General features: G+C 43.0%; 2 protein-coding genes across 3 annotated transcripts; both read left to right on the plus strand.

Moving 5' to 3' along the window:
- The first annotated feature begins 6,404 nt into the window (after window positions 1–6,404).
- LOC311241638 (aldehyde dehydrogenase family 3 member A2-like) lies at window positions 6,405–43,130 on the plus strand. 2 transcript variants are annotated; one of them, XM_084330514.1, is made up of 12 exons: window positions 6,405–6,530; window positions 7,754–7,915; window positions 14,828–15,059; window positions 17,073–17,158; window positions 17,898–18,106; window positions 21,716–21,833; window positions 26,648–26,789; window positions 28,514–28,680; window positions 29,957–30,056; window positions 35,003–35,241; window positions 35,917–35,978; window positions 40,660–43,130. In XM_084330514.1, coding segments are annotated over exons 2-12 (1,518 nt in total). In that variant the 5' UTR covers window positions 6,405–6,530; the 3' UTR covers window positions 40,661–43,130. The 2 variants fall into 2 exon arrangements, with proteins under 2 accessions (XP_084186640.1, XP_084186641.1); XM_084330515.1 differs by lacking the exon at window positions 35,917–35,978.
- Window positions 43,131–45,137: 2,007 nt separating this feature from the next.
- On the plus strand, window positions 45,138–60,277 carry LOC311224528 (aldehyde dehydrogenase, dimeric NADP-preferring-like; the record flags this gene model as incomplete). Its single annotated transcript, XM_084309555.1, has 9 exons — window positions 45,138–45,293; window positions 50,202–50,433; window positions 51,748–51,833; window positions 54,203–54,411; window positions 55,909–56,026; window positions 56,445–56,586; window positions 57,321–57,487; window positions 59,742–59,841; window positions 59,958–60,277. 9 exons carry the CDS (start codon window positions 45,138–45,140, stop codon window positions 60,275–60,277), a joined length of 1,530 nt encoding a protein of 509 aa, XP_084165681.1.
- Window positions 60,278–70,663: the final 10,386 nt, after the last annotated feature.

Here is a 70,663-nt window from a genome sequence, read left to right on the forward strand (position 1 = left end):
CCCTCCCCATCAACATGGACCCCCTGCAATTTGCATACCGCCCCAACAGGTCCACGGAGGACGCCATAGCCCATGTGCTGCACACAGCAGCATCACACCTGGACAAGAGGCAGGGGAACTATGTGAGAATGCTATTCATCGACTACAGCTCGGCATTCAATACCATAGTCCCCTCCATACTCATAGCCAAGCTCAGGGACCTGGGCTTGGGCTATGACCTCTGCCAGTGGGTCTTGGACTTCCTGACTGGCAGACCCCAGGTGGTGAGAGCAGGCAACTGCACCTCCTCATCCATCACCCTCAACATAGGGGCCCCCCAGGGCTGTGTTCTGAGTCCCCTCCTCTACTCCCTGTACACACACGACTGTGTGGCTCAGCGGAGTAGCAATACAATCATCAAATTTGCTGACGACACAGTGGTGGTGGGCCTGATCTCTGCCAACGACGAGAGGGCCTACCTGGAAGAGGTCAAGGTCCTGGCGGGATGGTGCCAGGAAAACAGCCTCTCCCTGAACGTCAGCAAAACAAAGGAGATGATTGTGGACTTCAGGAGGTCGGGGGTCAAGGACTACAGCCCCCTCAGCATCGACGGGGCACCGGTTGAGAGAGTCAACAGCTTTAAGTACCTCGGAGCCTACATATCCGAGGACTTGACATGGACCACACACATTGACAGTGTTGTGAAGAAGGCACGACAACGCCTCTACTTCCTCAGGCGCCTAAGGAAGTTCCAAGTCAGCCAGAAGATCCTTAAGAACTTCTACTCATGTACAATAGAGAGCATCTTGACCGGCAACATCACCTCCTGGTTTGGGAATAGCACTGCACAAGACCGAAGCAGACTACAAAGAGTGACACGTTCAGCCGAACGCACAATTGGAGGGGGGCTCCCCACCCTCCAGAACATTTACTACAAGCATTGCAGGGGCAAGGCTAAGAGAATCATTAAAGACTCCAGTCACCCGAACAACTGCCTCTTTGAACTGCTGCGGTCAGGCAAGCGATACCGGAGTCTCAAGGCGAGCACAGAAAGACTCAGAAGAAGCTTCTATCCCCAGGCCATCAGGCTGCTAAACGAACAATGAATGAACACTACACAACAACAACCACCAAACGCACATAGCACACACATCCACACGCACACACTCACTTTAAACAAACACACTGTAGCACCCACTCCACACACTTTATAGCACACACCCACTTTAAACAAACACACTGTAGCACCCACTCCCCACACTTTATATTTATGGATGAAGGATTGCACTACAACTCGTACACCTTACTGTAAATTGTACCTAAAATTGTACCTCATCCCATTTCTGCTTTGCACTAGATAGTACTGTACATTAGTACACTGCATAGTATTGTGTATTGTATATTATATGGTAACTCAGAACATTGTACATATGTCTATACCGAACACTGTGACCTCATTTTTCTTCTTCTAAATTCATGCTATATTATGTTATTATGTTATTTGATACTATCTTGTCTAGCACAGTCTCTGGAGCGTAACAGTAAGAAGCATTTTGTATGAAAGTATTCTGTACTTCTGTATGACAACTATTAAAGAACTTGAACTTGAACTTGAGGTGGTGATGGCTGGGCCGTTGTCTCACGCCGGAGACGCGGCAGGTGATGGTGACGTACAGAATGGTAACGTCCAGAACTCCATGAACACTGAACACAGATACAGATACAGAGTCCAGAACACAGAATCCAGAACACAGAACGACCCGACAAGGACTGGAGGGGAGTCTGCAACCTATGTACTCTCCCGAGGTGATTGCAAACTCCCAACAGGTGCGTGAAGTTAGAGGATCAAGGATGTCCAAGGGTGGGGGCTGGTGAAGAGTAGAGGAGAGTAAATCATCGCAAGGGTGGGGGCTGATGAGGAGAGTAGACAGGGAAAACACAGGAAAAGGTCCAGGGACAGGCTAATCCTCACACACGCACACACATTTTAACTAAGATTACACTTTTATAAGTTCTGATTCTGAATCATTTATAGTATTTAAGGGCATGCATTTCTTAATTAAATACAAAGTGACTTTTAAAAGAAGTTGTATGCCAATTTAAGAACACGCTATCTTTGTAGACCATACCTGCATGGCTCCAGCAGTTTCTCCAGCTTTGCCAACTTCTCATATTCAGCATCTGTTGGGAGGACCAGCTTGTGTTTATGCTGGGCCAGCGTTGCGTGCACTGGGACTCTGTTGCGCCTCAAACGCTTGATCAACGTGTTGGAACATCTTGCACGAGTGACTCTGGCTCTTGTTCACTGGATGCTTGCTGGACATTCAGCTCATCTGTGTTGGCCGGACTGTGTTTGAAATGTCCGTCCACTTTTCGACACTTGGCCAGGACACCATCAAAACCACTATCCCGAAGTGACATTACAATGGCCCTCTGTATAAGGTGCGCAACGCAGGACATGTGCTCGAATGGCAGTATCCTCCCTGCTGCTATCATGTTGGGAGCGCTGTCTGTCCCAATGGTGGTGATTTTGTCGGCTATCCCCCACTGATTAGCGACGTCCAGAAACTGCCTGGCACACGCTTCTGCAAAGTGGCGCTCCTCTGTTTTAATCACACCTAACGTTAGGACAGACAAAGTAGATCAGAATAAGTTTGCTAGTAGTAGTCAACAAAAAATCAGCAGGCTGGCATTGTCGGGGCTATAGCAAACATAGCTAATGTTGTTGGCCTGTGGTCAAATGTATCAATTGATCCCTGATAACGTTAGCTAAAGCTGTGTAAATGTTAAGCTGAATTAGCTAAATTAGATTCAGATTCAGAGTTTTATTTGCCACATGGAAAAACAATACAATCATAGAGTTTTTCATACAAAATCATAAATACCATACCATGGGCAAAAGGAGGAGGAAGAAGAATAATTCTTATAGTTACCTGCCCCCTATTCCTAAACTAAACAAGTATTACTTGATGGTCGGCGTACAACCTAATTTACACAAAATAATAATTTATACCATATACAAAGAAACAAACAATCCACAGATTAAACAAGGAAAAATTAAATGATAATAATAATAAAGAATAAAAGACAGAAAAGAAAATATCTCACTATTCAGATCACATTTGACTTTCAAACTGACAATTTTTTTTTATTACATCCAGAATTCCACAACTTTACACCAATAACTGAAGGACACATCTGTTTAAGTGTGGTACGTGCAAACTGATGTTTAAAATTTAATTTAATATTACATGCCGCAGTGGGTTGGTTTCAGGTTGGAATGAATATTCAGCCAGTTGGATGGTTATATGCTATGGTTGGATGGCGAACGAGTGAAGTTCCCAGCTGGCATCGATGAAGTGTACAGTAACGCCTAGGTAGTTATCGTTGCTGACAGATGTCCAATGGTCCCCAGTCAGTGCTACACACGCCGCCGCGGCCAACTTCTCATCTTTCACAGCTTTCTCTGTGGCGTGTTGGTCATGGATTCTCCTCATGATAGTTCGCCTCGCAGGTAGTTTGTAACACAGGTTGCCTGTTGCCGCCGGGAGAAGAAGCTCGAGTCCATCATCTTCAACCACGCTGATAGGCCGGCAATTGATTGCAATCCACTGGGCTAGAAGGTTAGTTAGCTTCGCTGATAAAGCTGTGCTGATGGGCTTGCCTCGGTTGCACTCAAACATTGTAGTTTGACGAACACTTTTCCCCGGTGCAGCAGTGCTTGGCCCGGCGGCGTCTATTCGAAAGGCAACCGGTTCATGCTTCCATTTACATTTACATTTAGTCATTTAGCTGACGCTTTTATCCAAAGCGACTTACAAGTTCTGTACGACAAGACAGCAAGAAGGGTACAACTCTATCAGCTGAGTAACAATGTTTATCGTGTTACAGTGTAGGTTAGTTTATTAGGACAAGTGCATGACAGTAAGGTTAGTCAGGGTTAGATTTATTTTTTATTTTTTATTATTATTATCATTTCAGATAATGGTTGAATAAGTGAGTCTTTAGTCGACGGCGAAAGATTGGACGGGATTCGGCTGTCCTAACTGGGATGGGTAGTTCATTCCAGCATTGTTGGGCAAGGACTGAGAATAGGCGGCTTCTCTTCGATGACCCTCCGGGAGCATGGATAGGAGTAGGTCTGAGGCGGCCAGAAGATGCAGAGCGTAGGGGTCTTGACAGTGTGTAGTTAGAGACCATTGACCGGAGGTAGGCGGGAGCGGTTCCCTTTGCCGCACTGTATGCTAGGTCGAGGGCCTTGAAGCGGATACGTGCAGCAATGGGGAGCCAGTGCAGGTCCCTAAGAAGTGGGGTGACATGGGCCGACTTCGGTAGGTTTGAGATCAGGCGGGCCGCTGCGTTTTGAATGAGTTGAAGAGGCTTGGTGGCAGTGGCCGGGAGGCCAGCTAGCAGTGCGTTGCAGTAGTCAAGGCGGGAGATGACTGTTGATTGGACGAGTAGTTGGGTGGCTTCTTTTGTCAGGAAGGGGTGTATCCTTCTGACGTTGTTCAGGAGGAATCTGCAGGTTCTGGTTGTCGCTGCGATGTGAGCAGAGAAGTTCAACTGGTTGTCGAGGACAACACCAAGGTTCTTGGCGGTCGGGGACGCGGTCACATCTGCTTCCGCGTTCGCGTTTTGCGCTCTGATTGGCCACTGCTGTTTCTGGTCGCACCAATCGTGTGACGGCAAGTTCTTTCGCCGGTTAAGCTTAGGCACTCTTTCGAAGTTGGTTAAGGTTAGAGTTTGTCTTAGAGCATGGCGATAGAACGCCAGCCCTGATTCCAAACTCTAACCTTAACCAACTTCGAAAGAGTCGCCTAAGCTTAACCAGTGATAAACTAGGCGTTAGGTAGTTTGCTGCTGGTCGAGGCGGAAATGGGCGCGTCATGCGATTGGGCGCACATGTCACATGACCAGAAACGTCAGTGGCCAATCAGATTCGCAAAACGCATTAACCGGTTGCCTTTCGAATAGACGCGGCTCGGCGGCACCTTCCTTGATAACATCAATTTGATGCTTTTTGCTTAGGTGATATTTGAGACTCGTGGAACTCCTACAGTAAGTCATTTGAGCTTTGCACAAAGTGCAAATCACCTTGGTCTTGTCGAGGTTTCCATCGGGAAGCTTTTTGTAAATGAAATAGCCCTGAAGCAAACCCGGCTTCACACTGCTCACAGCGTCCTCCATTGTCATGCAGCTGATGTTTTGATATGGTAATTATTTTCACGCATGCCCCGCTCGGACGTGTTCATGCCCCCCCCCCCCCCCCCCCACACACACACACAGAGTAGTTCGACCAGGTATAGGCCTACATCAGCTAATGTCCCAGACCCAACTTTGAGTAATAGATTAACGGCGTCAATTATATTATCGCGCGATACTAGTCCGGCGTTAACGCAGCAAGTTAATGCCGTTAACGGCCCAGCTCTAAAAAAAATACAATCTTTTATTCAACTTCAGCCCTGATCATAACACCACATATTCATTTTATAATTCTAATCCTTTAAATGCCAGTGTGTGTGATGGCATATATTTGCAATATATCAAATGCAAAGTAGATTTTTTTGGGGGGGATTATTACAGGCTAGCATGTGTCAATGATTAGCAGTTTTTTGTAAGGGTCCCGCCTCCGCCAATCACATGCGGCTCCCTTTGTGTGTGTGTGAGAGCAAGAGAGAGAGAGCGAAAGAGATAGTTCTCCAATGTGTGTGAGTTGCAGTGATCTCCTGGTTGTTCCCCATCTAGGTTATCTAACTATTGCGCTGCTGCAACAAGAAACACTGGCCTGGTCTGCTTCTAGGACAGCAAACGTAATCATTCAGCAACAAAAACAAAAACAAAAACCTCAGTGTAACCATGGCCTAAGTTCAGTGGTGCAGTCGTAATATGGGAACTGGTAACACGCCGCGCACGCGCGTACTTAGCGCACAACGAATGGATAGAGCGCATCTTTGTGCGAGCGTACTGATCATCTAGTAACACGGCGTGTAACCGCGTGTGACCACGACTGCACCACTGCCTAAGTTCAGTGGCCTGACTGCATAAAAAAAAATCATCTGGCGACCCCCCCCCCCCCCCCCCCCCACGGCGGCTGGCGACCCCCACCTTGGGAACCTCTGCTTTAGCGGCGTAACAAACAACCCATCTGGCACATGAGGTTAGGGGTCATAAATGTGCACTGCAAATTTGAAAAGATTCGAATGAAATCTATTCAACTTGTCGTGGTGGTAGTCACATCTATAGGGTAAATCAATATATAATTATAATAGAACGGAACACTGTACTACTACAGTAACTAGGCCATTGATATGCAACTTTCTTTTATGGCATACTCCTTTAAATATCCCTGGTTCCGCCCATACCAACATGTTTTACTAGAATGACATATCAACAAACCAATCGGCTTGCTGCGTAGCCTGCACCGTGTTTACTGGTCGGCAGACTGTCACATAGAAGTATAGAGTGATTTGTTTCTGTTTTAAAAGCAAGACGAGGAAACACCGAAGACTAAATTCTATCAAAAGCGTTGATTTGTGCGGCTGACTAGCAAGGTAACGATACATTACACACTTTATTTATCGTCTCAGCCTACGATAGAAATATGCAATGCTTCACATGCTAACAGCTGTTAGCCTCTAGCCCTAGAATGGGTGATATTCCATTTCTTGCACGTATTCCATATACAGCCATTGAACGTTTGTTGAGGTATTTAAATTCGTCTCACTCTGTGTTTACTCACTTATAATAATAATAATAATAATAATAATAATAATAATAATAATAATAATAATAATAATAATAATAATAATAATAGGTATATAATACCTATAATAATAACTTATTGCTGCCTGCGACTGGTGGGTCAGCTCTTGTCATAATGGTATCAATTCCCTTTGAAAGTTCTCATGTGGATTGGTGCTGCTGTGTTTGTGATTCTATAAAAGCTTGTGAATTTGTTCTATATTATCTCAACCTGTCTGCAGCGTGTAAACAATAATAATAATAATAATAATAATAATAATAATACAACAATAAAAAATAGGCCTATTGGGATGTTAGATCCTAATGTGAAGAACTATGTGATTTGATGCTCGTTTTATACTTATTTTATAGAATATAATAGAATAAAATAGAAATACTTTAATTATCCCGAGGGAAATTTGACACTACAAATAGCTCACATTAAATTAAACATTTAGACAGAACAAAGTCACAAATAAGAATAACAAAACAAATATACTGAAGTCTACAGTAAGTGTAATATTGCACAGTGTTGTTTTAAAACTTAAGTAAAAGTCCAGGAAGATGGTAACTTTCACTCTGCTCAGTGATGCAGTGAGGCACAGTGATGCAGTGTAAAGTCTGATGGCTGTCGGAATGAAGGACTTTCTGTGCCGTTCAGTGCTACATTTAGGGAGTGTTACTGTAGCCTAGCACTGAACATGCTCCTCCTGTCAGCCAAGTCTGTGTATAGTGGGTGGGTGGGGTTTTCCCTGATGGCCTGGAGCTTAGCAAGGCTCCTCCTCTTCGCCACCCTCGCTAGAGAGTCCAGCTCCACCCCAACCACGTTACTGGCCTTCCTGACCAGCTTATCCAGCCTGTTTGCAATCCATTCTTTGTGGATCTAGCCCTAGGTTTGTGTTTAGAACTAGTCAGGTCTGTTGTGTCATGCGTGTGGGGGTGGGTGTTTAATACACCCACATTCCTTTGGAATAACAACATACTTTTGGAAGAGCAGACTGCCCTCACCTTTCAACTGGTCTTTCTGCTCAAGATGTCTACAGGACAGGTAGAGGTGCAGCGAGCGAGGAAGGCCTTCCAGACGGGCAAGACCAAACCTCTGGAGTTCAGGATCCACCAACTCAAGAGCCTTCAGCGCTTCGTCTCGGAGAGGCGGCAGGAGATCGCCCACGCTGTCAACAAGGACCTGTACAAGGTGGGGCAGCATTCGGAGACGCCGCTAGCATACTGAGGGCAAAAAATGTTGCCATGCATGTTAGGTGAGAATATTACGTTGTCATGTGTTAATACTACAACCCCTGATCTCTTCCTGGGTTACTTTCACTTTCAGACCTGTATTTGTGTTGACCCTTTAGGCAGGTATAAACTAGGAGTGGGGAGAAAAATATATATATAACCGCAATATGATGCATGCTGATATTGTATCAATACAGTGATCGCAATATTGAAAACTATTTCATTCTTTTTTTTAATAAATACATGCAATAAAGATGATTGGAATTAGGGGAACAGACTGAAATCTTATTAGATAAAAGTTCCCCTGTGGAACTGCCCCTCTGGTGACCCCCAGGCCCAGTATAAACCCCTCTTGTCCCTGTGGAAGTCAAGTCAAGTCAGTTTTATTTATATAGCACATTTACAGGCAGCGGCAGCTGACACCAAAGTGCTTCACAAGCAAGTTGATAAAAACAAATTAGTGTGATGCAAGGTATAAGATAAAAAAAAACATAGCAAAGCAATGAAAGCAACAAAAACAAAACAATATGGTGCAAGATATAGGATTAAAAACATAATAAAGCAATGAAAGCAATAAAAACTGGTAGGACACAGTAAAACAAAGAGGATAGAAGGGCCAGGGGTCTAGTGGTGATTAAGTAGGGGGGAAGGCCAAGGAGAACAGGTAGGTTTTCAAGAGTGATTTAAAAGCCTGCGCGGTCTGGGGAGGCTGTTCCACAATCTAGGCGCTGCGGTGGAGAAAGCGAAAGCTCTGTCTCCCCTAGTCTTGAGCCTGGTTCTGGGTACCACAAATAGCAGCTGGTCAGCTGATCTGAGGGATCGGTGGGGGGTGTGGCGGTGCAAGAGCTCGGACAGATAGGAGGGAGCCGTGCCGTGGAACTACTGTACTCCTTTCCACCTCTGCTTCCCCAGCCCTTTGACCCCCAGGCCCAGTATACACCCCTCTTGTCCCCGTGGAACTACTGTACACTCCTTTCCACCTCTGCTTCTCCAGCCCTTCCTTCACTATACTGCTTGCATTCCAGTGTTGGAGAGAGAGATGTATCTCTAGGCTAACCAACAACAGCAATGCCGGTTAGACAGCACAGGGAAGTCTTCTGTTAACCCTTTCATTACCACACTACAAAGGGTTAACGCTTTCACTACCACACTACAGAATGTTAAAGGTCCTGTGTCTTGCTATTCCTTTCAATATTTGGGCAACTTTACACAATTCCTGTGAGTCTATGGAACACATCTGTAAAGTTTTTTTCCAAAAAATTCATTGTTTTGTATTTCTTTTTTTTATCTACTTTTTCTCCCATTTTCTATTTTTCTCCCATCCCAATTTCGTATCGTCCAATTCTACCCTCCCCTGTCTCGAACGTTGTTAGGCCATGCCTCCCACAAGCCGGCTGCAATGTGGACTAAGCCTTACATCACGTGTCCCCTCTGGTACTCGAGGAAGCAGCAGTCGCATCTTTTCACCTGCACAGCACGATCTCACCGTCGGGGGTCTGCGTTTGGAGGGCACGTCGCCCCCGTCGCTTCCTGATTCTGCTGCACAGGCGCACCAACCGACCTGTAGGAGTCGCTGTCCACAACGTCCGATCCCCACCCATCAGCTTCCCACCCCCTAATACTGCCAATTGTATTAGTATGAACGACCAGCCAAGCTGATAGCAATGCGGAGAGCTGGGCTCGAACCCAGCGTCTCCTGCATTTGTGGTGAGCGCCTTGCCCACTGCACCACCTAGCCGCATTGTTTTGTATTTCTAATCAAGTACTCTAAAGCAGCATTTTTCCACTTCAAGATTTCAAGCTGTTTTGGGCTGGGCTCCGCGCATAAGCGCTTTGAGTGACAGTCACCCACACAGCGTGATACATGTATATGAGAGAACGAGCGAGAGAGAGGATACATTGCTCCGTGTGCGTGTCTGTGTGAGTGGCTCGACTGCGATTGTGTGTAAAATGCTGCAGGTGGACCGTGGAGGGAGAGTCAGGGACAGGGAGACCGCTTCCGCATTATTCCCACTGCTCCGTTGTTGAGCGAATTGTTGATTCTGTCGGCACCCGCGCACGTCAACCCGTTTGAGGAAGTGTCAGTATTTCCACTCGCTCTGTTGTTACAACCATAGAGAGGGCGTTAGTTATCAGCTCCTTGCTACGTAGGATCGCGAGTCAAATCAGAATGGCTTAGTTCACTGGGGGAGGAAATTGTCTCAACTGAATTGGAGCAATCTGCCAAAATGAGAATTAGAGACACAAACCCCATTGATACAAACCCTCATTGCTAGAAAACAATGCTAAACACTGGAAAAGGCAATTTATAAGACATGGAACCTTTCATTCTTTCACTACCACACTACAAAGGGTTAACACTTTCACTACCACACTACAAAGCGACGGGTTAACGCTTTCACTACCACACTACAGAATGTTAATCCTTTCACTACCACACTACAGACGGTTAACCGACACTTTGTAGTGTGGTAGTGAAAGGGTTAATATATTACCTCCTTGTGCTGTCTAACCATATATAGTGATTATCATTCGGAGTTGTGATGTTCACTGTGGCTGAAGACTAGCACTGGGTTTATATGGCTGAAGACTAGCACTGGGTTTATATGGCTGAAGACTAGCACTGGGTTTATATGGCTGAAGACTAGCACTAGGTTTATATGGCTGAAGACTAGCACTGGGTTTATATGGCTGAAGACTAGCACTGGGTTTATATGGCTGAAGACTAGCACTGGGTTTATATGGCTGAAGATGAAGACTAGCACTGGGTTTATATGGCTGAAGACTAGTACTGGGTTTATATGGCTGAAGACTAGCTCTGGGTTTATATGGCTGAAGACTAGCACTGGGTTTATATGGCTGAAGACTAGCACTGGGTTTATATGGCTGAAGACTAGCACTGGGTTTATATGGCTGAAGACTAGCACTGGGTTTATATGGCTGAAGACTAGCTCTGGGTTTATATGGCTGAAGACTAGTACTGGGTTTATATGGCTGAAGATGAAGACTAGCTCTGGGTTTATATGGCTGAAGACTAGCACTGGGTTTATATGGCTGAAGACTAGCTCTGGGTTTATATGGCTGAAGACTAGCACTGGGTTTATATGGCTGAAGACTAGCACTGGGTTTATATGGCTGAAGACTAGCTCTGGGTTTATATGGCTGAAGACTAGCACTGGGTTTATATGGCTGAAGACTAGCACTGGGTTTATATGGCTGAAGACTAGCACTGGGTTTATATGGCTGAAGACTAGCTCTGGGTTTATATGGCTGAAGACTAGCACTGGGTTTATATGGCTGAAGATGAAGACTAGCTCTGGGTTTATATGGTTTATGTGATCAATCACTCAGCTTGCTCCTCAACTGTTGGCAAAAAGAGAAAAAAGGTCCAAGGCACTCTTCTGACCAAAGACTTAAAAAGCCTTAATTATGACTGCTGTTTCATGGCGAAATCCTTAAAAACATAGCAAGATGTGAGTGTTAAAACAGATTACAACCCACGCTTGGAGGCACAAACGCCCTTGTTCAGGGCATAGACCTTGGCACATCTGACTTTAGTAAACAAACACCTGAACAGGAAGCCAGTGAACTCAGAGGTGGCAAATACAAAGTGTGACCACTAGATGGCGATACACAATGTATAAAAAAAAAACTAGAAAAAAAATGTAGAAACAATAACAATATGTCTATTTACAGCAACATACCACATGCATCAGAACAACTACAACAAAGGACAAATCATTACTTAATTTTAGTCCTGAGTCTCCTGCACTGCCGATCGGCCACCAGATGGCGCTCTTGAACCGCTAGAGGATTGAGAGGAGATCAGAAATGTGTGCCAAGGGCTCCGAATGGAAAATATGATTCCGATCACAGATTTTTGAAATATTGATATCAAAGACGAGTTCCGGCGTCCGCGGCAACTTGAGCATGGCGGGGAATGACGAGTTCCGGCGTTTTCGGCAGTTAAAGTGTTAACGTACGGTTTTGTTTTCACTTCATAGCGAACGTGAGATAATCCAACAAGCGAGCTAGCTGGCTGCTGTCTTTGCTAACGCTAGCGGACCAGACTATAAAAAGAAAAAATCAGGAATTATGTATTTATTCACAGAATCGACATGAAAGCGTTTCAGATTATTTAGCGTGCGTCACAAACTGGCCAGTTGGACATGAAACGATGTACAACAACAAATTGCATAGTGCCTCTCTAACACACTGACCACAACTTGATTATTAACTGAATCCTGAATTTCCCCAAGGGGATCGATAAAGGAATATCTTATCTTATCTTAACTATTAATTATGTCCCCAACGGAAAACTGTGTTACCATCTGCAATAGAAATACACACCATCTGTTTTTGTCTAATATAATGTTTTCAGTCGGTTCACCTCTTTGATTTGATTTGATTTTTATTTGTCTCGAACATAGAAACATAAAACAAGTTTAAAAAACAAAAAGGTAAATAGTCAAAGACTATTTCCATACAATAAGTGTTCGAGAAGGAACAGGGGGAAGTAAAACAACTTATCAAGCCCTGCCCCTTCCTTACAATATTTGACATTATAATTTAATAAAAATAAAAATAATATAACCAATAATAAAAAATAAAATAAAAGTACAGTTTTTTTTATATATCCAAATATCCAAATGAGAAAAAAGAATAGGGTCACATTACTGCTCAAGCTCTTCTCTATGTGTCCATAAGTGCTTGTTTATAGCTACCTTTAAATGTATTGATATTTTTGCTTAATTTTATATTCGCATCCAGACCATTCCAGAGTGATACCCCACAAACTGCAATGCACATACGTTTAAGAGTTGTACGTACCGTAGGTTGCTTTAAAGCTAATGTCCCTCTAAAATTATAAACACTCTAGCCGTGAACATTTTTTGAATGTTGCTTGGTAATTTGTTTTTTATTGCCAGAAACATAATTTGTGCAGATTTGAATTTGATTAAGTCCATGAATTTTAATGTTTGACTGCTTACAAACAGACTATTTGTGTGATCTAAATATCTACCGTGATGTACTATCCGTATGGCTCTTTTTTGCAGTGTGCATATCTTTTGTAAGTAGCTTTTATAAGTATTTCCCCAGATTTCAACACAATATGATAGATATGGTACAATGAGTGTGCAATATAATGTATATAGAGTTTTCTGATTAAGGATATATCTAGTCTTGCCCAGTATACCAATACTTCTCGCTAACTTTGAACACAAATATTTTATATGGGGTTTCCAGCAGAGTTTGTGGTCTATTAAGACCCCTAGAAACTTGTTTGTATATACTCTCTAAATTTTTACATTATCAATTTTCAGTTGAGGATCAGTGATTATTTTACAATTTCCAAATATCATGAAGTTGGTTTTTTTCAAATTGAGTGATAACTTATTTGTTTTGAACCAACCTTTTAATTTGTCCATTTCTATGTTTGCCACTTCTAAAAGCTGCTGAAGGTCATCCCCCGAACATAAAATGTTTGTGTCATCCGCAAAGACAACAAGTTTCAGTATGTAGATACTTTACATATATAATTTATGTATAAAATGAACAATTTGGGTCCCAATACTGACCCCTGTGGAACACCACAGGTAATGTTTAAGCATTGTGACTTGTGCTGACCCATCAGAACAAATTGCTGCCTGTTACTAATATAGCTTTTCAGCCAGTCTAGAGCAACCCCTCTGACACCAAACCTGTCCATCTTTTTCAGTAAAATCTCATGATCTATTGTATCAAAAGCTTTTTTTAGGTCAATGAATATTCCTAATGCATATTTCTTTCTCTCTATACCGTCCATTATTTCCTCTACAAGCTCCATTAATGCCATGGAGGTAGATCTAGCTGTTCTAAAACCATACTGGCTGTCCATTAGGAGATTATGTTTTTCAATGAAAGTGTCTAATCTTGCAACATATAGTTTTTCGAGTATCTTTGAGAACTGTGATAGCAGGGATACCATAATTGGTAAACAAATGCTTGTCTCCAGCTTTAAATAATGGTATAACCTTTGCCATTTAAATTTTTTTGAGGGAATGCTCCCATTTTGAACGACAAATTGAATATATGAGATAGTGGCTCCACAATTCCTTGAATAATATTTTTTACCAGAGACATATCAATGTCATCCCCATCTGTGGAGGTTTTATTCATGCATTTGTTTACCATCTCAATAATGTCCTCTTTCTCCACAGATCCCAGAGATATTGAAGCAGGGTTTCTTTCTCCACAATCTTCCACCGCAAAACTCTTCCCAGTGTTGACTATTTCATTGGCTAGTTTTGGTCCCACATCAACAAAAAAGTTGTTAAACCCATCCACTACCTCATTTATACGAGTAATCTTTCTGTCCTTTTCTGTAAAATAGTCGGGGTAAGCTAGGTTGGTTGGTTTATTTCTAATAATACTATTTAATATGTCCCATATTCCTTTAACATTATTTTTATTTGTATCCAATAATTTGGTATAATAATCCTTCTTGCCTCATTGAACCTCATTGAAGCTAATTCCAATAATTTTGCATACTGTAGGTCAGCAGAGGATGGAGCAGCCTATCAATATTCTTGTTATTTTTTCATTTTGGATGTCTCATTCTGTGAAAGAAATGTCTGAGAAATTATTATTATTATTTTTCTTTTGTTTACAAATATTGAGAATTGGCGTCACTGTATCGATTTATAATATCGCAAAATCTCACTAAATATTGCTGTATCGATTTTCTTTCCCCAACCCCTACTATCCACACTCACAGATCTATCTGTATCTACAGCATCCGTGACTTCCTTACCTTTCCTCGTTGCTCTCGGTCTCGGTTGTATTTTGATAGTTTGCTGATTGATTGCTGGTGGCTGTTTCCCGTCTTCAGAGTGAATATGCAACGGAGCTGTTCGAGACCATGGGTCTGGAGGGGGAGATCAACCTGGCCGTAGGGAAGCTGGCGGAGTGGGCGGCACCTCGCCCGGTGGAGAAGAACTTTCTCACCATATCAGACGAGGTGTACATCCAGCCAGAGCCTCTGGGAGTGGTGCTCATCATAGGGGCGTGGAACTACCCCTGGGCGGTCACTCTCCAACCACTGGTGGCCGCTATCGCTGCAGGTATCGTACCTTTTGACTCTTGCTGTTGCGTTGGGATTGAGGGGGTAGACTGTATATGGATCTTGGTTGGTGGTACCGTTCACATTATAACTGGTACCTGGGATTCGGTACTGGTACCCAACGGTGCCTTTTTTTTTCAGTACTTTACCTCTCTCTGTAATAACAAACATTTTATTTCAGTTGTAAAAAAACAAGTCCAAACATTATAGCCTGACCGATTAATTGACCGATTGTATCGGCTGATAGGTGCTGATATTAAAACCTTTTTTTTGTTTTGTTTTACAGAATATAATGCAGAGAAAAATGCTACATATAACTCGGTCATAATACTCACAGTCAGTCACTGTTTACACTACTCTCAGCAGCACTGTCTAGCTTGAGACAGTAGAGAGTACATGGTTTAACGTTAGTAGAGGACATCAGACATTTAGCTTGGAGTAGAGAGTACATGGTTTAAAGTTAGTAGAGAGTTAGTAGCCTCAAAGGTGCTAAAAACAAGATTACAAACATCACAAAACAAACTGGACATGACTACTACTTGACCTTACTCCTAGAACCCACCTCACCCCTGCCCACTTTGACTACCTAGGATGGCTTATAGAGTAGACGACAGAGTACAGCAACTTGCAATGGGCCTTGTCTACAAGATACACTACACGACTAAGGTACCCATGTACATGTCAAAATACTTCCCAAAGGTCAGTGAATACCACGACCACAACACCAGAGGGAGCTCCACAAATCATGTAAAACCCAGATTCGGCTCAAACAAGGGACTAAACACGTTTCACAATTATGCCACATCAATGTGGAACGCCCTACCCAAAGCTGTAAAGGAATGTGAATCACTACCCACTTTCAAAAACACTCTCAAAGAGCACCTACGGGAGACTGCAATTCGAAACTGGCCCCTGTAAATGTCCTAACCCAACCCCCTCCAATGTACAGTAAATGTCCTAACCCAATAATACACAAGACCCTCTTCTTGGGACCAAGTAAGGTTTTGTCGATATTTCAATGTACAGTTTCTCCCACTCCGCCTACAGCTGTGTATTGAGCTGTACTGTATTGTACCCATTCTGCAATCAATCAGAGGACATCAAACGTTTTTGCCAGTGACTTCACTCATTATGTTGTTTTAAATATACCTACCTATCACCTAAATATATAAAGATAAATTCATCATTAGTGAATATTTAGTATGGAATAAAACATGCAATGCAAACTAGTTCCAGCTCAAATATAATTCAGTTCATGTAGTAAATAAAAAATTATATATATGGCAGGTGGAATAAGTAAGGTGTGAGACTACATAAAAAAATACAAATAATAATAAATTTATATATCGGCTGAGATATCACAATATTTTACTCCCTAATATCGCTATCGGCATCACCCCCAAACATCCAGTATGAGTCGGGCTCTAGTATAAACTAGTATGATAGGCATCAGGCACTGATGTTGATTTGAATCATGATTGGCTCACTGCAATGATGTTGCCTTATTTGCTTGTTATCTCTGGATTTATTGATTATCTGATGTTTAATGATCCACAATCTAGCTTAATCATTATCAAGATGCTAATAAGCATTGTTTTGATTCTCGATATTGTATCTGCCAAAAGAAAACTTAAGGGGAAATTTAAGTACTCATTTGTGTTTGGATTTATGGTTTATTATTATTATTATTATTATTATTATTATTATTATTATTATTATTATTATTATTATTATTATTATTATTATTATTATTATTATTATTATTATTATTATTATTATTATTATTATTATTATCTTTACTTTTTTGGAGCAAACCCTAAGTATTGTAAAAGTGTGGCTATTAAATATACTGTTTTGATTTAAAAATCTGCTTCATTCACTTGTTAAAGATTAGCAATGTGTCCTGCAGTTGTGCGTCATATATTCCTGCCCAGTTTGTCCAGAAAAAACTGCAATAACTCACTGTGGTATCATTCCATGATCTAATCTCCTGCTTTATTCTCTGATGCTCCAGGTAATGCAGCCATAATAAAGCCATCGGAAGTCAGCCTCCACTCGGCCAGCGTTATGGAAGAGTTGCTCCCTCTCTACCTGGACAAGGTGACCGTGATCTCCTCTGCTTATCTTGTTGGACAGTCTAGGGCTGAATGACATTCGACTATTCCTTCTAAAAAACAACAACACATGGGTTTGAACCATTTGAACATCTATTATTGCGCATTATGTCCACAAGAGGGCAAACCAATACAACGTGAGACACAACTAGTATAGGTTATATTTATTTATACAAAATTAATTACCTTTAAGATCAACATACCTACACCAACATACATAATAATCTATTCTCCCTCTTTCTCTCGGTGCATGAGGACATATTGTTGCTAGATTGAGAAGGGTCTGTCTCTCAGAGCGAGATCAAATTAATGAAATACGGTGTATATAGAACAGACATTCATACACAGCAACGCACCTCAGAGCAAGGTGTGATAAACAAGATTATACAATCTCAAGTTATACTATACTATTCTTAAAGTGACCTTTCCTTTTGTAAAGTGGCCATAAGTGTGAGCGTGTGCAGCATGAGTGTGTGTGTACTCATGTTAAAGTGGCTGCTAGTGTGTGAGCGTGTACAGTGTGTGTGTTGTGTGTGTCCTTGTGTGTGGAGAGTTCAGTGAGAGTAGAGATGAGTGAATAATGAGGTAGAGATGTAGTGAATAATGAGGTAGAGATGTAGTGAATAATGAGGTAGAGATGTAGTGCATAATGAGGTAGAGATGTAGTGCATAATGAGGTAGTAAATAGATTGCAGGTGTGTAATGACTGCATGCACCCCCTCTAGGAGCTCTACCCAGTGGTGACGGGCGGAGCGTCAGAGACCCAGGAGCTGTTGAAGCAGCGGTTCGACCACATCTTCTTCACGGGGAGCAGCAGTGTGGGCCGGATGGTGATGCAGGCGGCTGCACTTCACCTCACCCCAGTCACCCTGGAGCTGGGAGGAAAGAGCCCCTGTTACGTCGACAAGAACTGTGACCTCACTATCGCCTGTCGGTGAGTGGGAAGGTACAATGTAGTGTAGCGCTGCTCTTATCGTAGCTGCTCTTATCGTAGCTGTTCTTATCGTAGCTGTTCTTATCGTAGCTGTTTCTATCGTAGCTGCTCTTATCGTAGCTGTTCTTATCGTAGCTGTTTCTATCGTAGCTGCTCTTATCGTAGCTGTTCTTATCGTAGCTGTTTCTATCGTAGCTGTTCTTATCGTAGCTGCTCTTATAGCTGTTCTTATCGTAGCTGTTCTTATCGTAGCTGTTCTTATCGTAGCTGTTTCTATCGTAGCTGCTCTTGTTGTAGCTGTTCTTATCGTAGCTGCTCTTGTTCTAGCTGTTTCTATCGTAGCTGCTCTTATCGTAGCTGCTCTTATCGTAGCTGCTCTTATCGTAGCTGTTCTTATCGTAGCTGTTTCTATCGTAGCTGCTCTTATCGTAGCTGCTCTTATCGTAGCTGCTCTTATCGTAGCTGCTCTTATCGTAGCTGTTCTTATCATAGCTGTTCTTATCGTAGCTGTTCTTATCGTAGCTGTTCTTATCGTAGCTGCTCTTATCGTAGCTGTTCTTATCGTAGCTGTTCTTATCGTAGCTGTTCTTATCGTAGCTGTTCTTATCGTAGCTGTTTCTATCGTAGCTGCTCTTGTTGTAGCTATTCTTATCGTAGCTGCTCTTGTTCTAGCTGTTTCTATCGTAGCTGCTCTTATCGTAGCTGCTCTTATCGTAGCTGCTCTTATCGTAGCTGCTCTTATCGTAGCTGCTCTTATCGTAGCTGCTCTTATCGTAGCTGCTCTTGTTGTAGCTGCTCTTATCGTAGCTGCTCTTATCGTAGCTGCTCTTATCGTAGCTGCTCTTATCGTAGCTGCTCTTATCGTAGCTGTTCTTATCGTAGCTGTTCTTATCGTAGCTGTTCTTATCGTAGCTGTTCTTATCGTAGCTGTTCTTATCGTAGCTGTTCTTATCGTAGCTGCTCTTATCGTAGCTGCTCTTATCGTAGCTGTTCTTATCGTAGCTGTTCTTATCGTAGCTGTTCTTATCGTAGCTGTTTCTATCGTAGCTGCTCTTATCGTAGCTGTTCTTATCGTAGCTGCTCTTATCGTAGCTGTTCTTATCGTAGCTGTTTCTATCGTAGCTGCTCTTATCGTAGCTGCTCTTATCGTAGCTGCTCTTATCGTAGCTGCTCTTATCGTAGCTGCTCTTATCGTAGCTGTTCTTATCGTAGCTGTTCTTATCGTAGCTGCTCTTATCGTAGCTGCTCTTATCGTAGCTGCTCTTATCGTAGCTGTTCTTATCGTAGCTGTTCTTATCGTAGCTGTTCTTATCGTAGCTGTTTCTATCGTAGCTGCTCTTGTTGTAGCTGTTCTTATCGTAGCTGCTCTTGTTCTAGCTGTTTCTATCGTAGCTGCTCTTATCGTAGCTGCTCTTATCGTAGCTGCTCTTATCGTAGCTGCTCTTATCGTAGCTGCTCTTGTTGTAGCTGCTCTTATCGTAGCTGCTCTTATCGTAGCTGCTCTTATCGTAGCTGCTCTTATCGTAGCTGTTCTTATCGTAGCTGTTCTTATCGTAGCTGTTCTTATCGTAGCTGTTCTTATCGTAGCTGCTCTTATCGTAGCTGCTCTTATCGTAGCTGTTCTTATCGTAGCTGTTCTTATCATAGCTGTTTCTATCGTAGCTGCTCTTGTTGTAGCTGTTCTTATCGTAGCTGCTCTTGTTCTAGCTGTTTCTATCGTAGCTGCTCTTATCGTAGCTGCTCTTATCGTAGCTGCTCTTATCGTAGCTGCTCTTGTTGTAGCTGCTCTTATCGTAGCTGCTCTTATCGTAGCTGTTCTTATCGTAGCTGTTCTTATCGTAGCTGTTCTTATCGTAGCTGTTCTTATCGTAGCTGCTCTTATCGTAGCTGCTCTTATCGTAGCTGCTCTTATCGTAGCTGCTCTTATCATAGCTGTTATCGTAGCTGTTCTTATTGTAGCTGCTCTTATCGTAGCTGCTCTTATCGTAGCTGCTCTTATCGTAGCTGCTCTTGTTGTAGCTGCTCTTATCGTAGCTGTTCTTATCGTAGCTGTTCTTATCGTAGCTGTTCTTAACGTAGCTGTTCTTATCGTAGCTGCTCTTATCATAGCTGCTCTTATCGTAGCTGCTCTTATTGTAGCTGCTCTTATCGTAGCTGTTCTTATCGTAGCTGTTCTTATCGTAGCTGTTCTTATCGTAGCTGCTCTTGTCGTAGCTGCTCTTATCGTAGCTGCTCTTATCGTAGCTGTTCTTATCGTAGCTGTTCTTATCGTAGCTGTTCTTATCGTAGCTGTTCTTATCGTAGCTGTTCTTATCGTAGCTGCTCTTATCGTAGCTGCTCTTATTGTAGCTGTTCTTATCGTAGCTGTTCTTATCGTAGCTGTTCTTATCGTAGCTGTTCTTATCGTAGCTGTTCTTATCGTAGCTGCTTTTATTGTAGCTGTTTTTATTGTAGCTGTTCTTATCGTAGCTGCTCTTGTTGTAGCTGTTATTGTAGCTGCTCTTATCGTAGCTGTTCTTATCGTAGCTGCTCTTATCGTAGCTGCTCTTATCGTAGCTGCTCTTATTATAGCTGCTCTTATTGTAGCTGTTCTTATCGTAGCTGTTCTTATTGTAGCTGTTCTTATCGTAGCTGCTCTTATCGTAGCTGCTCTTATTGTAGCTGTTCTTATTGTAGCTGTTCTTATTGTAGCTGTTCTTATCGTAGCTGCTCTTGTCGTAGCTGCTCTTGTCGTAGCTGCTCTTGTTGTAGCTGCTCTTATCGTAGCTGTTCTTATCGTAGCTGCTCTTATCGTAGCTGTTCTTTTTATGATCAAATCTTTTTATTCCTTTTTTTTATCATAGCTGTTCTTATCGTAGCTGCTCTTATCGTAGCTGTTATCGTAGCTGCTCTTGTTGTAGCTGTTCTTATCGTAGCTGTTCATATAGTAGCTGTTCTTATCGTAGCTGCTCTTATTGTAGCTGTTCATATAGTAGCTGTTCTTATCGTAGCTGCTCTTATTGTAGCTGCTCTTATTGTAGCTGTTCTTATTGTAGCTGTTCTTATTGTTTTGGGATTGAATGCATCATGATGACGTTATCTGTTCTCGGGCAATATTTTGGAAAAACTAAGAACAGTTCAAGCAGCTACTATGAAGATTTTGACATGAAGATATCATTGTAGATTCGTTGTCCATATACCTGGGCAGGATTACTGCAGAGACATGTTGAGACCAAAAAGACTGTAACGTCAGCGTGAGATATTGTGTGTCCAGACGGGATCCATGACGCTCTGCTGAAGACCTTACGGCTCAAAGGAAGCCTTTCCAAACAAAACTTGCTTTATCAACAAACATTATTTTCAACGTTCACCGATGGCAAGCATTACACTACAAATTGATTCAGCAATGGTCTCATTTGTTTACTTTTCATATATGACCGTATCGCAACCGATAAGACAACGATATATTTTGTTGAAGATTCTCCTTGTAGCTGCTTTAAGGCAGAGGCCACAATCCAACAAAGAGCCTTTTCTCAACTAATCTCCCTGGGATTGATAATGTTATTCTAACATTGTGAACCATGAAATTGAATCATAAGATTGACTTCTGCTATGTCTGTATCCACACAGTCGTATCACATGGGGGAAGTTTGTTAACTGCGGTCAGACGTGCATCGCTCCAGACTACATCCTGTGTGAAGCCAGCATCCAGAACAGAGTGGTGGAGGAGATCGGGAAGAGCATTCAGGTCAGTGTGGAACCAGGGCCCTATTCCCCGTACCTGGCTAACTGAGTTTGCCGGATAATTTTCAGGATAGCTTGACTTAAAGGAAAACTCCAACATTTTGGGAAATTAGCTTATTTAACATCTTCCCTGGAGTTAGACAAGAAGATACATACCTTTTTTGTCTCTGTGCGTGCATTTAGCTTTGGGAACAGTCGCTCCGTTAGCATAGCTTAGCTTCATCACTGGAAGTGAGGGAGGACAGTAGCCTGACGTTCCCTACAGGTTTGTTGATATTCTCATTCCTTCAAAGGATCCGAACCGATTGAAGTTTATGGATACCATGACTTAAAATCCTCTTACCTTGACGATTAAAAGCCTCCCCAATTTAGAAAACAGTAATCCAATGGCTGGTATTTATAATATACTACTAACTACTGGACGCTCGGAGCTAACCGGAGCTAACACAGAACAGGATGGTAAAGCAAATATAATGACTTCCTTTCTGGGGTTTTCAAAATAAAAGTGCGACGTTTATAGCAGCGGAAAACGTTTATTTTGTACATTATCTAACGTTAACACGAACCTAAACTAACGTTACAACTAGGGATGTCCGATATTATCGGCCGACCGATATTATCGGCCGATATCGGCAGTAAAATGTGATATCGGAAAATATCGGTATCGGTTTAAAAAAAATAAAAAACAATAACTGTAACTGAGGGGTACAATTCCCTGACTGTATTAATCAAGTACTAGTATCATTAAACTACTACCGTCCTGTACATTACTGGCCAATACCGTACAAAGGTATATTAGATTAGAACACTTCCACAATAACACGGTTTCCACACAAATACTCGTTTCGAATATTTATTACATAAAAGAATATGATATTACATCAAATAGTATTACTTAGTTGCGCTTATAAGGCAAAGAATGTGCGTAGGCAAGTCAATACTGAATATTAAGGATTATCTCTATGGTACTCTGGGAAAGGGGTGTACTACCGGTTGTAAGCCAGCAGGGGGGGGCAATGCTCTATGAAAGTCAATGGTCCACGGAGGCGATATCACCCCTATGTCAGCGGGGAAAGTAGCCTGGTCCCAGGGTGCGCGCCGTGCAGGTGAAAGCCGTGGAGCCTCTGGTACGACAGAGACGGGCTTGAGTGATGTCTTCACGGGCAGGTGTAGATCCCACAGTAGCAGTGGGGTAGGCGGTTCTCTGCTCCAGCAGCTTGGTCAAAGCAATGAAGAATAATAATCCTTGCCGGAAAGTGGCACTGCTGGCGGGGTGTAAATCCTCCGTGGTGCGCGGTAGTGCACGGTTGAACTTGACGTTACTATCCTATTAGTACGCGGCTATAAGTGCTCTATGTAGACGCACAATTACCCACTTCACGTGGTCTTTGACTCGTAATGAAGGCCTTTACTAGTAAGGAGCGAACGATACGTTAAACCAACGTACTAGGATAACACGAGACTCTATCTTGGGGCGATGCGAGCCCTACTCTGCCCACGTTGCGTAGTGGGGAGAGACGTCACTTGGATAACTGGAACTGAACGAGACTGAACGGGACAAGGGACTAAGAGGAGTTCTACATTTCTTGCGCCCTATTTATGTGCACGGTGAACAAAAGTACCATTCGTATTTCAGTAGCCGTATTCATGGGCAGAAGCTGGGCATGTACAGACATATCTCGTCGGCACCTTTGAAGTCAGCTCGAGGGGGTAAGGCACTGGCGCCAGGGGATCGCTTCCAATAGGAGAACGAATATTATGGTCTGTCCTGTAGACTAAAGGGATATTCCGTATATATGTACAAAGAATACACAAGGGATATCAAACGATATACAAATATTATACATGGGATCTCAGGCAATAAATATATATATTCGGTTTAATCTGACCCTTTGTAACAATAACAATATTGCATACAGTGAAATTATTAGTTACCTGAAATTATTCCGTTTTTTTGGGGGGGAAACCCTGCATATATCGGTATCGGTTGATATCGGTATCGGAAATTAAGAGTTGGACAATATCGGAATATCGGTATCGGTAAAAAAGCCAATATCGAGCATCCCTAGTTACAACTAACCTAAAGTTAGTTTAGGTTCGTGTTAACGTTAGATAATGTACAAAATAAACATTTTCCGCTGCTATAAACATTGCACTTTTATTTTGAAAACCCCAGAAAGGAAGTCATTATATTTGCTTTACCATCCTGTTCTGTGTTAGCTCCGGTTAGTTCCGAGCGTGCAGCAGTTAGTATTATATTATCAATACCAGCCATTGGATTACTGTTTTCTAAATTGGGGAGGCTTTTAATCGTCAAGGTAAGAGGATTTTAAGTCATGGTATCCATAAACTTCAATCGGTTCGGATCCTTTGAAGGAATGAGAATATCAACAAACCTGTAGGGAACGTCAGGCTACTGTCCTCCCTCACTTCCAGTGATGAAGCTAAGCTACGCTAACGGAGCGACTGTTCCCAAAGCTAAATGCACGCACAGAGACAAAAAAGGTATGTATCTTCTTGTCTAACTCCAGGGAAGATGTTAAATAAGCTAATTTCCCAAAATGTTGGAGTTTTCCTTTAAGCCAGACCTTTCCGTTCCCCGACGTCGGATTGTCTAAGTCGCTATGGTAACAGATCAGAATGTTTGAACCTGCTCCGGAGCAGGGTTAAGTTCAGTTAGCTGGATGAACCATGGCCACACCCTCGCAAAGAAATGCCAGCTCCCTTCCTGAAATAATTCTCAGTCTAGATCCCATTATACCATTCTGAATTATGTTTTTGTGCTTCGTTTTGCTAGAGGGGGCTTTTGAAATGTAAAATAATAGACTTAAAATGCTGATAATAAATCATATTCAGCCTATGAATTTATTTTGTCATATAATGCACGTCATAGTTATACGGATACAGCGCTTGCGCGTCGCAACACACAGTTATTTTAATAACGGACTAAACGGATCATTGCAAATGTGAATCCCGCAGGGATATTTTTAATGAATGAAACCTATCGGGCGTTTGGCTCTGATTAGTTTAATATTCTTTGCTGTGTATTTGCTTAACGGAGCACCCGGATTGTGTTTCATTCAAGCATATTGAAGCGTCTATGCGCGGATTGTGGATATGAATTATGAGGAATCTGAATCTGTGGATTGTTTAATTGTATCACTGTCACCGTGACAGTGTCACACGTTATTGTGATATTGTAACTGGGTTTAAAATATATGAGGAGATGCGCTGTTTGATGGATTTGATGACGTGATGTGACTTGATAAATTGAATGAGCCTTTGACGTTTTTGATGAATGAATTTTCAAGCACTGTTATCTGATGATGAACATGAGGTGCGTGTCACTGGTATAAACCAAAGGTTAATCAATTCAATGCATGTATGGATTATGTCCGAAACAGATTAAAACCTGATTAATAGTGTAACTGCAAGCCTCCCTCCAAGCCTCTCTTTGGGAACCATGTATAATATTTATATAGTACATAATACCTAAGCACATACAGTACAGATATACTCATAATATAATTCGTATCAATTAGATATACTATTTGGGCTTGTTTTTATCCTTATTCTGAAAGAGTTGAACCAATTATTTTCGCTAGCAAGATCTCATTTGATTATTCATTCCATTAAGCCTACTGCCAGCAGCACATTTAAAGAAATATAATCTGATTGATTGGGCTAATGAGGGACTTAAAATTAGCCTATAGATTATGCATTTAACTTGTCGTTGAGGCTATTGAGCCGTACTGTATTGTACCCATTCTGCCATCTGTTAATAAAGTTTTAAATCAATCAATCAATGCCGTTAGAAAATCAGGATTTCTGCGATCGACACCTGCTCTCTTTTCAGCTGAGGCGGCCGTGCGCACTTATCCTGAGCATCAAGTCTGGTTCGAATTAACGAGACTGAATCAGCGTTCGAGGAACAAGGAAAGCACGGATTCAAACATTGGGTTAATTGAATCTGGATAATGGGACTTTTGATCGACTTAGTTGAACCAGGTACGGGGAATAGGGCCCAGATGGTTGCTACATGTTTACAGTTTTACTGCCTCACATGCTCTGTGTGCTGTATGTCTGGTTTGTTTGTGATTACCGGTTGATAGGGAAAACTAGATTGGATTCAAATTAGGGATGCTCGATATTGTCTTTTTTACCTATACCGATATTGTCCAACTCTTAATTTCCGATACCGATATCAACCGATACCGATATATGCAGGGTTTCCCCCCCCCCAAAAATTGAATAATTTCAGGTAATTAACATTACATATCTCTTGTTGTGGAATTAACACAACATTATGCATACTTTTGACAATAAATAAAATCAGAATTTGTTCTGATTTGTTCTGTTTTTTTTTTTTAAACCGATACCGGTATTTTCCGATATCACATTTGAATGCCGATATCGGCAGATAATATCGGTAGGCCGATAATATCGGACATCCCTAATTCAAATGTATTGTCATCATACAGCCTATGTACAGTACAATGAAAATAAGTTTGGCATCCAACCAGAGTGCGAATGTAACAGTAAAGTGCAACAGTAATATACAATGTACAGGTGATTAAAGGGGGTGTACAATATACAAATTAGTACTACTGAGTAACGGTGCTAATCAGATGTATGTACAGAGTATCAATATGTACAGTGATGCAGGTATAAAGACACTATGGTAGTAAATCGTACTGGCCAGCAGCGTAACTAGTAAGAGTAGGTAAGGGATAGAGTATGTACATATAGATGTAGTATAAGCAATGCTATGGTTATGTGTGTTTTTTTTTTTAAATTTTTTTTTTTTTCACACGGTAGGAATTCTACACAGACGATCCAAAGTCGTTCAAGGACTACGGACGCATCATCAACCAGCGGCACTTCAAGCGGGTGATGTCTCTGATGGAAGGCAGCACGGTGGCCCTCGGAGGGGACAGTGATGAAGCCCAATGTTATATAGGTGTGTGTTGGTGTGCATGTGGCCCTCAGAGGGGACAGTGATGAAGCCCAATGTTATATAGGTGTGTGTTGGTGTGCATGTGGCCCTCGGAGGGGACAGTGATGAAGCCCAATGTTGTATAGGTGTGTGTTGGTGTGCATGTGGCCCTCGGAGGGGACAGTGATGAAGCCCAATGTTATATAGGTGTGTGTTGGTGTGCATGTGGCCCTCGGAGGGGACAGTGATGAAGCCCAATGTTATATAGGTGTGTGTTGGTGTGCATGTGGCCCTCGGAGGGGACAGTGATGAAGCCCAATGTTATATAGGTGTGTGTTGGTGTGCATGTGGCCCTCGGAGGGGACAGTGATGAAGCCCAATGTTATATAGGTATGTGTTGGTGCACGTGTAAGCATTTGGCAACGTGACCTATGTAGATGTTTTGCCCGATTGGATACAGAATGTTGTCAATATATGTTATCGTTACATATTAGGGATGGGCGAAACTCACAGAATTGCTATTTGATAGTCACTGGGAACCATTCGACTACTAATCGAAAACGTGAGATAATCCAACAAGTGAGCTAGCTGGCTGCTAACAGCTAACGCTAGCGGACCCAGCGAACGCAAAGCATTCATTCCGAAAGTTACATCACTGATGTTTGGAAATTTTTTTATTTGAACTTAGTGAAGCAACACAGCAAATGTACAAAACATTGCTATTGTGTAACATCCAGTCTCTCTTTATTCATCTTTCTTTTCTGTTCTTCCAGCTGTTAACAAAGTTATGTTACCTGGCTAGCTAGCTACCTGTACTGAGCATGCCGTTCAGCGGTGTGACAATTAATAGGGTCCCCTCTTGATACACTACACAGTGTAGGTGCCGGTAAATACAAGGGGAAATATATTTTTGGAGTCGAAACTATATTCGTATAAACTATTTAAATATTTGAAAACCGATGCCCATCCCTATTATACAGTATATGCTTATTTTGACATTAAATGAATAAGAAACAATCTCCTCTCCTTGAAGGACTCTTAACTCTGAGCTACTGAAGTGGATCTGCTGCTCAGTGACCAACAGTAGAGGACTGTAATCGTACTGTGCAGCTCCCAAGCTGAGGGTTATCCTCATGAATCTTCTCCCTACCGCGCCCCACAAGCTGAGGGTTATCCTCATGAATCTTCTCCCTGCCGCGCCCCACAAGCTGAGGGTTATCCTCATGAATCTTCTCCCTACCGCGCCCCACAAGTTGAGGGTTATCCTCATGGATCTTCTCCCTACCGCGCCCCACAAGCTGAGGGTTATCCTCATGAATCTTCTCCCTACCGCGCCCCACAAGCTGAGGGTTATCCTCATGAATCTTCTCCCTGCCGCGCCCCACAAGCTGAGGGTTATCCTCATGAATCTTCTCCCTGCCACGCCCCACAAGCTGAGGGTTATCCTCATGAATATCTTCCCTACCGCGCCCCACAAGCTGAGGGTTATCCTCATGAATATCTTCCCTACCGCGCCCCACAAGCTGAGGGTTATCCTCATGAATCTTCTCCCTGCCACGCCCCACAAGCTGAGGGTTATCCTCATGAATCTTCTCCCTGCCACGCCCCACAAACTGAGGGTTATCCTCATGAATCTTCTCCCTGCCGCGCCCCACAAACTGAGGGTTATCCTCATGAATCTTCTCCCTACCGCGCCCCACAAACTGAAAGTTATCCCCATGCATCTCTTCCCTGCCACGCCACACAAGGCCCCACGGTGCTGAAGGACGTGTCTACGGAGGCCAAGGTGATGCAAGAGGAGATCTTTGGACCGGTGCTGCCCATCATCACGGTGAGCGGCGTGGACGAGGCCATCCAGTTCATCAACGAGAGGGAGAAGCCGCTGGCCCTGTACGTCTTCTCTCCCGACAACAAGGTGAGTCACATCACCTGTTTAGATATTTTTTCTATCCTCAGTTATCAGTGGGGGGGGGCGACAGTGGCTCGGGAGGTAGAGCAGTCGTCCTTGAGCAAGACACTTAACCCCTAACTGCTCTCGATGAGCAGGTTGGCACCTTGTACCTTGGTCGCCTCCACCATCGGTGTGAATGTGTGAGTGAATGGGTCAAATGTGAGGAACAAATTGTAAAGCGCTTTGCATAAGAAATAATAAGAAATCCGATACTAAGAGCTGTGTTCGGGGAGCTCCAGTAGCTCACCACGTACCGCGAGTGCTATTTCAGCGCCGTGGACAACCGTGCTCGTCACGGATCTGGGGCTGAGCGCGTTCGAATCCCGGACAGCAGCCGTGCCTTTCCCAGAGTGTCTTCCCCCCCATCTGAACCCTTTCAGCCTGCTTCTGTCGGTCGAACTTGACCAAGTATGAATGCGACGAAAAAGCGATAAACGCTAAAAAGAACCAGCTGACTGGTCAAAGTTTAAAAAAAAAAAAGAGCTGTGTTCAACATGACAGAAATAAAAAAATTGATTGCCTCACATTGGTTTCACCCAGACAAACTCTGCCCGAAGGTATGGTTTCTCACCTACCTGGATGTGATCTATTTGGAGATATCCACGGCACGTGTTATAGGGGTTAAGGAATCTAATATCGCAATTTGGTTGGCTGCAGTGGCAAAGTTAAAAGAACGCATATAAGTTTGGAAATTTGTTTTGATTTTTGTTTTTGATTACTGAATAATGTATTGTGAGTGTGACTCACATTGAGGTCCTTGGGTGAGCGGGGGGGGGGGGGGGGGGGGGGAGAGAACGAGCGAGTGTCCATGTAGGATGATCACTGTACAGTCTGTCTCAGTTATTGTCTTGACATGTGGTGTTAAGTTATTGTCCTGGGAAGTCTTTTTATGTATTATTATTATTGTATTGTGATATGTTTTGTTTCATGTTAAAAAAGAAATAAAAAATTTGATAAAAAAAAGAAATCAAATGATTTTCTGCGTTGTGCCCACAGACTGTTGTTTAGTAGCCAAACGATTGCAAAGTGAGTCCAAAAAAGCGTGTACCGGTATATATATATCGGTATTGCAGCTCCCTATTTCAGAAAGCCTCCGTGCTTGTGCCGGTTCCCAGAGTGCGGGTGAAATGGGGAGTTGCAGTGAATACTGTAAGACTGACTTGCAGTAAAAAGGACAAGTGGTATAAGTGCATCTCTACTCTACATGGTGTAGTGACCACTCTGTCTCTCTGGCCAATAGCTGATCAGAAGGGTGATCGCAGAGACGTCTAGTGGAGCCCTGCTGGCTAACGACTGTCTGGTCCACTTCACTGTCAGCGCGCTGCCCTTCGGAGGAGTGGGTGAGTATCTACAGGGTTTTAACTCATTCCGGGCCAACCACAAGTATAGTCGGGTTAACTCGCCGTCGCTTCCGTGCCAATCACGAGTATAGTCTGGTTTTAATCGTTATTTCTTTTATTAGCGATATCCATTCATTTTCATCCATCCAACCTGATGTTATCGTTGGAAATGGGTCTGAGCTCGCAAAAGGGCAAATGCCGCCGCCTATCGTCTCCCGGATGGTATTGCACATCATTGGATTGGATTGGCTGGGACTGTGCATCAAAAAAACAAGTCCGGTCCAGGTTTTACTTCTCGGGCATGCAGCTGGATACTATTGCATTGAGTCCCCCCACTGGGAGCATCGTGGATCATTGTGTTTTGGACTATAACGTTGGATCAATGGACGCGATTGATATTTGGAATGGCGATCAGGAATTGGATTAATCTTTTTGCATGACATCAGATGTGAGATAAGACCTTTATGTTACGAATCTTGGGGTAATCAGATGTTCCTATCACCGCCATCGGAGCTTGTGTGTGTGAGGTTCGCGCCGACCAAAGTACGGAGAAGCGATTTTTCAGACCCTGCTTCTCTTCGTACATGAGGACACATATACTATCGATAATCTAGCGTTTATTTGAAAACTATTCATAAATCAGCCGAAAAATGACAACGTGTTTTGTGTATTCCACTAAAGGGCTATTATCGTGTCTTTCTCTGGAATTACTAGAAATCTCCAAAACTATACTCGTATTCAAAACGGTATAAAACGGAAATGTACCGATGAAAAAACAATCCGTTTCGTACATGTTGACTGGAAGCAACTCATTGACGATCACTGTTATTTAGATCTATTGCTATTATATTTGATATGTTTTATGAACTCGCTAATAAGTCCTATTCTCCATTGGATATAGCATTGGCACGGAAGGGCCATCAGCAGAGGGCGCTGTTGGCCCGGAATGAGTTAATACTTGTAATACGGTGTTGGCACCACACACGCACACAAACACACACTAGTTTGTTATGTATTATTACTGGTTGCTTGCAGAGTATTTTACTGTCAAAGTGTTTTTATACTTTGTGCCGTATAACTTTAAAGCTACTCTGTTGTTTTGGAAGGGACATTTTAACCTCCTAAATTAGATTATAGTAGATTAAAATTAGTGCTGTCAGGCGATTAAAAAAATTAATCTAATTAATTACAGGATTTGTAATTAATTAATCGCATTTTAATCGCATAACCATTTTATGCCTGATATTCTATATTCTATAATCATATTTCAAATTGCATGTGTCCGGATGGCAGAATTCAGTACTGTATCTACAAAACCTTCTGTTTAATCATCTTCCATCTATTAATTTGCTTAGATTTTTCAGGTCTGGTCAATTTGAGCATAGTGTTATTCACAGTCAAAGATAAAAAAAAAATTATTGATATTCTCATTTGGTTCATTACAATTTACCTAGTAACAGACACAGTATTTCTGACACTGGGAATACATTCCCTGAGATCCATAGATGTCCCTAGAATCAGATACCAAGAACATGCAAATGGACCATATAAAAAAAGTCTGTAATGTGTATTATACGTTCTTATGGAATGAATGAGATAAAAAAAAAAAAAGTTTATTAAAAAATAAAATAAAAATCTTTTTTTTTGTAATTAATTTTGAGTTAATTTTCATAACGCGATAATTTGCTGTGTAATTAATTAATCTAATTAACGCGATAAACTGACAGCCCTAATTAAAATGCATTGTCATCTAAAGAAGTTTGGCATCCAACCAGAGTGCAATGTAACAGTAGTAGTGTAACGGTAGTAGTGTAACAGTAGTAGTGTAACAGTAGCAGTGTAACAGTAGCAGTGTAACGGTAGTAGTGTAACAGTAGCAGTGTACCAGTAGCAGTGTAACGGTAGCAGTGTAACGTAGTAGTATAACGGTAGTAGTGTAACAGTAGCAGTGTAACAGTAGCAGTGTAACGTAGTAGTGTAACGGTAGTAGTGTAACAGTAGCAGTGTAACAGTAGCAGTATAACGGTAATAGTGTAACAGTAGCAGTGTAACGTAGTAGTATAACGGTAGTAGTGTAACAGTAGCAGTGTAACGTAGTAGTATAACGGTAGTAGTGTAACAGTAGCAGTGTAACAGTAGCAGTGTAACAGTAGCAGTGTAACATAGTAGTATAACGGTAGTAGTGTAGCAGTGTAACGTAGTAGTATAACGGTAGTAGTGTAACAGTAGCAGTGTAACGTAGTAGTATAACGGTAGTAGTGTAACAGTAGCAGTGTAACGTAGTAGTATAACGGTAGTAGTATAACAGTAGTAGTGTAACAGTAGCAGTGTAACGGTAGTAGTGTAATGGTAGTAGTATAACAGTAGCAGTGTAACAGTAGAGGTGTAACGTAGTAGTATAACGGTAGTAGTGTAGCAGTGTAACGTAGTAGTATAACGGTAGTAGTGTAACAGTAGCAGTGTAACGTAGTAGTATAACGGTAGTAGTGTAACAGTAGCAGTGTAACGTAGTAGTATAACGGTAGTAGTGTAACGGTAGTAGTGTAACAGTAGCAGTGTAACAGTAGCAGTGTAACGGTAGCAGTGTAACATAGTAGTATAACGGTAGTAGTGTAGCAGTGTAACGTAGTAGTATAACGGTAGTAGTGTAACGGTAGCAGTGTAACATAGTAGTATAACGGTAGTAGTGTAACAGTGTAACGTAGTAGTATAACGGTAGTAGTGTAACAGTAGCAGTGTAACATAGTAGTATAACGGTAGTAGTATAACGGTAGCAGTGTAACTAGGGGTGGAACGGTTCACAAAATGGACGGTTCGGTTCGTATCACGGTTTTGGGGTCACGGTTTTTGGTTTGGTTCGATATACGTTGTTTTTTTATATACAAAAAAATGTAACACTAAAAAATCTAAACATGTTTCTCATTTATTAAAAAAAAAAAAAAAGTTTACAGTGTTTACAGCCTTAAATAATGTTTGGCACACAAAGACCGAACTGACTGAAAAATATAGGCTACATTTGTCAAAGTATTAACTTAGTGCAAACAAACAATATGCGCAGCCAGCACTAGACTTTCCTATAAACACAAAAAAACAATGTCAACAATGTTTAAATTTCCTGATTGTCAGTTCTTAATGGAAAGATTTGTTTTCTGCTTGAAATTAAAGTGCAGTATTTGAAATACAATGAAAGGAATATGGCTGGATTTCTTATCAAAGGGAAAAGTGTCACTGTTATTTAAAATAAATAAATAAACAAATTAGAAGTCCATCAATATAAATTGCAGCATACATCAAACTAACACACACACACACACACTGTACTGTTTCAAAACAACACTGATCTGTACATTCTATTTTTAAAATACGTACATTATCTGTGACTGTCTACATTTATTTAGACTAACATTATTTAAATATTGAGTGCAACTGTGGTTGATTACGTAATTCGGTGAGTTGGAACTATCTATGGGTTGGCGGGTCCCCACGGACATTTTAGCGTGTCGGTAACGTTAGGAGGAGTTCAACATGCAGTGGAAAAGCGGCAATAGTCCCAGTTGGAGTTAGTAAAACACAGTTGTATGTTAGCCTTCTTGGATGTTGAATAAACGCCTATCATTGTCTTTAAACACCCCGCCTCTCAGACTCCCATTTTCTCCTCTGCTAGCTAGTAGTTACGATAACATTGCATTGACTGTATTAGCTGGCGGGCTACCATAGTTCAACATGCGTTGTGTTGTACAAACTGCTAACGCTATGGCAAGATGTGTGTAGGCCTATGTAATGTTAATGGCTATGTTTTTAAAGTCGTAATGAAGATTGATTTATATTGTGCTTGCCATTTTTACACAAACGGACTAGCACCTGGCTGCAGTGCTGCTGCTGCAGCCAGTGCTCACCTCTCCCGGCTCCGCCAAATGACGCTTTTTATTTTTTTATTTACGCATCCCCTGAACCGTACGATACACAGACGCCCCGAACCATGGGGGTCGTACCGTACGGTACACGGTTCGAATGCGTATCGTTCCACCCCTAAGTGTAACGGTAGTAGTGTAACGGTAGCAGTGTAACGGTAGCAGTGTAACGTAGTAGAATAACGGTAGCAGTGTAACGGTAGCAGTGTAACGTGGTAGCAGTGTAACGGTAGCAGTGTAACGGTAGTAGTGTAACGGTAGTAGTGTACCGGTAGCAGTGTAACGGTAGTAGTGTAACGGTAGTAGTGTAACGGTAGTAGTATAACGGTAGCAGTGTAACGTAGTAGTGTAACGTAGTAGTATAACGGTAGCAGTGTAACGTAGCAGTGTAACGTAGTAGAGTAACGGTAGCAGTGTAACGGTAGCAGTGTAACGGTAGTAGTGTAACGGTAGCAGTGTAACGGTAGTAGTATAACGGTAGCAGTGTAACGTAGCAGTGTAACGTAGTAGTGTAACGGTAGTAGTGTAACGGTAGTAGTATAACGGTAGCAGTGTAACGTAGCAGTGTAACGTAGCAGTGTAACGGTAGCAGTGTAACGGTAGTAGTGTAACGGTAGCAGTGTAACGGTAATAACGGTAGCAGTGTAACGGTAATAACGGTAGCAGTGTAACGGTAGTAGTGTAACGGTAGCAGTGTAACGGTTGTAACGGTAGTAGTGTAACGGTAGTAGTGTAACTGTAGTACAATAGCAATATACAATTAGTACTACTGAGTAATGGTGCTAATCAGATGTATGTACAGAGCTGTAGTATTAATATGTACAGTGATACAGGTATAAAGACACTATCGTAGTAAGTCATACTTACCAGCAGCATAACTAGTAAGAGTAGGTAAGGGATGTGTACATATATACTGTATATATAGTATCTACAGATATGTAAAAAGAAGAAGAATGAAAAGAGAAGCTATAATGTCATGGGTAGTTTTCCCACCAACCAGCAGGCCCTATAACCCCCCCCCCCTTCTTTTCTCAGGTGCCAGTGGCATGGGCTGTTGCCATGGGCAACACGGCTTCGACCAGTTCAGCCACATGCGCAGCTGCCTGATCCGGAGGCTGAACATGGAGGGGGTGAACAACATGCGCTACCCGCCCCACACGGCCAAGAAGCTGGGCTGGGCGCGCTTCTTCCTGCTGCGGCACATCAACCTGGGCCGGCTGCGGCGCATGGTGCTGATGTCCACGCTGGTGGTGCTCGCTGCCTTCGTGGTGCAGGTACACAGTTCTGCCAAGCTTTGATACAATAGAATAGAAGTACTTCATTGATCCCGAGGGAAATTCGGCACCACAGATCGCTCACAATGAACATTCAGTTAGTTTACATTTATGCATATGTATTGGGAATGCCCTCCTGTTAAGATATTCTGGGAAGAAGTAACCACTCAATTATCAGAATTTGTATCTCTGACCATACCTGTACTGCCTTCTGTATTGTTGTTGAATGATGTTTCTCAGTTATCAACCTCTGTACATGTAAAGAGACTAATTTTGTCCGGTCTTACGGCTGCTAAAAGGGGGGGGTGGAGGGGGAGGGAAGGGGAAGGAAAGAGTGAGGAAGAGCGAGCAAGAGCATATGTATTGTATTGTATTTATTATTTTTATGTCTTTTAATCTACATTTATTTTGATTTAATTACTGGACATTATTGCTATTATTATGTCGATCATTGTCCTGTGATTTATCATAGATTTCTACTATTAATGTATTGTTTGCAGTGATGGGAATAACGGCGCTATAAGTAACGAGTAATCTAACGGATTACTCTTCCAATCTTAATAACACTGTTACCGTTACTGCAAAAAAATGCGGCGCGTTACTATGAATGAACCTGTTTCTTTCATCAGACAGATCTCTGCGCCGAGAGGCAATAATATGTTCTTCCTTGTTTAGTGGGCAGTGCGCGAGCCAAGCATACATGCTGACGATTGGCTGAGGTTGAATAAAATGTCATGGTAAGCCAATCAGAGGTGGAGGTGGGCGGGTGTCTAAAGCATCCAGAGTCTGACACACAGCGCGACAAGACAAGCAATCACTGATCAGTCAGCATGAGACCGCGGTCCGTGTAGTGTACGTTTTGAGCCCAAAAACGAATCCAACGAACAACACAAGCGACTCAGTCAACATGAGACCGCGGGTCCATGAGCGTTTTGTGTTCACTCTTTGCAGCGCAGGGCACTGAGTGGCTCTACTGCAGTGCTGACAGCCTTATCAACAGTGCTGTACTTCCTGGTTTAATAGCACAGGCTTCAGGTGCTCAGAGATATATATATCTCTGTATGTCATGCATGTCTTAAATCTCATGATTAGATTAGTTTAGATGATTCGATTCTTATATCTGTATGTTGTGTATGTCATTGATTGATTGAAAAGTTTATTAACAGATTGCAGAATGGGTACAGTACAGTACAGCTCAATACATACAATTGTTAAGGGGATGCAGACCAGAGAAAGACTTTCGTCATAAATGTCATGAATTGAAAATGGGGGACCCTGATGTAAACAAGACGGAACTCTTTCTCTGGTCTGCATCCCCTTAACAATTGTGTGTATTGAGCCGTACTGTATTGTACCCATTCTGCAATCTGTTCATTAAAATGTTCAATCAATCAGTATATATTTGTTATTTATTTTTGGTATAGTGCTTAACAAGCATAATTTAATGTTGCCCAGTTGTGGCCTGTTGAGGGGCAATACATATCAAAAGTTCCAAAACATCTATTGTGTTTGTATTTGTATGATCCACTATATAAACATAGTAATTATAATATCTACATACATGGCATTTGATTGGAGGCTAGTCTCACTTTGTCCCACAGCAACATTAAAATAGTTTAGATTTGTGTATGTTGTTTATGTAAAAAAAAACTTGAAAGTAACGCAATAGTTACTTTCTGAAGTAACTAGTTACTTTTATAATTTGTAACTGAGTAAGTAATTTAGTTAATTTTTGGAAGAAGTAACTAGTAACTGTAACTAGTTACTTTTTTAAAGTAACTTGCCCAACACTGATTGTTTGTCTAGTTTTATGTTAAAAAAGGGAAAATAAAAAACATTTGTTAAAAAAAGAAAAGTTTTAAATAACGATAGGAATAAGAATACAAATTTAAATACACATTCTAAAATTCTTAAATATACAGTCTGAAAATATACAGTAAAATGTAAATGTACAGGAATATATACAGGGATTTACAGTGAGGCGTTGTACAGTCTGATGGCTGTTGGTACGAAGGACTTCCTGTGACGTTCAGTGTTGCATCTTGATACGATGCTCCTGTCACTACGTGCCACCTGCCACCGTGGAGGGATGGTGGGGTTTGGCTCGGGGCGTTACGGTGTGTGGGCTCCGTATTGACAGGGCTGTTGGGGAAGTGGGTGTGGTTTGCACCTTGGTTGTTGTTTTCTGTAGTGGCTAGCAGTTGTAGCGACGGCTACTGAATGCTTACAAACGTAAAATGCAATAATTTCTAGATGGATTCTAGATGACTCGGTCATAAAATATTGGTGTTGGTAGTCATAGCGTGTTTCTAATGTAATTTTTGCAGTTGTTTAGAAAACAAAATATCTCATGCTCAAATGTATTTTTATTGATATGCACTCTTGTTCTTCCCACTTAAAATAATTAGTGTCTAGTACAGGGTATCTGTGTGGTATTAAATTCATTCAACTCTATTTAGGCCTTAAAAGGTATTCAAAAGTCTATTGAATATTCCACAGGTATTACATTTGGGGGGGGGGGGGGGGGGGCAGCCTGGCTGTCGGGAGATTCAATTATATTAAATGTATGAAATGTTTTTGTATTGACGTCGTTGTTTTTTGCAAGACTACCGGGAGCTTGGTGCGTCTAGCGAGAGCTTGTATGGAACGCGCAAGAATTTTTATTCTCACAGTTCAGTGACGCTATGTGTATATATATATTTTTTGCTAGTATGGTCGTGAAATTGGTATTAAATTGTACTCTTAAGTGGTATTTTAAAAAGTCGTAAATTGTACTTGTTGAAACCCGCAGATACCTTGTAGCAGCACGTGACCAGTCCTTGTATGAGAACCACCGTTGAATCACCTTTGTTTTACAATAAGTCTGTGTCTTCGTGTAGCCGGGAAAAACACGCCCACTGTACCTCCGCCGTTTAAACCCTGAAATAGTAGCTACCTGCTCACTGACCCTGGAAAGGGAAAAAAGAGAGATGTGGAGATTCATTGTAGCTCTTTACATTATCCTTTTTTACTCAAAGTAGAATTTTTGTTCACCACCAAAAGAAAACCACAAGTTATTGTTTGAAGAGAGACGTTACCAGTCCGTTCCTACCAGTGGTATATTTCTGTGATGCATCTGCTTTGCCTTTTAAATCATAGGAGATACATTTTTCCCAAGACATGCAGATAAGAGTTCCCCCTCCTCACTCCCACTGCGCCACAGACTTGTGCTCTGACACAAGAATGGCTTTGTTCCTCCCAGACAATGTGTGGCGTTGTCCAGGAAATCTAACCACATAACGCTGCGTGCTCTGCCTCCCGACCCTCCCCCTTTAATTACCCAGCATGCTTCACCCCCCCCTGCTAAATGGCCCCTTTTGTTTGGGTCAGCCCTCCACCTTTGTTGGCATCCACTCTTTTGGCCTTGTGTGAACGGTTAAAGTATCTGTCATCTCTGTAATGCAAAACAATTGTGGTTGTGAGTGTAACTGTGGTTGTGAGTAACTGGTTGTGAGTAACTGAACAAGAATAACGAGCGTAACGAACAAGATTCTTGTACCGGATCTCCTCTCTGGTAAACAAGAATACCTTGAAGACTCTAACAGGAGCACTCATTCAAGGGTACTACGAATATGCTTGCACCTCATGGTACCAAAGCACCTCAAAGGCCCTAAAAACACACACATCACAGAACAAACTGGTCAGACTACTGCTTGACCTTACTCCTAAAACCCACCTTACCCCTGCCCATTTTGACAACCTAGGATGGCTTAGAGTAGACGACACAGAGTACAGCAACTTGCAATGGGCCTGGTCTACAAGATACACTACACCACGAAGGTACCCATGTACATGTCGAAATACTTCCCAAAGGTCAGTGAATTCCACGACCACAACACCAGAGGGAGTTCCACAAATCATGTTCAACCCAGATTTGGCTCAAACAAGGGACTAAACACGTTTCGCAATTATGCCACAGAAATGTGGAACGCCTTACCCACTGCCGTAAAATAATGTGAATCCCTACCCACCTTCAAAAACACCCTCAAAGAGCACCTACGGGAGGCTGCAATTCGAAACTGGCCCCTGTAAATGTCCAAACACCCCCCACCCACCCGCCCCCTCCTAATGTACAGTTTCCTCCCCCTCGAATGTAGATAGTTTCTGTTAGGATCTCTGTTAAACAGTATTGTATATTTGTATATTGTGTAAGTCATAAATGTAACGGTATGTCTTAAATGTCATGATATATATCTGTATGTTGTGTATGTCATAAATGTCTATCAATTGAAAATGGGGGACCCTGATGTAAACAAGACGAACGCCCTACCCACAGCCGTAAAATAATGTGAATCCCTACCCTCCTTCAAAACCCCTCTCAAAGAGCACCTACGGGTGGCTGCAATTAGAAACTGGCCCGGTAAATGTCCAAACCCCCCCCCCACCCAACCCCCTCCAATGTACAGTTTCTTCCACTTCGAATGTATATATATTTTGTATGATCTTTCTCTTAAACAGTACTGTATATTTGTATGTCATATATGTCCTAAATGTCTTGATTAATTGAAAATGGGGGATCCTGATGTAAACGAGACAAAAGTATTTTTCTGGTCTGCATCCTCTTAACAGTTGTTTGTATTGAGCCGCACCGTATATGATCCATTCTGCAATCTGATATTAACAATCAATCAAACTGTGGTTGTGAGTGTACTTGTGGTTGTGAGTGTACTTGTGGTTGTGAGTGTAATTGTGGTTGTGAGTGTAATTGTAGTTGTGAGTGTAATAGTGGTTGTGAGTGTAATAGTGGTTGTGAGTGTAATTGTGGTTGTGAGTGTACTTGTGGTTGTGAGTGTAATTGTGGTTGTGAGTGTAATTGTGGTTGTGAGCGTAATTGTGGTTGTGAGTTGTCGTGGAATATATTATCATGTCATTATAGATCTGGGTTGAGGTATCATTTTATCATTTTACAGCTTGACTGTTTCAGTGTGACCAGCTAGTGTAATGTGTGTGTGTCTCTTTAAGAGACTCCAAGTTACCAAAGTTATCTCCCCAGCCAGCCAAAGCAAGGTTATTATTACTTCCCGTAACTGGGAACCATTTTTATTTACTTTCATCATCATATCTGTTCTAATGTTACGTCTTGCAAGTGTGTATAAACTATGTTCTGCCCAGACCTCCTGGTCACTTTATGGCCAGACGCTTATGTGTGAACATGATGTATCTGTCTGTAAACTGTCCTTTCATTGTGGCGACGGTGAAATAAACGTTTCTATTATTAATAATGACTCAGAATGATTTATAAAACGGCTCATCGTTTTGTCCTTTAATATTTCCCATTACAGAGTGTAATTGTGGTTGTGAGTGTAATAGTGGTTGTGAGTGTAATTGTGGTTGTGAGTGTAATTGTGTTTTTTGTCTTGTTCCTCCTCTCTCTTGCAGAGGTTCTTCAGATGAGGCTGGAATGTAAACCACCACATGGGCAGCGCCTCCTCCTCGTGGACCCTGGTGGTTACACCTCCTCCTCGTGGACCCTGGTGGTTATACCTCCTCCTCGTGGACCCTGGTGGTTATACCTCCTCCTCGTGGACCCTGGTGGTTATACCTCCTCCTCGTGGACCCTGGTGGTTATACCTCCTCCTCGTGGACCCTGGTGGTTATACCTCCTCCTTGTGGACCCTGGTGGTTATACCTCCTCCTTGTGGACCCTATACCTCCTCAAGTTTCAAGTTTCTTTATTAGTTGTCATACAGAAGTACAGAATACTTTTATACAAAATGCTTCTTTCTGTTACGCTCCAGAGACTGCTAGACAAAAATAGATAAGTATAAAATAGAAGTAAAGTACGTGGACAAAAGTGTTCAGTATATACATATATACAATGTACAATGCAGAGTAGAAGTAACTGAGTTACAATACAATATACTATACAGTGCAAAGCAGAAATGGGATGAGGTACAATTTAGGTACAATTTACAGTAAGGTGTAATGAGGTATGGGTTGTAGTGCAAATTATTTACCAATAAATATAAAGTGTGTTTAGGCGTTCTAAAGTGGGTAAAGTGGGTGCTGCAGTGAGTTGTTTGTTTAAAGTGAGTGTATGCGTGTGGTAGGCTGTCCCCGACTAAGGATTTGGATGGTCGACTATGATTTGCCAAAATTTGCCGTTAGTCGACTATTGGTCGACAAAAAAAAAGTATAATATTTTTAATTAACATTTTATTTTATTTTATTTTTATTTTATTTTTATCATTCCATTTGGGCTGTGGGGGGTGCTTAATGTCTGAAGGAGTCGACTGAAGGCTTCTTATCCTCTGCAAAAGCATGCAATTGGTCCACTGATGGATACATCTTGATATTTGTCTAGTCTAGTGTGTTCATTAGATGGGTGAAATCCTCTTTCAGTGCCTCTGTGCCTGTTTTCGTTGGCAGTTAGCCTCTGGTATGCGTGCCATTAGCGTTAGCCACGCTTCTAGGCCTCTTTTCTTTTGGAAAGAATGATTATTATTATTTTTTTTATTTTTTTATTATTATATTCGACTAAGAGGTTGGCCAGTCGACTACGGCTCCTTTCGACCGATTAGTCGACTAATCGACTAATAGGGGTCAGCCCTAGCATGTGGATGTGTGTGCTGTGTGTGCATTTGATGGTTGTTACATGGTGTTATTGTCATTTAGCATTCTGATGGCCTCGTGGACCCTGGTGGTTATACCTCCTCCTCGTGGACCCTGGTGGTTATACCTCCTCCTCGTGGACCCTGGTGGTTATACCTCCTCCTCGTGGACCCTGGTGGTTATACCTTGTAGTGTCAGAGAAGCATAATCACGTTGCACATTTTACAAATGCACTCAAGATTTGTGAACAATGGTTTTGTCAACCATTTTTCCTGTTATGTAGACAATCATGTTTTGATTTATCATATGTTGATATCAGTTGAGCTGTTATTAAATGTATTTTCATGTCACTTTTTTGAAAATAACTCCTGTTACAATGGTAGTTAACTGCTAAGCGAGCTGACGTCCTTCTTACCTAGCTAGTGCTAGCTAGTGCGATGAGCGGGGAACTGGTCATACCTGTAGTGTATGCGCCTTTCAAGGTATCATGAGCTAAGGAACTAGATTGCATTTGTTGCAATTGCTGCTGTACAGAAGTACTGAGGGGCCGGCAGGAGACGCGTCTGGGTGATGTGAATGTTTGAGGTCAATGGAAGGAGAGGATAAGGGGGAGAGGGATGCTGCTTCCATCTATAGGCAGCGAGGCTTGAGGCCAAGAGACATTGGCCTGCCGCTGGAGGGCAAACTCTAATATTTTAGAGGAATATATTAGACTTTATTGTCCCCAAGTTGTATCAATATACAATGAATGATTTACATTTAGTCATTTAGCTGACGTTTTTATCCAAAGCGACTTACAAATTGGGTACAACAGGTCAACATGAAGGGTATAACTCTGATGAACAATACTACTTGCCCTTAGCTGTCAAACAGTGTTGAACTTGAGTGCTACACTCTGAGTGCATAGTAGTATAGACATATTGGCATAGTAGGGTGTTCAGCGAGGCCTCTTGTTTAAGGCAGCTGTGGCCGCAGTGATCAGGCTTTTCCCAAAGCGGAGGAAGAAAGCCCTTCTGTGCCCCAGTGTGGTGTACCTGCACCCAGGGGGCGGTCGGGTGAGGTGGTGATGGGAGTGTGATCTTCTGTTCTACTGAAGTTGCAATGGTACTCCTAAATGAATAGGAAACGAGACTCCTATGAATGGACTTTAAAGCCTATACATATTGATTTGGTTATATTTAGAAAGGGTCCAGTTTATGTAAATATCACCTGCTGCTATACTGTTGAGAATGTGTCGTCATACCAGTTTCTCTTTATTCAAGTCATCAAATATTTATGTTGTTCTTGACATGGCATTAGCATACTGTGCAATGCTATTTTTTGCAATAGGAATAATTGAATAAAATATATATTGTATTATATTCCACTTGACTTTTGGAATTCTTTACACTTTTTATTTGCATAATCTAAAACTGATATTTTGCTTAATGAAACATGTATAGATTGTGAATAGCCTAATGGTGCTCTATTCATATCGAGGTCTGTATGCTATTAATATTTTATGACTCATCTGGAGCAGACGGTGCAGACTGATATATTTCTTTAAGATGCTATCAAGCCTTTATTGTGGCTGGTTGCATTTTATGGCATCCTTGCCTTTACATGATTACACACACACACACACACATTATTCACACACACACATTATTCTAGTATAGCTACAGTATACTATAGGCTTCAGGATGGGACTGCAAGCTGATTAGGAGAAACAGTATCAACTTGCTGCCACTGTGCTACAAAAACATACTTTTGAGAGAGTATTCAAACCTGTATCTACAAACTATCTGGATTTGTTTTTGACTAATTATCTCCCTCTGAAATCGCACTATATGCCCACCTATGTTTTATGTTTTTATGGAGTAAAAAACACAACTACACTGTAAAAACTGAGCGTCATCTGGCCACTTTTAAACTATCAGCTAATTGTATTCAACTAAAACTGTGTAAATGCAATTAATAAATGGTTAAAATTAATTGAATTCAGCTCAATTCGATTTCAAACGGCACTTAGTATTTTTTATTATGTATAGGTTAGGTTACTAATAATTATTTAATAAATATGAATGAACCCCGATCCCAGTTTTTACAGTGTACCATAGTAATTTGAAAATGTTGACCTACTGGATTTTTTTTAAACCCTTAGCCTACAGTGTGGCTCATTACTTGTTTTGACTTGAACCTTTTCAAAGGTTCCTTTATGTCTAAATTGATATACAGGGCTAATTGTCGTGCTGGTTTATACCATGGTAAACTGATACCACCGGTATCTGAAACGATAACAAGCGCTAATTGTCCCGCGAGACGCCCACGTGCTGCCAGCAGGAACCCGGGAGCGCGCGCTCAGAAAGCATGTTATGACGTCAGGACCAGGCGCGCATCCGAGGCGCTACTCTGTCACTGTGAGACTGAGGACACTAAACAACACTGACATCCCACACCGTTTCTGGATCTATGTTTCTCTGAGGGAAATATTCAACTTTTGAGCTGTGTTTTCACAAGTCGGTAAGTTGAATAGGAGAGCCCATATCTCCTGATATTTGATATCTATAGGTAAAGTAGATGTTATCTTAGAAGTGTTATGACTGAGCGACTACAGTAGTTGCCCGTTAGTTCATACAACACAAGCATGCACGTACACGCATGCTTAATAAGCAATGTAAATATTTAGCGCAGTTAAAAGCATGCTATAACGTGACATCTTTTTATTTATTTTTTATTTTCCAATTTGCCACCAATAAGTTGTCTAACCATCTCTCTCTCTCTGGTGTCTAACTATACTATAGTAACTTAACCTCTACCCCCTCCTCTGAAACCTGTTGTCTTGTGAAAAGTTTAATATGTGCAAAATAGCTGTATTGGCTTACATGTATATATATATATGTAATACATTTATAATATAAATGCATATGTTTTTAAATTATAAACATTTGTGTTGCTCCAACAATCATTTACTACTCCATTGACCAAATAATATCTTCTCTTCTGCTCAGTAAGGATAAAAGGATCTTAAAACAAGACTGTTGGGACTTGTGTACAAAAGGTCAGTCCTCTGACCATTTGTGACCAGTCTTATGATTAATTGAAAATGGGGGACCCTGATGTAAACTGGTCTGCATCCCCTTAACAATTGTGTGTATTGAGCCGTACTGTTGTACCCTTTCTGCAATCTGTTAATAAAGTTATCAATCAATCAATCACTACAGATCCCCGGTCAGTGTACACTTGACGACAGTAGCGCGCCCTGCCACCATTAGTGTTCATCAGCCTGTCTGTCTGGTCTCGGTTCCAGGAGTGCGGCTGGCAGCATGGAGAGGCAGGCTTTGGAGCGTGCCAGGGAAGCCTTCCTCAGCGGGAGGACGCGCACTCTGGAGTTCAGACTGCAGCAACTCAAAGCGCTCCTGAGGATGCTCACTGACCGACAGACGGAGATCGCAACCGCTCTGAAACAGGACATCAACAGGGTAAGTGAGGTGACCAGGATCATAAACGCCAAACCGGTAAATACAGCTGTCTAACTAAAATCACCCTTAGATTAGATTAAAATGTATTGTCATCATACAGCACAAGTACAGTACAACAAAAATAAGTCATCTAACCAGAGTCAGTGTAAATGTAGTAAAGTGCAATAGTAATAATGTACAGATGAAAATATATAAAAGAGTACTACTGGGTAATAATGCTAATCATCAGATATATGTACAATCTTATAGTATTATTATGTACAGTGATACAGGTAAACAGACAATACGGTAGTAAGTCGCCAGCATTATAACTAGTAAGTATCTTTTTTTTTTGATCCACTTTTTCTCCCATTTTCTATATTTTCTCCCATCCCAATTTCGTATCATCCAATTCAACCCTCCCCTGTCACGGACGCTGTTTCTTGCCTCCCACAAGCCGGCTGCAATGTGGACTAAGTCATACATAGCACAAGTCCCCTCCGGTACTTGAGGTAACAGCAGTCGCATCTTTTCACCTGCGCAGCTCGATCTCTCAGTGGCGAGGAGTAACGCGTGGGAGGCTCACGCTGCCCCCGACACTTCCTGATTCTACTGCGCAGGCGCACCAACCGACCTGTAGGAGTCGCTGTCCACAACGCCCGATCCCCACCCATCAGTTTCCCCCCCCTAATACGGCCAATGTGTATTAGTACGGACGACCAGCTAAACTGAAAGCAAATGTGGAGCGCTGGGCTCGAACTGACAAGCCCAGCGTCTCCAGCATTTCGTGGCGAGCGCCTTGCCCACTACGCCACGTAGCCGCCCAACTAGTAAGTATCTTTATCTTTATTTTTATTACAGATCCCCATTAGTCATCACCGCAGCAACAAATAGTCTTCCTGGGGTCCACACACAACAAAAACAGTACATACATACATAACATTATAGTAGCATACATTTAAAAATATATTGCAATATTCCGAATCCTACATATAAAAATAATTCCAAATAGCATTACAGTACACAAACAGAGTATCAGATCACAGAAAATACAATAAAAGGGATTAAACTCTCAGACAGTCATATCTTTACAGTGTAAACTACAGTATCTGTGTTTTTCTTTAATGTAAACTAATTTCTTTTTCTCTCAATGCTCTTTTCAAATTATTTTTAAAACTTATCTTACTGGTTATCTGAGTAAGATGTACTGGCAGTTTATTCCAATATGACATGGCTCTATATAACAGTTTTCTTTGCTGCATTGGTTTTTGGTAGTATCAGTGTGAACGTTTCCCTACAGCAGGGCTATTCAACTAAATTGTTCAGGGGGCCACATTGTCAGAAACCCAAGGGGCCAGGGGCCGGACTGCCACGGCGCCTCCCCGTGCTATGAATATATGTACACTTGACACAACACGCAACCACATTTTCACAACTTTTATTTAACTACATTGCAAAAGTAGTATACTTTTCAAAAAAAGTACTTCATTTATGTGCCACATCTGCAACATCTCCTGCAGAAAGTGCTTCATTTATGACTGTGCAACAACTGCAACATCTCCTCTTCAACATTTCAATATAAAAATAAAATAAAAAACAAACAAGTGCATGATGTGCATCTGAACATTCTAACATCAACACTTGAACAAAAAAACACATTTATAGTGCAGCTGAGCTTATGAAAAAGTGCTTCATGTCTGTGCAACAACAGCAAATCACAGCATCTTATTAGCACTTATTGTCCACTCTTAACTCTCAAACATCAGGGGGGTGGGGGGCAGACAGGCCTAGCCTACATACACACATCTAATGAGAGCGATTGCACTTCTTTGACAGGGCAATGGCAGAGAAAGAGGGTTCATAGGAAGTGAGGGCTACCCGCAAACGGTGATGCAAATGCTCATTTGTCAAGGAGGCACGTTGCTTGTTTTAATGGCATTCATGTGAGAGAAACTGGATTCACAGGTGTATGTTGAGCCAAACATTGTTAGCACAGATATTGCCAGCGTTTTTATTTTGTGGAATGTCTTGACATGAATACACTTTATCCAAAATGTTGTGGTGGATTCATTCTCAAGTGCCTGCTTCAGAGCAGATGATGCTTGCATGTCAATTATTTCAAGTTGCAGGAGACCTTCATCAATGTGAAGTGATGCAAGGAACTCTTGTCCTTTTGTGGAAATAGCAGCTACATTGGCAAATGGGTTGCTCACAAAATGCATCAATTCTCTGGACATGTCAAATTCATCAAATCGACTTGCAAAGTTTTCCCTCAATTTATCAATGAAATCTGTCATTAATTGAGTGACTTTTGGCTCAATTGTGCGTGTTAACGTTGACATGAAAAGAGAAAAGTAAAAAAAAAAATATATATATATATATATATATATTTTTTTTTTTTTTTTTTTTTTTTTATTATCATGTAATCTTTGGCGGGCCGGTCAGAATCATCCCGCGGGCCGGATCTGGCCCGCGGGCCGCCAGTTGAATAGCCCTGCCCTACAGGCATGCCTAGTATTATACTTATGTCGATCATGTGTACATGTTAGCTGTGAATACAAACAGATAGGTTCTCTTGAGATATATATATTCCTCATGAACAAGATCAGGCTGCAATCCAGTCTGTCTTCCACCTTCAACCACGACAGCTTGGTATGCATCCCCTCCACACTGTTTCTCATTGAGCAGTTCAGGGCCAGACGGGCCGCTCTGTTCTGAGTGAGCTGGATCTTATTGAGCTCTTGTCTTGAGGCATTAGACCAGACAGCTGGACAGTAATCAAGGTGAGAAAGAACTAATGACTGTATCACTTGCTTCAATATCAGATCGGCTAGAAAATACCTACACCTTCTGATAATTGAAATACCTCTGCTCATTTTGGCAACCACATTGTTGGTGTGAGTTGACCGTGAGAGTGTTCCATCAAGTGTGACACCCAACAGCTTTGCCTCTCTAACTTGCTCAATAGCTGTTCCGTCTAAAGATATACTTAGCTTCACGTCTTTTCGTGTATGTAAGGGATATGTACAGATATAGATATAATATACAGGTATGTTAAAAGGATTATACCATCACCTAATGGCTTATGTCACTTTTTGAGGAGAATTATGTTTTTGCCTAAGTCATGTCTTCATGATGCTCACCACCTCTGGTGAAACTGCCTACACCTTTAATTGAAAAGATCACGCTGTTCCTACCCAGTTGTGGAACGATTAATAAATATCATATATTCTATATTTGGTTCAGTTTATTCTGTTCTTCTGAAAACTTGAAAATATGACTTAAGCCATTGTTTTAATAAGCTGACAATATGCAGGTATATACATACAGACAGATGTGGACAGGTGTGCATGAAGTCACTTACTCCATAGAACAGACATTGCCGTTGTGATTAATTTACATTTACATTTAGTAATTTAGCTGAACGCTTTTATCCAAAGCGACTTACAAGTTCTGTACAAGGGTACAACTTTTTCAGCTGAGTAACAGCTGGGGGCGTAGGGATCTTGAGGGTGTGTAGTTAGAAGATGCAGAGCGGAGGGGTCTTGAAAGTGTGTAGTTAGAAGATGCAGAGCGTAGGGGTCTTGAGTGTGTAGTTAGAAGATGCAGAGTGTAGAGGTCTTGAGTGTGTAGTTAGAAGATGCAGAGCGTAGGGGTCTTGAGTGTGTAGTTAGAAGATGCAGAGTGTAGAGGTCTTGAGGGTGTGTAGTTAGAAGATGCAGAGTGTAGAGGTCTTGAGGGTGTGTAGTTAGAAGATGCAGAGTGTAGAGGTCTTGAGGGTGTGTAGTTAGAAGGTGCAGAGTGTAGAGGTCTTGAGGGTGTGTAGTTAGAAGATGTAGAGCGTAGGGTTCTTGAGGGTGTGTAGTTAGAAGATGCAGAGTGTAGGGGTCTTGAGGGTGTGTAGTTAGAAGATGCAGAGCGTAGGGGTCTTGAGGGTGTGTAGTTAGAAGATGCAGAGCGTAGGGGTCTTGAGAGTGTGTAGTTAGAAGATGCAGAGTGTAGAGGTCTTGAGGGTGTGTAGTTAGAAGAGGCAGAGCGTAGGGGTCTTGAGAGGGTGTGTAGTTAGAAGATGCAAAGCGTAGGGGTCTTGAGGGTGTGTAGTTAGAAGAGGCAGAGCGTAGGGGTCTTGAGGGTGTGTAGTTAGAAGGTGCAGAGCGTAGGGGTCTTGAGTGTGTGTAGTTAGAAGATGCAGAGCGTAGGGGTCTTGAGGGTGTGTAGTTAGAAGATGCAGAGCGTAGGGGTCTTGAGGGTGTGTAGTTAGAAGATGCAGAGCGTAGAGGTCTTGAGGGTGTGTAGTTAGAAGATGCAGAGCGTAGGGGTCTTGAGGGTGTGTAGTTAGAAGATGCAGAGCGTAGGGGTCTTGAGGGTGTGTAGTTAGAAGATGCAGAGCGTAGGGGTCTTGAGGGTGTGTAGTTAGAACAGGCAGAGCGTAGGGGTCTTGAGGGTGTGTAGTTAGAAGATGCAGAGCGTAGGGGTCTTGAGGGTGTGTAGTTAGAAGATGCAGAGCGTAGGGGTCTTGAGGGTGTGTAGTTAGAAGATGCAGAGCGTAGGGGTCTTGAGGGTGTGTAGTTAGAAGATGCAGAGCGTAGGGGTCTTGAGGGTGTGTAGTTAGAAGAGGCAGAGCGTAGGGGTCTTGAGGGTGTGTAGTTAGAAGATGCAGAGCGTAGGGGTCTTGAGGGTGTGTAGTTAGAAGATGCAGAGCGTAGGGGTCTTGAGGGTGTGTAGGTAGAAGATGCAGAGCGTAGGGTCTTGAGGGTGTGCAGTTAGAAGAGGCAGAGCGTAGGGGTCTTGAGGGTGTGTAGTTAGAAGAGGCAGAGCGTAGGGGTCTTGAGGGTGTGTAGTTAAGATACAGAGTGTAGGGGTCTTGAGGGTGTGTAGTTAGAGACCATTGACCGGTTCAGTGTCGACATGGTTGGGTGTTTCCTACAGAGCCAGTACGACACGCCGCTGTTGGAGCTGATCGGTCTGGAGAATGAGATCAACCTGGCCGTAGAGAAGCTGGCGGAGTGGGCGGCACCTCGCCCGGTGGAGAAGAACCTTCTCACCATAGCAGATGAGGTGTACATCCAGCCAGAGCCCCTAGGAGTGGTGCTCATCATAGGGGCGTGGAACTACCCCTGGGCCCTCACTCTGCAGCCCCTGGTCGGGGCGATCGCTGCAGGTAGGGAGCCCCTCTCTGTCTCTGTGCCCTCATTACCGTCCTTGCTCGTACCTTTTGTCAGTTACACGACCGAAGCTCAGCCTCCGACTAAAAGTTGTAACCCTTTTTCTGAGCTAGCTAGTTCCCCTTAATTAAAGTTAGCTCCCTCTGACAAATAGCTATAAATAAACATTGACTAAATGTATATTGGTTCCACATTATTGGGTTGTGCCTATAAAGATAAGATATTCTTTTATTGGTCCCTTAGGGAAATTCGGGCCTCATAACAGCACAGGGGAGGGGGGGTGGGGGAGGTACAGGTATGGCAGGGTAATAGAAGAGGGACAATAAATAAAGGCAATACAATTAAATATGGATATAAAAATATGAGAAAACTAAACGGTGTAGATGTATGCCCTATCGGTTATATTATACGTTACAATAAATATAGGCAATAAAAAAATATGAAATCTGAATATATACTATGAGTAAACGTATACTCGGGGTACAGAACCTCCCTATCGGGCATCATAAACGTTATAGGCCATGCAGGTTTTAGTGATTAACCCTTTCACTACCACACTACAGAAGATTAACCTTTCACTACCACACTACAGACTGTTAACCCTTTCACTACCACACTACATACGGTTAACCCTTTCACTACCACACTACAGCAGGTTAACCTTTCACTACCACACTACAGAAGGTCAACCCTTTCACTACCACACTACAGACGGTCAACCCTTTCACTACCACACTACAGAAGGTTAACCCTTTCACTACCACACTACAGACGGTTGACCATTTCACTACCACACTACAGAAGGTTAACCTTTCACTACCACACTACAGACGGTTAACACTTTCACTACCACACTACAGAAGGTTAACACTTTCACTACCACACTACAGAACGTTAACCTTTCATTACCGCAATACAGAAGGTTAACCCTTTCACTACCACACTACAAAGGGTTAACCGTGAGTCAAGAGTCAAGACACACTTAATGGTTAAGTCAGGCATATGATACGTTCCACATTAGTATGCCCACTAATAAGAAGCCAGCTATTTCAGCTTTTATGCTGAAACTGATAAAGAAAAATGATGATATACTGTTTACTACCCCCTTTTTAAAGTAATATAATAATACTAATAAACTGTAGTTGTATAGCACCTTTCATACAAGAATTGCAGCTCAAAGTGCTTCACAGCTGTAAAAAGTAGGCTACGTTTACTGTCAGCCCCGCTCGGCAGTCCTCCCCGCTGGGTTGTTGAGTCATCCCTTAGTGATGTCACTCCATTCACACACGTCTTCATTCTCTCGTCTGCAGGCAACGCAGCTGTGGTGAAGCCGTCGGAGCTGAGTGAATACTCCTCTCTCCTGCTGCGAGCGCTGCTGCCCCGCTATCTCGACCCGGTCTGTACAAAAGCAGTTGTTCTCTCTCTGAGCTCCGTACGCTTTGGAACCACTGTACCGATACAGTATTTCACTGTGTATATTATTTGATATATATTTGTCATCTACTCCCTATGACACTAGAGCTGCTCACCATATCTCACTAGATGTTCCCCGTGTTAACGCTTCCTTCTTTGGTCAATCCTCCTTCCAGTTTGCTGCTCCCAGCAGTCGGAACGAGATGCAAAAGACTACTACTACTGCCACCACCCTTTTTCTTTTTTTAATAATTTTCTTTTTTTTCCTCACTTATTTTTTTTTATCTACTTTTTCTCCTCCTTTTTTCTATATTTTTCTCCCATCCCAATTTAGTCGTTATGCCAATTCCCCCCTCCACTTCCTGGTCGTTGCACGCATTTGACCCCCACTTGCCGGTCTAGGGAGCCCTGAAGACTATCACATGCTTCCTCCGATACATGCAGAGTCAGCCAGCCGCTTCTTTTCTCACCCGACAGCGAGGACTCTCACTGGGGAAGTGTAACGCGTGGGAGGATCACACTACCTCCCCCAGTTCCCTCCCTCGCTGTGCAGGCACCCTGAGTAGGAGTCACTGTTTACAATGACCAGGATACACCCCACCGGCTTCCCACCCGCTGACACTGCCAATTGTATCAGTATGGACGACCGACCAAGCCGGAGGTACCGCTGACAGCCGGATTCGATACCAGTGTCTCTTGTGGTGGTAGGCAGACGCTTAGTCCGCTGCGCTACCCTTTTTCTGTATTTTTGCTCCCATCCCAATTTAGTCGTTATGCCAATTCCCTTCCTGGTCATTGCGCGCATTGCCCCACTGTCGGCCTAGGGAGGGTGTAGAACTACCACATGCCTCCTCCGATACATGTGGAGTCAGCCAGCCGCTTCTTTTCACCTGTCAGCGAGGACTCTCACTGGGGGAACGTAACGCGTGCAGAGGTTCATGCTATTTCCCCCCGATCCCCTCCCTGCTGAACAGGTGCCCCGACCGACCAGTAGGAACCGCAGTTTACAACGACCAGGACACATACCCCGCCGGCTTCCCACCCGCTAACACTGCCAATTGTGTTAGTAGGGACGACTGATCAAGCCGGAGGTACCGCTGACAGCTGGATTCGATCCCAGAGTCTCTGCGGTGGTAGGCGAGTGCATTCTCCACTGCGCTACCCAGCCGCTCCTTTGCCACCACCCTTTTAACCAGTGGTGGCAGAGATCTGAGAACAACACACACTTAACTTAACAGCAAAATACTTTGAAAATCGACAAATTGATCCCCCTCACTACTGTTCTGTATCTATCGCAGAGTTGTTTACACACCTGCAACTGTCACCCAGCCTTTTAAGTGTAATTTGACTGTTCTATATGTATCATCTGTCTCTTTTATATATATATATATATATATATATATATATATATATATATATTAAACTAGATAAGACTCGTGCACATCTGGTTGGACCCCGACTGGAGGTGCAGGTCAGCGCAAGAGAGATAAATAAACTAAAAGGAGAAAACCTTCAAAGGAAAGAAGGGACCGCACACTCCACAGGACTCGTTTTTGCTTATTTATTGTTTGCACAACGCGTTTCGCTGTCGCTGTATGCATAGCACCTGAGGAAGCGACAGCGAAACGCGTTGTGCAAACAATAAATAAGCAAAAACGAGTCCTGTGGAGTGTGCGGTCCCTTCTTTCCTTTGAAGGTTTTCTCCTTTTAGTTTATATATATATATATATATATATATATATATATATATATATATATATATATATATATATATATTTTGTCCCCTTTCCCTGTTACCCTTTGAGTTACCCTTTTGTCCTCTCACCAGGCCGTCATTGTAAATTACAATTTGTTCTTAATCGACCTGCCTGGTTAAATAAAAACCAAACCAAAATGTACAACATACACAATAACAAATGTAATTTATAATAAAACACAAGATACTTGTTGCCCTAATGATCAGGATAAGTGCTCCCATTGCCAAGAGAAAGCCAACTTCAACTAAATGAATAATTGACAGTGACAACGAGCTTACAAAACAAGATACAGTTCATCAGCAGTTTCATACATATAGGCACAACAAATAAGCAAGAAAATCGGCTAAGACAGTTAAGTCGAGACACCGTGGTCAGAGATCACTCCTCTACCGGCATTTTAAGCTAGGCTAGTGGTCCGTATCCGCTTCCACTCATTTGTGCTAAGCTAGGCTACAGTAGCTTGCAGCCGGATAGCCTTCTACTGAACGCACCGAGAGGAAACTGGTATCTATCCTCTTGTCTGACGCTAGAGAAGACGGTAAGCGCCTTTGCCATAATGTTGCCGTGTTCCTTTTTAAATGTGATTGATTTTCAGGAGCTCTACCCAGTGGTGACGGGCGGAGCGTCGGAGACCCAGGAGCTGTTGAAGCAGCGGTTCGACCACATCTTCTTCACGGGGAGCAGCAGTGTGGGCCGGATGGTGATGCAGGCGGCTGCGCGTCACCTCACCCCAGTCACCCTGGAGCTGGGAGGAAAGAGCCCCTGTTACGTCGACAAGAACTGTGACCTCAGAGTAGCCTGCCGGTAATATACCACTGATAAATATGTCAGTCTCACACCCAGTTAGCTTTCATACATGGGGCTTCTAACAATAAGCTGTCGACATGTTGGCTAATTGCAATTATAAAACGGGTAGCTCAAATCGGGCAATCTGATTAGTTCTTAGCCGTGGTATAATGGTAAATGGTAAATGGCTGCTTTTATCCAAAGCGCTTTACAATTTGTTACTCAAATTTTTTACCCATTCACTCACACGCCGACGGCGGAGGCAACCATGCCAGGTGCCAACCTGCTCATCGGGAGCAGTTAGGGGTTAAGTGTCTTGCTCAAGGACACATCGACACGCTGCCCGGGAGGAGCGGGAATTGAACCGGGAACCTCCGGATTGCCAGACGACTGCTCTACCTCCCGAGCCACTGTCGCCCCCATAATGAACGTATACCCATTACCCGCAATCACTCCGCAACATTAGCCTTACGTTACATTGTAACAAACTGAAACTATAACAGTTAGCTTGCTGACAACATGTTAGTTTGTATGTTGCATAGCAACCCACTCACAGTGCAGTCAACCAGGAGGGCCTATTTTATTTTTAACATTATCATTTACTAATAAAAGCAATTTCAATTGAAGTGTGTCTTACTTTCATATTGCCATAGCCTTCTTGGTACCTGATTTATGAAAGCAATAGTTCACCTCAGGCCGTGGTGGTATGTGGTTATTATATCACAGCTATGGAGCCGTCGGCCCTCTGCGTCGGGCAGAACTAGGCCCCTTAGCTGTGATATAATAACCACATACCTTGTGAGTTATTGCTTAATTACACACCGTGTAGTGGTACTGCAGTTCAGACAGAGCTTTCTGTATGTCCTTAATCATCAGGTGGCCTTAAGGTTCAAGGGGCCCATTTCAAGATCAAACATGGGGCCCTTATCTTATATTAACAACTCTTTCTGTGTTGGTGATGTTGCCTTTTCAATCGTTTCCACCATATCAGTTATCCACATTGGCACAGTGCGTGCATTTGCTTTATTGATCCAGGGTGCGTTTGCTTCGTCAGTCCGCGGCCCCGCTAGCGAGTGGGGCCCATTTCAGTTGAAACGGGTGAAACATAGCTGAGGCCCCCTATGTCCTTGATGCTTCCTTTACATGCGGTTTCCTTATTTATGTGGCACCCACTATTTTTGGATCGCTGTAAATGTATGGAAAAATATTCAGAGATATCTTTAAAGGATAACCAAACACATTGTCATTTATGGGAAGATATTCAGAAGAATAACTAAACACATTGTGATTTTGCTGCCTCCTAGTGGTCGTATCTTCACCCTGCTGCACACTCTGCCCCACACCAACTAGATGTGAAAATAGCAACCACTAGGGGCAGCGAAATTACCATTAGTTACTCTTTAACAATTGAATTGATCGATCAGGTTTCATAAAAGGGAATACATATTTTTGTAGTGTATTATCTGAGTACAGATGAAAGTGACGGCAGATATGCACCCTTGGTTTATTCCACAGTCGTATCACCTGGGGGAAGTTTGTGAACTGTGGTCAGACGTGCATCGCTCCAGACTTCATCCTGTGTGAAGCCAGCATCCAGAGCAGAGTGGTGGAGGGCATCCGGCTTACCCTTCTGGTATGTCCCCCTAACCCTAACCCTTCTGGTATGTCCCATCTAAATCATATGAATCATGCTGTAACTTACAGGACAGAGTAAAAAATATTGAGAGAAATCGACATTGAATCATCCGTTTGTGTCTTTGTTCAGTGGTTGTGTGAAGACTTTAGCTAAACGTTGTTTCTAGCCTGCCTTCCGTCCTGCAGACGTCTCTAGTCTGCCTTACAGTGAGTCTCTGCTAAACTACTATGGAAACTCAGTCGACTTAATTATATATTTTCTCTGGTGGCCCCATGTGACCAGCACCATCAAGCCTAATTTAATTGATAATAGTAATAATAATAATAAATCAAATCGGGACCTTGTGAATCGAAAATCGAACCAGGGTAATCTGTGCCCACATCCAGCCCTAGCAGCTCTTTTTGACCAATCACAGGAGTTCTACGGCGCCGACCCCAAGTGCTCCCCGGACTACGGCCGTATGGTGAACCAGCGGCACTACAACCGCGTGATGAGTCTGATGGAGGGCTACAGCGCGGCGCTGGGGGGGCAGAGCGACGCCTCGCAGCGCTACATCGGTAGGACCTCTCTGGATCTCTTGGATCTTTACACTCTTCCCTTCCCTGGCTCCGCCATTCCTTCATTCTCAGCCAGAAAATATACAACGATTTTTTTCTTCTTTTGTTTGTATTTTATTTTTGTATTTTTTTTTAAACAAACACATAAACAAACATGACAACAAAGATTTTGTATTTATTTTACCGTATTTTATATTTTTATTTGATTATTGAGTATTTCTTTCCCCCCAACATAATTATTGATTCATAAATGTATACCGTAATTGCCGGACTATAAGCCGCACCTGAATATAAGCCGCACCAGCTAGATATAGAACGAAAAATAAATGTGTACATATACAAGCCGCACCGGACTATAAGCCGCAGGTGTCCACTAGACACCTGCGAGAGCGCCCCTGGTGGCCCTTCGCTGTAAAAATCCATAGATTAGCCGCATCGTTGTATAAGCCGCAGGGTTCAAAACATGGGTAAAAAGGTGCGGTTTACAGTCCGGCAATTACGATAATAATTTTTTTTTAACATTGTTGTGCATGTATCCCTCCCTACTTCCCATTTCCCCACGTGTAATGCACCTGATAAATTACATGCTGGTGCTCTAGTGCGACATCTAGTGGCTGAATGTTATCTATATATAGCGCCTTTAACTGTTAAAGGAATGGAAGGAGGACAAAATATTATCAAAACGTCAGTTGTACTTCCTGTCAACTGTTTGTTTGACCGTTGACCTCTCCCAGCCCCCACAGTGCTGAAGGACGTGCCCCCCCACGCCAGGCTGATGCAGGAAGAGATCTTCGGCCCTCTGTTGCCCATAGTGACCGTGAGCGACATGGACGACGCCATCCAATTCATCAACGAGAGAGAGAAGCCTCTGGCTCTCTACATCTTCTGCTCCGACAAGAAGGTAAGAGGACTCTCTCAGCGCTGCAGCCACGTCACTCTGCCCCTGGTGGCGGGAAGAGTAACCTGAAGAGGGACGGTAGTGTGTAGAGGTCTAAGCACTCGGCTGCCACCGCAGAGACCCTGGTTCGAATCCTAGTGGCGGTACCTCCGGCTTGGTCAGTCGTCCCTACGACAGTGTTCGCGGGTGGGAGGCCAGTGGGCCACCCTGGTCGTTACTGGTCCTACTGGTCGGCCGGGGTGCCTGTTCGCCTGATTACTTTTACCAACAGATTTCCGCGTTCGCGTTCTGCGATCTGATTGGCCACTGACGTTTCTGTTCGCGCCAAACGTGCGACGCCTGTTTCTATCACCGGTTAAGCTTAGGCACTCTTTCGAAGTTGGTTAAGGTTAGAGTTTGTCTTAGAGCAGGGCGATAGAACGCCAGCCCTGATTCCAAACTCTAACCTTAACCAACTTCGAAAGAGTCGCCTAAGCTTAACCAGTGATAAACTAGGCGTTAGGTCGTTTGCAGGCTGTTCGAGGCAGAAATGGGCGCGTCACGCGATTGGGCGCACATGTCACATGACCAGAAACGTCAGTGGCCAATCAGATCGCACCAGAAACGTCAGTGGCCAATCAGATCGTAGAACGCGAACGTGGAACTGGAAATCCGTTGGTAAAAAACTAGACGCTGCCTGTTCAGCAGGGGAGGAGGGGTCTGGGGGAGATAGCATGAACCTCAGCATGTGGTGGTCTACACCCTCCCCAGACCGACAGTAGGGCAGCGTGTGGTAGTCTATACCCTCCCCAGACTGACAGTAGGGCAGCGTGTGGTAGTCTACACCCTCCCCAGACTGACAGTAGGGCAGCATGTGGTAGTCTACACCCTCCCCAGACTGACAGTAGGGCAGCGTGTGGTAGTCTACACCCTCCCCAGACTGACAGTAGGGCAGCGTGTGGTAGTCTACACCCTCCCCAGACCGACAGTAGGGCAGCATGTGGTAGTCTACACCCTCCCCAGACTGACAGTAGGGCAGCATGTGGTAGTCTACACCCTCCCCAGACTGACGGTAGGGCAGCATGTGGTAGTCTACACCCTCCCCAGACTGACAGTAGGGCAGCATGTGGTAGTCTACACCCTCCCCAGACTGACAGTAGGGCAGCATGTGGTAGTCTACACCCTCCCCAGACTGACGGTAGGGCAGCATGTGGTAGTCTACACCCTCCCCAGACTGACAGTAGGGCAGCATGTGGTAGTCTATACCCTCCCCAGACTGACAGTAGGGCAGCATGTGGTAGTCTACACTCTCCCCAGACTGACAGTAGGGCAGCATGTGGTAGTCTACACCCTCCCCAGACTGACAGTAGGGCAGCATGTGGTAGTCTATACCCTCCCCAGACTGACAGTAGGGCAGCATGTGGTAGTCTACACTCTCCCCAGACTGACAGTAGGGCAGCGTGTGGTAGTCTACACCCTCCCCAGACTGACAGTAGGGCAGCGTGTGGTAGTCTACACCCTCCCCAGACTGACGGTAGGGCAGCATGTGGTAGTCTACACCCTCCCCAGACCGACAGTAGGGCAGCATGTGGTAGTCTACACCCTCCCCAGACTGACAGTAGGGCAGCATGTGGTAGTCTACACCCTCCCCAGACTGACAGTAGGGCAGCGTGTGGTAGTCTACACCCTCCCCAGACTGACGGTAGGGCAGCATGTGGTAGTCTACACCCTCCCCAGACTGACAGTAGGGCAGCATGTGGTAGTCTACACCCTCCCCAGACTGACAGTAGGGCAGCATGTGGTAGTCTACACCCTCCCCAGACTGACAGTAGGGCAGCATGTGGTAGTCTACACCCTCCCCAGACTGACGGTAGGGCAGCATGTGGTAGTCTACACCCTCCCCAGACTGACAGTAGGGCAGCATGTGGTAGTCTATACCCTCCCCAGACTGACAGTAGGGCAGCATGTGGTAGTCTACACCCTCCCCAGACTGACAGTAGGGCAGCATGTGGTAGTCTATACCCTCCCCAGACTGACAGTAGGGCAGCATGTGGTAGTCTACTACCAGGAGGGATAATTGGCATAATGACTAAATTGGGGGATGGGAGAAAAATGAAGAAAAAGACTAACATGAAGCAAGAGGACTTATTCAACCCTGAAACACACTGGAAGAGGCAGAATGGCTTCGAGAGGCATATGTTGGCGCTAGAGTAGACACACCAAGCCTCTCTCTCTCTCGCTCTATCACAAACAATTCTTTCTCCTGCTCCTCTCCAAGGCAACAAAGAGAATGATTGACGAGACCAGCAGTGGGGGTGTGACAGTCAACGACGTCATGATGCAATACACACTCAGCTCTCTTCCGTTCGGTGGCGTCGGTAGGACTATTATTCAAACATTAAGACAAGTTATTCTGATTCAAATAGTCTGTTTTACGCCTCAGTAAAAGATAATCTGAAGCGCTGAGACTGACCCGACTTGTCGACTCCTCCAGGTCAGAGCGGCATGGGCCGCTACCACGGCAAGCACACCTTCGACCAGCTGAGCCACCAGCGCGCGTGCCTGGTCCGCTCGCTGGGCATGGAGAGCGTCAACCTCGCGCGGTACCCGCCTCAGGACCGCCAGAGGGCGCGCAGGGTCAGGCTGGCCCTGAAGTCGCCCATGATCGACTTCTCCAAGAAGACGTTCGTCTGGGCCGTCGCCGCTAGCGTCGTGGCGTTCGGCCTCCTGGTGACCCTGGTGGTGATCCTCTTCATCGGCTACGGGCTCAACTGTACCTGCTGGTATCGCTGGGGCTTCTACAACTACAGCTAGCCTGGGCCTTCTACAACTACAGCTAGCCTGGGCCTTCTACAACTACAGCTAGCCTGGGGCTTCTACAACTACAGCTAGCCTGGGGCTTCTACAACTGGGGCTTCTACAACTACAGCTAGCCTGGGGCTTCTACAACTACAGCTAGTCTGGGGCTTCTACAACTACAGCTAGCCTGGGCCTTCTACAACTACAGCTAGCCTGGGGCTTCTACAACTACAGCTAGCCTGGGCCTTCTACAACTACAGCTAGCCTGGGCCTTCTACAACTACAGCTAGCCTGGGCCTTCTACAACTACAGCTAGCCTGGGCCTTCTACAACTACAGCTAGCCTGGGCCTTCTACAACTACAGCTAGCCTGGGCCTTCTACAACTACAGCTAGGGGGGGGGGGGTCTGGGGGGGGGGGGGGGGGGGAGAAAGTGCACCATCCTGGAACAGGATGTTTCACCTTTGTAAAAAGATACTGATCCAAAGAGGAAAAGGTTCTCGCCACAAAGATTTCCGCCATGTGAAATCTGAACCCATGAATAATAAATGCTATAAACGAACACAATAAGACATGCAAGAAAGCACTCCCGTAACTTTTTATCCCTGCATGGTCGATTCAGGTCGCATGCCCTTTTCAGAGTGCTGTTAAGCAATATGACAAATAAGAGTTATTGCCTAAATAGCACACTTAAAGGGGCACTTCACCAAAAAAAAAACAATGCTGGTTTATTTTGTACAGCACAGTTTTGCACACATTCATTTAGTTTGACATTTATGTATGGAGTATGGAGGTCAAATGTTCTGCCGTGATGTAATCATGCCTGTCAAAATGGCATCTGGGTTTTTCCATTCAAATGGCTACTCCCCTTAGATAGGAGCCAACAACAAGGTTTTTGCATCCAATCATTTCTCAAAGTCTCGACTACAACTGCGTGAAATCGGATTATTCTTTCCGTTTTGGGCTTTTGAGTTTTAACCGATAGGAGACGGGTGAGTCATCAAGTGTTTGTTGACGAGGCCTTTCCACCAACTCCAGCCAAGGCTAGCAGTTCAGCTGCAGTCAATTCATTTCCAATGTAGAGGAGCGTACGCAGTACCTTGTGTGTACCTTGTGGCTGCATGCGCTCCTCTACATGGGAAATTAATTGAATGCAGCCACGCTGCTAGAGCAGGGGTGTAAAGTACTTGAGTAATTGTACTTCGTTACAATACTTAAGTACTGTTTTGGGGGATTTGTACTTTACTCAAGTATTATTAGGTTTGTATATTTGTACTTTTACTCAATTACATTTCAGAGAAAAAAAAACATACTTTTTACTCCTTACATTTAAAATGCAGACCTACAAAGTACAAATCTTGCAGGTCCAACCATTTTAATTAGTATATTTGTTTCTCTGGCCGAACTAACGTTAACGTTATTAATCCTGCAGCCGCACTTTATTTAAAAACAGCCAATCAAATCCCCATCAATGGAAAATGAACCCGCCCATACCCATGTTGATTGGTCCTTGTGCAAGACTAGAAAGCGGGGATCTTTGATTAAACACCTGCTACCAGAAGAATAGACAGTACTTTTTAGTATTAAGTACATTTAAAAGTAGAAACTTGTTGACTTTTACTCAAGTGTGTTTTTAGCCAGATACTCTGACTTTTACTTGAGTACGATTTTGAGACGGTACCCATACTTTCACTTAAGTATCATTTCTGGGTACTTTTTACACCCCTGTGCTAGAGTTGGCAGGAGTCGGTGGAAACCACCGGTGAGCGTTTCTCGCACTGCTATTTGTAATTCCTCTCAGAGGGGCGCCTCCGTGATCCATTATTAGAAACGGCATGTGGACGTTTTTCAAACGAGTCATTTTCGAAGATAACTTTCATTTACGCATGGTTTTAGAGTGTATACATATAAAAATATAACTTTGATTTAAGAATGGTTTTAGAGTGTATACATATAAAAAGATAAGTTTGATTTAAGAATGGTTTTAGAGTGTATACATATAAAAAGATAAGTTTGATTTAAGAATGGTTTTAGAGTGTATACATATAAAAAGATAAGTTTGATTTAAGAATGGTTTTAGAGTGTATACATATAAAAAGATAACTTTAATTTATGCATGGTTTTAGAGTGTATACAAATAAAAAGATAACTTTCATTTAAGCATGGTTTTAGAGTGTATACATATAAAAAGATAACTTTCATTTACGCATGGTTTTAGACATATAAAAAGTCTAACCGTTTACACAAATAGTAACCTGATTTCACTTTAAAATGTTTAATATATGCGCACCAGTTGACTAAAAAGTTAACATTTAACCAGCGAGTTTACTGCCGTGTCAAGTGATTACAGGAAGTTCTGGTAACATTTAATTTTAATATTATTATTTCACTACTAAAAAAATACTTCATTTCTTTTTATGTTGTATGTCGTTTAAATAATTATTGGCTCTACCATCAATACAAAAAAAAAAAAAAATAAAATATATATATATATATATATATATATATATATATATATATATATATATATATATATATTAGGGATGTCCGATATTATCGGCCGACCGATATTATCGGCCGATACCGGCAGTAAAATGTGATATCGGAAAATATCGGTATCGGTTTAAAAACAAAAAAAACAATAACAATATTTGTTATATATATATCCAGTGAAATTATTAGTTACCTGAAATTATTCAGTTTTTTGGACGGGGAAACCCTGCATATATCGTATCGGTTGATATCGGTTGATATCGGTATCGGAAATTAAGAGTTGGACAATATCGGAATATCGGTATCGGTAAAAAAGCCAATATCGAGCATCCCTAATATATATATATATATATATGTATATATTTTCAGCGACTGCATAAAATCCTTTGACCTCCCTCCATAAAATGATGTAGATGAAAAAATGGCAATACCTTATCATTATCACTAGCTGTAATTAACTCAACACAAGGATTCAACGTCCTCGATGACATGGTGGTCGGCCACATTCAAACTCATTCACTCTCAATAACTGTCAAACTAAATGAACGTGTGCAAAACTGTTTAGAGTTTTTGGATGGCTGTGAGATTATGTGCAAAATATATCTGCATAGTTTTCTTTGGCAAAGTGCCCCTTTAAGTGGAGCATCGGCCTGCATCAGGGAATAATATACATTCATATATTATTATATATTGCTCTACTTTATCATTGGACCTTTGTACCCGTCTCCACGCACCGACCTCCAATAAATATTACTAATCTACCATCACCAACATGTGATGAGACTATGAATTAAGAAACCTACTGTGTCCGTATCTTTGTAAAAGTATTGCTATTGGCAATATCCAGTCGATACGCTCTCGTATCTAGCTCAGTCTTTCTGGTAATAAAGAGAATGGTTGATCACAGTCTTAACGTTTCTATTAAACAGCTTTGGGCTTTCTACAAGGTCGTTGTTTCTCTGCAAGCCTTATATATATATATATATATATATATATATATATATATATATATATATATATATGCCTAAATATCCCTCCTTAGGGAGAGTGGGCACTGCAGCCTCCCAGAGAGACAGGAAGTGGCCAGCCTAGCCTCCCAGAGAGACAGGAAGTGGGCAGCCTAGCCTCCCAGAGAGACAGGAAGTGGGCACTGCAGCCTCCCAGAGAGACAGGAAGTGGGCACTGCAGCCTCCCAGAGAGACAGGAAGTGGGCAGCCTAGCCTCCCAGAGAGACAGGAAGTGGGCAGCCTAGCCTCCCAGAGAGACAGGAAGTGGGCAGCCTAGCCTCCCAGAGAGACAGGAAGTGGGCAGCCTCCCAGAGAGACAGGAAGTGGGCAGCCTAGCCTTCCAGAGAGACAGGAAGTGGGCAGCCTAGCCTCCCAGAGAGACAGGAAGTGGGCAGCCTAGCCTCCCAGAGAGACAGGAAGTGGGCAGCCTAGCCTCCCAGAGAGACAGGAAGTGGGCAGCCTCCCAGAGAGACAGGAAGTGGGCAGAGATTGGTGGGTATGTGTTGGGCCATGAAGCCATGCAGTTGCTGTTACCAGTATGTTAACAGCATGCACACCAACAGTATGTACACCAACAGTATGTACACCAACAGCATGCACACCAACAGTATGTATACCAACAGTATGCACACCAGTATGCACACCAACAGTATGTAAACCAACAGCATGTACACCAACAGCATGTACACAAACAGTATGTACACCAACAGTATGCACACCAGTATGCACACCAACAGTATGTATACCAACAGTATGCACACCAACAGTATGTACACCAACAGTATGTACACCAACAGTATGCACACCAACAGTATGTACACCAACAGTATGCACACCAGTATGCACACCAACAGTATGTAAACCAACAGCATGTACACCAACAGCATGTACACAAACAGTATGTACACCAACAGCATGCACACCAACAGTATGTACACCAACAGTATGTACACCAACAGCATGTACACCAACAGTATGTACACCAACAGTATGTACACCAACAGTATGTACACCAACAGTATGTACACCAACAGTATGCACACCAACAGTATGTACACCAACAGTATGTACACCAACAGCATGTACACCAACAGCATGTACACCAACAGCATGTACACCAACAGCATGTACACCAACAGCATGTACACAAACAGTATGTACACCAACAGCATGCACACCAACAGTATGTACACCAACAGTATGTACACCAACAGCATGTACACCAACAGTATGTTCAAGCACCGTTTGACCTGAACCTGGCAATAGCCGTGCGGGTTCACCATGCTTTCATTTCCAATGACGACCCCTAGTGGTCACTGTTTTGTACGGTTAACGTAACGCAAACCGTTGTGTGAATGTTGTGAAATCATTTACCTTAATAATTGTACATTTATTATCTATCTCTCAGCACCCAATGTAACCGTGTTGGTCGTGGTGTGTGTGTTTACTAACGCTGCACCTCTTGTCTTCTGAATGTGTATTGTTTTTATGTATGTAATGTATAGTACAGTATGACATGTCACCGCTGCGAAGTAAAGAATTTGCGTGGAAAAGAGCTTGTGTCAGCGTTGTGTTTGTGCTCTGTGCCTGGCATGCCCTTGGTGTGGAATAATCATGTCTTTGTGTGTCTTTGTGTGTTCAGTCCCGTCGATGTGTCACTGGATGCACAACATGCCAATCACTGAGGATTCACTCATCTCTCAGGTGCCTGAGTGATGAAGGGTACACTGCTTGTCAGAACAATGTCATCTATAGGGTGCGTCCTTATTGCAGGTTAAAGGTAGCGAAAACGGTATACATTGAGTAGTTGTGGACCTGCCCTAATCTGAATGAACGCTGAGATTAAATGATAGATAGATAGAAAACTTTATTGCCATTTCAACACATGGTTGATTGGGATTTGTCTCGGTGCCAAACATACAGTACATACAGTATATAAACATACAATATAAAAACACACAAGAATACATGCAATGCAATCCCTACAATAGTATTTCACAAACAATTTAAATAAAAAAAATGCTACAGTGCCTAAAAGAGCTCAGTGTTCCAGTTTAAAGTGCATATTGCCTTAAAGTCCCTGTCGGCTGGTGCTAGCCCTTATGGTACAAAGTGCCTGTGCATTAGGACTTGAGTTCAGGTGACGGACAACCTCGGGATATGTGCTATTTTTTAAACGAGATGTCCTACACCTGAGACTTTGGAGTCTTCTACCATACAGGTCTGCTTGTATGCCGTGACAAATAAAACTCTTGACTTGACTTGACTTGACTTGAAGGGGGTTAAAAAGGTAGTAAGCAGGGTGAGAGGGGTCACCAATCACTTTCTCCCCTTTCCACCTGATCTGTGTGGCATAAATGGTGATTTACATACACAGTAACACCATGTAATAATTTTTTTTGCTAAAACTTTAATGTGATAAGAATTAGTCCTCCTTCCCCACTTACTTCCACAAAGGCTTCTATGTTTATCCAGTTACAAAAATAAAACCATCACCATGAATGACCACCAGATGGAGGTATTGAACTATACAGTGTAGAGCTGAGCATGTTGCAGGTTTGAATGAATGAAGAGTTGGACGTGAGCAAATAAAGCTAAATGTCCTACTGTTACTGTATGCCCTTCTAATTTCTAAGCATTTATTTGTCCTTTCCTTTAATCCTGTTTGTTGTATCCCATAGCACACTAGATTAATCTTTAAGGAACACTTATTTGCCATCTTCCCCAGAGTCGGGTGAGAATCGATATCAGTTTCATCTCCTTGCGTCAGTGTTGGATGGGCCTGGGCTATCTGCTTCCTACTGCTTCCAGCCCTGTGTATAGTGATGATGAGACAAGCTCAGACGAGCACCACTGGCTTGTGATTGGACGACTCTGGACAACATGAATGGCGTTCACTACTATGGTGTTCATGTCTATACTGCAAGTAATAGCCTTTAAAATTGTAATCTCTGCAAACCTGCAATTACTCATATTATTCATAAACCTGATGTATTTACACCACCATTTCTGATGCTTCATGGCTGTGAAATTAAATTAAAGGTGCTTTAAGTGGTATTTTTTGTTAAAATAGCTCTACATTCGGACAGCCATCACTGATTATATAGTGTCTGGTCAGTAACACGGGTCTCCAAGTCCCTCCTCTCTGCAGTAAACAGAAAATAAATGTCCTGGTATCCGTTCCCACTTTATCCAATCAGGAGAGATAACTCCCACTTTATCCAATCAGGAGAGAGAGCTCTCACTGCAAAGATTGTCTGACAAAAATAAGAAACAAAGACTAGTTTTAAGTAAATATGAGCTTGAAACACGTAAAATAATCTGCCAGTGCAGTAAGCTAATTTGGCTTGGCAAGATTTTTTGAAACAAGTAAAAATATCTATAGGGTTCTCCCCTGATGTTATGGCTGTCAGAATGTAGAGCTATTTAACACTTATTTTAACAAGAAAATACCACTTCTTTCATAGCATCTCAGCTTTAATCTGACCGCAATCACTACCAGAACAGTTTGCAGGACCACAAAGGAGGCAGAGGATGAGTTATGGGGGAAAGCATGGGTGACGAGAACAGATGACCAGACGAAGACTAAGGAAGCTGACATAAATACACACGGGAAGTGGGGCAAAGGGGAAACAGCTGGGTAGGACACGAATGAATGCATTTTTGCATTTAGCATTTTGTACATTTTAGTTTTATATATTGTATATTTTTTTATTTGTATTTGGTCTTTCACTCTTTTACTCTTTCACTGTATGAAGCACAATCTCAAGAGGCTCATACAGAACCAAGCATTTCACTATAATGTACATGTACCTTTATATGTGACGAATAAAACAAAACTTGAAACTTGAACAGCTGGTGCAGACGAGGACGGCATGTGGGAAAACATCTATTTGACCCGGGACTGAAGTCACAACAATGACAGGACCAGGAAGGGGACCCCTGCCACGATGGTGAAGGATGGGGAGCAGACAGGTAGACAGAAAAGGGGCGGTCCAGCAGACAGGTAGGCAGGAAAGGGGCGGTCCAGTAGACAGGTAGATAGGTAGGCAGGAAGTCGTGCTGAAGACATAACTTCTCCAACAGCTGCCGGTGGCGTCCACCCACCACCCCCAGCACGACAGAGTCCACCCACCACCCCCAGCACGACAGAGTCCACCCAGCACCCCCAGGACCACAGAGTCCACCCAGCACCCCCAGGACCACAGAGTCCACCCAGCACCCCCAGGACTACAGAGTCCACCCAGCACCCCCAGGACCACAGAGTCCACCCAGCACCCCCAGGACTACAGAGTCCACCCAGCACCCCCAGGACTACAGAGTCCACCCAGCACCCCCAGGACCACAGAGTCCACCCAGCACCCCCACCCAGCACCCCCAGGACGACAGAGTCCACCCAGCACCCCCAGGACCACAGAGTCCACCCAGCACCCCCAGGACTACAGAGTCCACCCAGCACCCCCAGGACCACAGAGTCCACCCAGCACCCCCAGGACTACAGAGTCCACCCAGCACCCCCAGGACCACAGAGTCCACCCAGCACCCCCAGGACTACAGAGTCCACCCAGCACCCCCAGGACCACAGAGTCCACCCAGCACCCCCAGGACGACAGAGTCCACCCAGCACCCCCAGGACGACAGAGTCCACCCAGCACCCCCAGGACGACAGAGTCCACCCAGCACCCCCAGGACGACAGACGGCTACCTGGATCGCCATGGTACCACTGAGGTGGAGGTAAGCGGGGCTCTTGGGAAGCACTAGGCAGGATGTGGCTGGGTGAGCGCTGTAGGGCAAATATGGAGTTTCAAGTTTCAAGTTTCAAGTTTCTTTAATAGTTGTCATACAGAAGTACAGAATACTTTCATACAAAATGCTTCTTACTGTTACGCTCCAGAGACTGTGCTAGACAAGATAGTATCAAATAACATAGTATAGCATGTAATTTAGAAGTAGAAAATGAGGTCAGTGTTCAGTATAGACATATGTACAATGTTCGATGCAGAATAGACGTAACTGAGTTACCATATAATATACAATACTATGCAGTGTACTAATGTACAGTACTATATAGTGCAAAGCAGAAATGGGATGAGGTACAATTTAGGTACAATTTACAGTAAGGTGTACGAGTTGTAGTGCAATCCTTCATCAATAAATATAAAGTGTGGGGAGTGGGTGCTACAGTGTGTTTGTTTAAAGTGGGTGTGTGCTATAAAGTGTGTGGAGTGGGTGCTACAGTGTGTTTGTTTAAAGTGAGTGTGTGCGTGTGGATGTGTGTGCTATGTGCGTTTGATGGTTGTTGTTGTGTAGTGTTCATTGTTCGTTTAGCAGCCTGATGGCCTGGGGATAGAAGCTTCTTCTGAGTCTTTCTGTGCTCGCCTTGAGACTCCGGTATCGCTTGCCTGACCGCAGCAGTTCAAAGAGGCAGTTGTTCGGGTGACTGGAGTCTTTAATGATTCTCTTAGCCTTGCCCCTGCAACGCTTGTTGTAAATGTTCTGGAGGGTGGGGAGCCCCCCTCCAATTGTGCGTTCGGCTGAACGTGTCACTCTTTGTAGTCTGCTTCGGTCTTGTGCAGTGCTATTCCCAAACCAGGAGGTGATGTTGCCAGTCAGGATGCTCTCTATTGTACATGAGTAGAAGTTCTTAAGGATCTTCTGACTGACTTGGAACTTCCTTAGGCGCCTGAGGAAGTAGAGGCGTTGTCGTGCCTTCTTCACAACACTGTCAATGTGTGTGGTCCATGTCAAGTCCTCGGATATGTAGGCTCCGAGGTACTTTTTTTTTTGTATTTTATTTTTTTATTCTTTTTTAAACAAACACATAAACAAACATGACAACACACGATAAGATATACAAGCATTAATTGTCAGAGCACATCCAATGAGATCACATTTTAGTTAATTGTCTTATATAAGATATACCCCTAATACCTGTTATCTAAAAACCTACACACATATGCTCCAGCTCGAACCCCCCCCTCCCGGACCCCACCTTGAGAAGTACCTCCACTATCCCTCGCACCTAACCAGACACTACCATTATAAGCTAGCTTTTATTCTCTCCACCACTTCTAACCACATTGACATTTTGGATTCATTGAGACCCAGAATTCTTGCTGTAGATATTTCTTGATAAATCACATCGAGATATGTAAGAAACCAAACTTTACGGCACATTTTTTCCGGTTGAAACCAGCGTGATGCGATCAGCTTTTTAGCTACTGTGATACCCGATAAAACCAATCTCTTTAGCTGTGGATTCACTGCAAACTCAAAAACATCATTCAATAGTAATACCGAGGGGTGTACAGGTATATTCCAAGATACGAGTTTTGATAATTGTTGGGTCACATCTTTCCAGAATGCCTTGACTGGTGGGCAGTCCCAATACATGTGCATAAATGTCCCTTCGTCCCCATTTGTACATTGGGTGCATTTGGAGTCTTGTTTAAGCCCGATTCGGCACAGTCTTATAGGAGTCAAGTATGTCCTGTGGATATAGTTAAGATTGATTTGTTGATGATCCGGGTTCCTTGATGTAAGTCGGACATTTGCCCAGGCTCCTTGCCAATCAAAGCCATTTTCCAGGTCTGGTATATCCCTCCTCCAGACAGAGTCTAGTTGGAGGGTTTCATACGAGGACGTTAGTAATTGATGATAAAATTCTGAAACAAAACCTCTAGATGTCTCTCTTTCGTAGAAGAATTTGTGGTATCTGTGGTGTTCAATTGGTCTGTCTAATGGAACACCGTGAGACTTCAAACATAGCTGTAACTGTTTGTAAAAAAGCCATGTGGACTTGGTGAGATTACATTTTTTGCGTATTTCTTTATCACTACAAAAACCCTGTTTGTTAAAAACATCCCCTAATGAGTGTATGCCTTGCTCTTCCCATATAGGG

The sequence above is a fragment of the Notolepis coatsorum genome (assembly GCF_963971535.1).
Source record: "Notolepis coatsorum genome assembly, chromosome: 1".
Lineage (NCBI taxonomy): Eukaryota > Metazoa > Chordata > Actinopteri > Aulopiformes > Paralepididae > Notolepis > Notolepis coatsorum.

Excerpts from the sequence above, each read along its gene's own strand:
- LOC311241638 (XM_084330514.1), top strand. The coding sequence starts at position 7,754 with ATGTCTACAGGACAGGTAGAGGTGCAGCGAGCGAGGAAGGCCTTCCAG. Across the intron at positions 18,107-21,715 it reads GACCTCACTATCGCCTGTCG|TCGTATCACATGGGGGAAGT; the intron begins GTGAGTGGGAAG and ends GTATCCACACAG. Across the intron at positions 26,790-28,513 it reads TGAAGCCCAATGTTATATAG|GCCCCACGGTGCTGAAGGAC; the intron begins GTGTGTGTTGGT and ends ACGCCACACAAG.